The following is a 72,089-nucleotide window of genomic DNA, read 5'->3' as shown; positions in this document are numbered from 1 at the left end:
ATAGTAAGCTGATGGGTATATGCCCTCCACTCTGACCTTCAACCATTTGTAAATGACAGTAATAATAATGCCTTTATCAGAGGTTGTTAGAATTGAAGGAAATCTTATTAAGAAATTTTACTAAATGTTTGTTGTATGAGAGGCATCAGGTAATGTAAGTTCCCTTTTCATTGAACCCTTTTCCTTTTCTTCACAATCTTCCAACTAGAAAAATAAAATTTAGCATTGGATTTTGGGGCAGAAAACTTCTCACACATTACTACTGACCAGATCTGGTGGCTAAGAAAAGCCAATCACTTTTAGGTTGAGTACAAATGTAGTCAACAATTATTTACATGTTTTTGAATGTGGCATTGGTCTATGAAGCCACGGGGAATTCATAATCCTGACTATTTTAAAGGTTGATAGTGAGGATAAACATAAACTTTAATTTAAAGGTCATCAATGTTAAAAGTAAACAAGCATTTAATAGCATGCTTCTGCTCTGCAAATGATAAATTAGAAGCCAGTTCACAAGTGTAACATGAAAATACGGATGGCATCATGAACTTGGCTGGCAGAAACCTTAAATCTACTGGCATTCGCTTGCTGCTTTTATCCATTATCAGCTCAAGACACTCTCACACCAACCGCATGAAGATAAAAGGCTGAATATCTTATTACCAGTTCCCTTGAGCCCCATGGCCAAATCTTTTTGTAATTGGAGCTTCATTACCTTGAAAGAGGTGCATCAGTTTTATAAGGTTACAAATAAAAAGAAGATTTAGATCTTTCCTTGTGTGAAACTGGCCTATAGATTGAAATCTAAACAATTGTCACTGCTCCAGCTCTGTAAATGGAGTAGAATATTTCTTTAAGGGAATATACAATGCCTAGTAAGCCCGAGTCTCTGATTTGTACTGACTCATCAGAAAAAAACACAAAATAAAGCAAAACCACTTAAATTCCTTACTATAAAGAATAACTACTTACCAGGGCATGTGACAAGCTCATGTGAAGGGCTTTATAACTTCTATTAAATACAAATACTTTTTTTCTTATCGTTGTCAGCGATTTTAACAGGTAAGACCACTAATATTTAAGTTTTAGAAATAAAGTTTTAAATTTTAGACATGCCATATTTTAGCATAAACTTTGCCCACAATGCTTAAATAACTTTAGGTGCACCACATTTTCTAGAATCATGCAACTTTCCTGAGAACAAATTTAAGAGCTAGAAAACAGGTATCATCTACAGTTTAGCTGTGAGGTGTCCTGAGATCCTGTGTGTTATCCTCCTTTGGCCAAGCAATAAACTGGGCAGATTGCCTGTGTAGACCAAAGGTTCTCTTAATACTCTTTTCACCTTCACAAAAGTAATTATGGTTTTCCCTCCTTATTATAGAAGCAACCAAATAAATTGTCTGTTTATTAGTTTACATGACTATCTCTTTAAGATATTTAGCAGTTAACTGCTAAATGGAAATGATTTAGCAGAGGAAGTTGAGTTTGCAATTGGTGGTAGGAAGATAATAATATTAGTAATAATAGTAATAATGTCCACAGACTATCCAAGTTGGTTTTCATGATGTCTAAGACTTAGGACCCAGAAAACTTGATTCCGTGCTGAGTTAGCTACATAAAACAAAGACATACTTCTTTCTATAATAAGTTCTAAGTAAAATAGATCTTGGAAAATAGGTGATTGCTTAATATGATTTTCCTTTATTTCATAAACTAAGCCATGATATAAGGCTGCCAAGATGGTGATAATCTTGTAAAGAACAGATATGAAGCTTTTAATCTTTACTGAATTATTTGCTCTCAGACTGTGGTTTTTATTTTCTTTACTCTTGCAGCATTTTTTTTCCTGATAATTTTATACCTATGTGTCCATATCATAAATTTGACACTTTACTGTATATGGCCTTCCTCCGTAATATTTTATTTTATTTTCTAAAGATTTTAATTATTTATTTTTAGACAGAGGGGATGGGAGGGTGAAAGAGAAGGAGAGAAACCTGAATGTGTGGTTGCCTCTTGTGCACCCCTCACTGGGGAATCTGGCCTGCAACCCAGGCATGTGCCCTAAATGAACATCAAACCAGTGACCCTTTGGTTCACAGGCCAGTGCTCAATCCACTGAGCCACACCAGCTAGGGCTCTCTGTAATATTTTAGAAATATATAGGTGTATCTGGTACAGAAAGATGTGATCATATCACTAAGGAGGAGTAGAGATGGGCCACTGGAGGACGTTGCCGAAGGCAATGCTAGAAAAAGAGAGGCCACCTAGGAGCCAATCAATGTGCCTATTGCAAGGAAGAGGGACATTGAAGAAAGGAGGGCCTGAAGTTCAAAATGGGAAATAGATATGAAAACTCTCACCAAGAAATGATGTCCTGCTGACAACACACTCTTCCCTGATGCTAACGGGAATCAAGCACTAGATCCACCACACACAGATAAAAATAGGCCCTGCCTGAGGAAAACTCAAATCCTGCTGCTGTGGTTGATGTTGAGTGGGAAAGCTGGACCTGTGCTCCAGAAGGAGATGTGCAGTTTTTCTTCTGGAAAAGAACAGTGACCCCCAGTGCAATGTGACAATGTTCCTTATACTTTATTTGTGTGCTTGCAAACCTAGGGACTCTTAGCTGCCGGATACTGAGAGTTAGAGTATGGTCCTTCCCATTGTGAGAAAATAAACAAACAAGGGATAAAGGTGAATTATAGTTATTTCTGAATGAGTAAAGGTATGCATAAGATTTGTAGAAGTTGCAGGAGATGTGTAGAAAGTTGTAAAAGCTGTAGGAGGTTGGGAACGTTTTAAAACAGAAAGGAAACCTTAGCTCGGGTGCAGTTACACTTTGCTTACTGATCTGGTGGGGATTTGGTTTGAACTCTGTTGTTTTGTGTAAATTTGGAATTCCCTGTTTCTACTGTTTGGCTACTGAGACCTAGTAGAGGTCATCTGTGAGACCAGTTAAGGAAAGTGCCTCTGCCATTTGGGACCTAGGAAGGGTCTTTTAGTGTCACATAGAGCCTGGCTGGGGGCAAGGGAGCATGTCCCTTCCAAAAGACCAGTGGACAGACTGGTAGGTGAGAGAGTGCCTCTACCATTGGGGCTTTGGGCCATTTGGGACCTGAGAAAGGTCGTTTGGGTGACTGGTTAGTGTGAATGGTAGGTATAAAACGAGGTTCTAAAACTGATTCTAGTCCACCCCCTTCTTTTTTGGAATCCTATCTTTGCTTTGAACTTTGCTTTACTTTGGTTTCAGAAAGAAACTGAGGTTTCCAAAAGAGAGTTAGAACTTCACATTAAGTGGGAAGTAAACACTGAAAGGTGTAAGGCATGGAAATGCAATTTTGGTTGATTCTAGGAGGACAAGGGTTTTCCTTCATGCTTTGTATTTTTCTCCCTACCTGATCCCTGTATTATAGAATTTTAATGTATCCCTGTATCCCAGTAGTTTAGTTAACCAAGATTTTGACTGGAATGTCATGCCTGAAAGAGGCATGCGTGGATTCTGATTGTTACCAGAAAACCTTGAGGAACTGAGATTGATTTTCAAAGCTATTGAAAGCCCATAGAGAAGTGGCGAGGCACCTTGTTGGTCATGTGGTTCGTGGTAACATTTCCAGGGAAGTAACAAAGGTTGCTTTCCTGAAAGATGGCAAGGAGAAACCTTAAGACATGATGGAAACTTCAAAGATTTGGGGAATACGAGTACTGCAGGCAAAGCTGTATGGCAGTTGTGTGGCTTGGCTTTTGTGTCCCAAAAGTCTAAATTCAGGATAGATTCTGAAGAACTGACACATATCCTTATTCAAGCTCTTAAGCATTTTAATAGGAGAAACTTACATACATGGGCAAAAGCAGCTGCTCCTAGTGGTGGCCACCAAGTAGAATCCACAGACTTCTCAGGACAGGGACCCTTTTTATAGGGGGTTAATAATAAAACTATGTGGTGAGTAGTTAAGTGGACCACCAGAAAGAACAGTGCATTCTTAAGTTAACATATAACATCAGTTATAATACTCCATACATGCATTAACCTTCTTCCTGGGGACATGATATTTATCTTTGTGTGGCATTCTGGTTTACTGGATAGTGAGTGAAGCCTGAGGCTACAGGGAGTTAATCAGCCACAGAGAATTAAACAGAGAGCCTCACATTTCCTAGATGCCTTTTTGGCTGAAGCCGTATTGCATCTAAAGTGAATTCCCCTACATCAACTTAATGTAAGTAGTGGTAAAACAGTAAAACTCAAGTTGTCTGTAATTTAATAGTATAAACATTAAATTAGAAAAGGAGAGGTAGAATTTGAATGAAGAGTGTCCCAACAAACTCTTTCTGACTCTCTTAGCTTATCAAAGTGCTGGATCTAGAAAGTATTGAATGCCTTTTTAGGTGCTAAGGATAAAGTGATGAGTAAAACAGTCCTTTTCCCTATGGAATTAAAAAATAAAGTGGCTAAGCAAAAATGTACGTAACATAGAAATAAACTGCAATTACAATTCTTGTGAATTAAATATACAGAGAGCCATGCATGAGTATAATGGGGTGAACTAACTCAGAAAATGTCTCTCATAGTAGGTAACTTCAAAATTAAAATGTGATGTGGTAAAGAAAGTACCAGGCAGAGAGAACATGTGCTAATCTAGAAATGAGCTAGCTATGTTTATGGAATTGGGGCCTGGGGAAAGGATAGGTCAGTGGAGATACAGAACATAATTGGTCTCAGAATGACATGAAAAAATCAGCCAAGTCAAATTGTATGAGGTTTTGAGAGGTAGTAAATATTTTTTAAACTTTATCATAAATTGGGTAGCCAAGAAAAGTTGGTTTTTTTTTCCCCTGGGAAATTACCATAATCAATTTGTTGCTGAAATTTTTTAAAAGTGATTACTCCCTGTGTAAATAATGTTTAGATAAGGGCAAGGGTTAGGAACTCCAGTTAGAAAGCCATTCCAATAGCTCAATCAAGAGACAGTTTTAGCTTGAACAATTGATATTGCTAATGGAGAGAGACTGACACATTTAGACCTTTTGCCAAGAGTTAGCATTGACAGAAATTTCTGATACAGTGGTTTCCACTTATCTGTAGTTTTACTTTCCATGGTGTCGATTAGCTGTGGTCAGCTGTGGTCCAAAATATTAAATGAAAAATCTCAGAAAGAAACAAATTTTAAATTACACACTGTTTTGAGTAGCTTGATGAGCTCTCATACTGTCCTGTTTATCTCACCCAGCTGTGAATCATCCCTGGGCCCAGCATCCCCACGTGTATAGGAGGCATTGTAGTGCTGGTGTTCAAATGATCCTTACATTACTGAATAATGCCTCCATTATTCAGTACTAACTGGTACTTCATTAAAATGAAGCGTAAAAATTAAGAGTAACCTCTATCGTTAGTTAATAGAACTAACTTTTCCCTTGAATGAAATTCTCTTTATTTGCTGATTGGGAAAGACAGCTGGCATTTCAGATATGCCAATGAGAAGTCAGAAAGTACTTTCTTTAAGTGAAAAAGTGAGTAGAGTCTGTCAGCCCTTAAATAACAGTATTTCCTTCAATGTTGTCTCATAATATTGATGAAAAATTGTTTTCTGATAAGGCCACTGTCTGTGTGGAGATTGCACATTTCCTTATTTCTGGATGGATTTTTTCCAGGTACTACAGCTTCCTCCCATACTCCAGAGATGTGCAAGTTAGCCTGTCTAATTTGTCTCAGTCTGAGTGACTGTGGATGTGTGTGAGTGACTCTGTGATAGAAAGGTGTCCGGTCCAGGGTGGACCCTGTCTTGTGTTCTCAACCATTGGGTAAGGCTCTGACCACCTGAGAACTGAAATTACTGAATCCAAATCTTCTCCTCACTTCATTTTAAATTCAGAGATAGTAAAAACATGCTTAAAACAACCTCAGATATATTTGGGAAACAAGAACAGAAGAAAAGCTCACCATTCTTTTTTGACCAGAACCTGGAGAGAGACTTAGCAAACAGACTTGAGTAAATATCAACCCATAATAACTAGGCCCTGCCAGGTGAAGCCCTTCTCACCGGATGTCATCAAAGGCTGTTTCTGTAGCAGACACATACTATCTATCAATTCCTGGAGCATGTATAAAAGCCCTTTTATAAGTTGCATCTAGATCCAATATGTATACTAGAGTTAAACATGGTAGAAATAAATTAACCAAATTTTAATTAGTTTGGCCAAGTTCTGCTACACATTAGAACTTTATTATATATCCGCATTCATTGTAAGTGTTGATTTTAGGTAATATTTACATTTAGCCTTTCTCTGCTCTTTTTTTAACCACAAAATCTATCCAAATTGATAACTTAATGACCATCTATAACATCTGTGAAAGAAACAGCAAGAGAGTTTGATGAATAAACTGTCCTTTAGATCCCCTTTAAGGCCATATCCCATCAGGCAATAAAATCTTCCAGTTCAATTTCCTTTAATAGAACTAACTTTTCCCTTGAATGAAATTCTTTTTATTTGCTGATGGGGGAAGACCGGTAATTTAAATAGCGATTGTTCCTCTATGATTAGCCTACGTTTGCAGATTACTTAGGAAATATGAATTTCAGGAGGAAGAAAGTCATTAGCAATAGAGGTATATAGAAGAAGTAAAAGGATGAAATGTCCATTTAGCACAAAGCAGCAATCTCTCTACTCATAGCTCCGGGGTTCTCAGGATGCATTAACAGCTCTTACTAGGTAAATGTTTCCAAACAAAATAAGCTAAGTGAATAAAAAGGTAAATATGGTTCATTTCAAAAACACTTATTTTGTGTGGCTTGAAATTTGAAGGGGAAAAAAATGGCCCCATTCCTTTCCAACTATAGTAACCCCCCCAATCTGTCCACTGTATCAAATCAGTATGTCTTCTAATGTACTTTGAGTTTTATAATATTAAAGTCAAACATTGTTTTTAAAACCCTGCACAGTCAGCCATCAAGGAGCATGTATGAAGGACACATGGACGAAGCCAAAGGGGGCGGGTTTGAGGGTGGGAGGTGGGCATGGGGTGGGGGCGAGAGGGTGTAGTAGGGTGAAAATAGAGACAGATATACTTGAACAACAATAACCCCCTGCAGAGTAACAATTGTCACATTTCTATTATTTTATTTCTACCTACTTATGGGACAGAGAAGTGTCTTGTAAATTTTTATTTCGGTGTAGTCCAAAAGTCACCCTTTTAACTTGAAGAGATGAGCTGTTTCCCCATACAATGAGCAGAGATTTGATGATAAATTATTTAGGGATGAGTCAGGATTAATTTTTCTTATTTCCAAAGAGTACATAATACACATTTACTTTTTCACCTCTCAGAACCAAGCAAGGGTTTTTGAATGACTCAAACCCTTCCTATAAAATGCTCCTCGTCTAGTGCAGAGACGTCCAGTGCAACAGCCAGTCCCCTGCTGTCGATTTAGAAAATAAACAAAATAGAGAAAGTAAACATATCCAATTATCTTCTAGCACAGATATAATTGTTGTTATTACATGTGTATATGTTACCATAATTTTTCCATGCAATTATGCAGATATGTTTCCCCAAGTGTGAAAATACTGTCTAAATTTTTTACTGATTGCTTTTTAACCTACTCTTCATCGATTACAGTGTGCCTCCATGTCACGTGTTTTAATAGTATTCACATATATGGGTCTATTAAATTTACTTAACTGTCCTTGAAGTGTTGGACTTTTTCATACTACCAAAGTTTTGCTAGTATAAAAGAAAATAATACCTGAACATTACTAAAGATGTACTTTTGCATATTTAATCATTTCCTCAGGATAAGTACCATGAGAGAGAATTTCTGGGGCAAATGTTAGGCACAGGTTTAGGGCCTAAGAAACATACAAGAAAGTTTCTCTTTTCTATTGGTTTTTAATTGATGTGAAAACAAGTTGTGTTGTTTTCCTTTTTCTTTATTTTTGTTATTGAGTCCCATAATGTTATTCTTGTTTTATATATTTTTTTAAGTTTCTAATTTGTAAATGTTTTTTCATTGGGTATTTTTTGTTTATTATGTTAGAATTATTTATATTAAAAATACCCCCGCCTTTATCCTTTCTTTTAATTGGTAGTAAAAAGAGCCACATACAAGGACCAGAGAGATGTCTAGAATAGAAGACCATCCCCTAGTCAACATCCAACAAGGAATGGAGGCCTCAGTCCTCCAACCTCAAGGAACAGAATGTAACCAGTAATCTGAGTGCTTAGGAGCTGATCCTTCTCTAGAGCCTCCAGATAAGAATCCAGTCATACTGACACCTGAATTTTAGCCTTGCTGGAAACTGATAAGAGGAATTATCCAAGCCTACCCAGACTTCTGATTTATATAGGAACTTATAAAGGGTCATTGCTTTTACACCACCATATTCATGGTAATTTGTTACTCAACATCAGAAAATTAATATCACCCTGTAATGACAACAATGGTAGTTGACTCTGAATTTTCTCTTTTCACTTTTGGCTCCTATAAAATACTATGCTTAATCTTGATTTTGGTTGTCATTTAGAACTAGATAAACTTATCATATTTAGGAAGTGTCCATTATTCATAGTTTAACCAGGGCTTTTAATAATTAAAATCTTACACGTTATCAAATGCTTTCTCAGCATCTTTTATAAAGTTTATATCTTTTATTCTGCATTGAAATGTTTATGTGATGAATTATATCAAATATTTCCCAATATAGCATTCATGAAATAAACCCTCTTGAGCCCATATATTAATTCTTTATTTCAGTTGTGGGCCATGATTTTAATCAAGATTTTTATATTGTCATACAGAGAGTATGGACATGCAATGTTTTGTTTCTTTCATTTTCTGCTATTATTTTTCTTATTTAAGTTTCAGGATTATGCCAGGCTCATAACATGTATTGGAAAACTTCCCATCATTTTTACTTGTCATGTGAATGACTTGTTTCTAAATATTTGGAAAAAAAAAAACCTTAGCTATAAAATCATTTTGGACTAAAAACACTTAAGCAATAATTATTTTAAAATGGGTTCATTTGCCAGAGTAATGGCTCTATTTTCAGTGCATCTTCAGGACTTAGGCGAGTACAGAGGCATATAAATCAGTCCTGGGTGGGAAGTAAGAGGATAGCATTGGCTTGGATGAGGAGATAATGCTGAAGTTTAGAAGATAAGGAAGACCTAACCAGGCAAACAGGGTAAGAGAAGGAAGTTCAGGAAGAACAGCATTTATAAAACCACAGGAATATGAGAAAGCACACTGTTTGCCTATTAGATGCTTGTTTCATATTCACTATGTGCTTTGTTCTAAATATATTAGATAAATTTTTTATTGCCCCACACATTGTACATGAAAAATGAAGCTCATGAAGGTTAATCCATTTTGTATCCAAGTAACTTTTGTATAAAGTTACTTGTAAGTGAAACAATAAAATCCAAACCCAGCTTATACCAAAATATATAATTTTTCTTCTTCCACATATTGACAGTGGAAATAAAATGAAATTCCCCAAATCTGAAGATAGCCAAGAGGGTTAAAAATATGGAAAAACAGAACTGATTTTGTTACATCTCATTCTACTGGTATAATACAATCATTTTCATTGTTATAGGATATTAACTTTATTAGATTTATTCTGACATTTCTATTTGTTAAGAAGTTTTGCGATATTTTTAATTTAATTCTCCTGACAAATAGGTGATACCTCCTGTATACAAATCCAGGAAAGCCTTTCTCAAGGACCTGGTGAACGTTCCTTTGAAATGTAAACATCAGTAAAGATAGATACCTTGGCTTCTAGTCTCTGTGAGAGGGCAGGGATGTAACTTTGATAAGGGACAATGTGGCAAATTCAGATAGCATAATCACATTAACAAAGGTTCTCCCCTAAAGTTCTTCAGTACTTTTCTTTAACTTACTCGAGAATTTAAAGCTCTTTCAGCCTTTTTCTTGCATTTCTGCTGAGTTCAACCTCTCTCTTCTATTGCAATGTCTTGACCTCTTCTACAAGTCTTGAATAAAGTCTTCTAATTTTTAATGTGTTCATTACAATTCTTCTTTTACAATAGATATTAGAATTATATCTTGCTTATATAGCATTAAATAGCTCAGCTGAGATTCTAGCTTTTCCACTACATCAAAATTGTTTGGAATGCCTATGTATATGCATATGAATGAATTAAGCTTTTTCAGTACAAAATATACTATTGTTCAATAAACACTGACAGTTTGAAATGACTTCTGTAGCTGATCTTCAGCTCTGGTTTGAAATGTTACTTACACAGTATGGGTGGTATTGATGACAAGTGGTCTGAACCTTAATATTATTATCATTCAAAGCTTTTATAATTGTCAATGCAGTTATTTCAATTACCCTAGCTTATTAGCATGTATATAGATAAGCACAAGTGCTCCTTTATTTTCCATGCTTAAAGAATATTGTTGTGGACACTCAACTTGGAAATATAGACCCACATAGTCATCTCTGGATAGCTTTGCATCCTTGGACAAGCCCATTCTCCCTCTGGTAGAAATCACAAGAATAGTATATACTTCCTATCTTTCTGATGAATTTCAGAAAGATATTCATATTTATATTTTAAATCACTTTGAAACAGACATTTCTATATAAAATAAAATGACAATAGTTACTTGGTCAATGGAAATCCAACTCCATGAGATTTAAAAATTGCTCCCATAGTGGTTTAGGTAAAATTTGAAGTCAGAATTATGAAAAAAAATCAGTGTCAGTACTTTGCCAAAAATAATATATTTACTTTTAAAAATCAAAACATCCTATTTCCTCACAAATCCACTTAATACATAGCCAACAAATAAAATATTCTAAGTTTGATTTATTTTTTTGTCTCATATTTTCCGTAATATTATTGGTATTAGGTTTTCTCGTGTGACTAATATTTAAGAGATGGAACAAATAAAACACTTGAGCAGCTATATTCTACCACAGGCTTAGGGAAGTCAATAGAGCTCTTATAAACAAAGATTGTTGAACATGCAGTCTCTATAAATTTATAATAGCTTTGGAATATATACTTAATAATGTATTAGGCATCGTTCTGAGTCAGGTGACTGAAACTAGTTCCATTAGCTACAAGTGAAAAGGGTGCGTGCCACAAACTTCAAAAGGAGATGGGCTGCAAGTTGTTGGAATTCAAGCCTCAATGCAGAAGCACCAAAGTCATCAGACCTCTTGGCTTTGCGTTGGGTCGAGCTTATTCTATTGTTTTCTTTCTTTGTCTTTTTCTTCACTCCTCTCTGTTTTGACTTCATTCTCTTAGATCTTTCTGTGCTGTTTCTGGTTTTTATACAGTATAGCCTTATTAACAAAAAGAGAACACTTTTCTTTGCCAGTTTGCTCTGATCGTTGTAGATTGAGCCACGTGTCTAACCCTGGAAAATGAATGAGAGGTATGGGTTATCTTGACTCTCACCTGCAATATGAAGGGAGTCAAAGAGATAGCCTTGGAAGGCTCTGCCCCAAAAGAATGGGAAGGAAGTTTTAGACAGGCAAAACTACTGCTACGCACTACAGATTTTCAATACTAATGTGTTCATTTGAAATCATCATGTATCAACAACAAAAAAAATGGCCCAGTAGATCTGGATTTTTCCATGTTTATGATAGTATTTTCAGACTAGATTTGTTTTATTTAGTCTAAAGTCTGTTTTCAGAATGATACTTCCTCTGGAAGAATAGTAATTGATTATCATGAAAATGGATTACATAAACAAAATACACATTCTGTTTTCAGATGTGCAAATGTGCTTTATATTAATACAATTCAACAGAGGAATGTGCAGCAGCAAGTGTATATGTATATGTGCTTATTTCCAGGTAGACGTGGGTAATTTTTTCTGATATAAATGAAAAAAACCTTGTGTACATGAACACAATTGAAGTAACCATTAGCGTTCATTTTCCTTCATCTACATGCTAAATTCTGTTAGTGTCATTTACTTGTTTTTTAGCAAGGTCTACCCATTAATCATGTTTGATAAGGCTTGGTATAGCACACTGCACACCTGGCTAAACCATGAAATTTTTAAAAATTAGGAACAATGTCTTATTTATCTTTGTTTTCCAATCCCTGTCTCGGTAACTTGCACACAGCAAGCTCTCTATCCATGTTTGTGGAAATGAATTAGTAGTTGGGGATTAATATATTACTGATCAATAAATAAATATACAATTTCTCAACTCAGAGAAATCACTGAGAACCTGCTGATCAGAAAATTTGTGGTCCTTCATTGTCCAAGACATGAGTGTTGAATAGCTCTATCTTGTATAGCAAAAGACATATTACTCTATACTACTTTTCCCATTTTTCTCTCATTCATGCCCTCATTTAAAAAATATTTTATTTATTGTTTTAGGGATGGGGAAGGGTGGGAGAAAGAGAGGGAGAGAAACATCATCCATCAGTTGCCCCTTACACTCACCCATACTGAGGACTCTAGGGACCAAACCCACAAACTAGGCATGTGTGCTGATTGGGAATCATATGTGTGGAGCTTCGATTTGTGGAATAATGCCCGACCAGCTGAGCCACACTGATCAGAGCATCCTTCATTTTTTGAAAACATAGTCCATGATTTTCTGTGTCTTGCCATCAGTGGCTCTTGCGGTAACATCTTCCTAATTATTTCATGAAGCCAATGTATGTGTCTCATGTCTCCTCAAGAACAAGTTTCAATAGCCACCCCCATGGTCTTCCCCCTCTAGGCCCTGTCTCCAGCTCCTCCTGTGAAAAGCACTGCTGTTACCTTGAATATGAACAGGTAAATTGCTTCTGCAGCTGAATGTTATTTGGCATGGGTGGCTCTTAGGCCTCTCTGCAGCTTTTGTTCATTATCACAGTAGCCATTTACCATGGGGCTGATCTGATCCAGAGCGGCTGCCACACAAATTCCATAGTTCTCGAGGTCCCAGAGTGGCATTGTGTCTTACAGAGTCATTTGCTGAAGCCACATGGCTTTCTAGATAGACACGAAGGACGCTCTTTTCCTTACTCTTAGCTGCATTACTCTTAACTGGCTCTAGCCCTGCTTTGTCCCTGGTTTCTTACAATAATTTTAAGAGAGCTGTTATTTCAGTTTAAGATTTAGAACTCATGTACTCCAACCTAATCTAGAGGACTCAATTTGGGCTCAGAATCTATAATCAGAATAAGTCATAGCAATAAGGACAATACAACTCTTGAGTTGTTGAGAGCTCTGGATTTCTGTGTGAGTACTTGCTTAGTTATAGGAGAAAGAATTAAAGCCATGTTATCTGGCTGTGTTACTATCTAAATCTGGATACTTTTTGCAATAATGAGTGACTTCCTTTTTACCATTGTCACTCTTGATTATCTTCCCACCCCACCCCCACCCCAACCCTTGGGTTTGAAGCCTCTTTCTCTGGCTTTTTTCTACAAGATCTCTAAACATTTGCTTACCTGACCTGAAGGCATTGATTTGGGGATATAATGGCTGAACTGTGTCTGCACCTCCTCAAATTTCTGACTCTTCTCTCGTTGATTTTTACTTTTATGTATTTTGGAGTTAGTTCAGGACAATATAGTGTTTGCTGAAGTCATGACTTTCTTGTTCTCTATTTTATTTATGTAAGCATTGTAATGGAAGCTTACATAAATGTAAGCATTTATGTAAGCATTTTATAAACATTGTTCTTTATTTGAATATTGTCTCTGTAACAGATATAAAAATACTATGCCTTTTATTTTTTTTATCATCTCCAGATAACAAATACATGTTTTATAACACCCATAATATTTACTGCTAAAAAGAAATTTTAAGAATAGCTATTATTCTGTGTTCTGATATGCTATTAATGTATACTAGAGGAAACTCAACCCCCCCAGAATTTATTTATAAGATGTTGTGCATTTAATCTTACATGTTTAAACTTTAGCCCCCTTCAAAGTACTCTGCACTCGATGCAATACACCTATTGAAACTTTTTTCCACTGCTCAAAATAGCTTTTGGATTCTCTGATTTTGATGCCTTTTAGTGCTTCTGCAATTTTTTGTTTCACCTCTTCAACATCAGGAAAAGTTTTCCCTTTGAGGACTGTTTTTTCTTTTGGAAAAACAAAAAAAATGTCATTCTCAGGTTGAGGTTGCATGAATAGAGAGGATAGGGCACAGGGGTCATGCCATTTTTGCTCAGAGACTTCTGAATACTCAGTGCAGTATGGGCAGATGCACTGGTAAATCACTCACTGTGAAATGGGCAAGTATATTGAATCTTCAATAGAAATTCACTGAAGCCGAACACAGCCTCTCACAACAACACCAGCTGGTACACTGATACAGATGGGTTCCTAGAACACTCACCTGGCAGGGAAGCCTATGTTACAAGGGACCTGCCATTAAGAAGATAATTCTTGTTTTCTTGGGGGGTCCCCATCATAATTTAATTTGTGTTTCTATTAATTAGATATACACTAAAATACAGGGTGTGGCACAAGTTATGCCCCCTTTTATTAGAATTTAAAAAAAAATTTTATTTATTTATTTTTAGATGGAAAGGGGAGGAGAGAGGAAGAGGAATATCAATGTATGTTTGCCTCTCGTGGGTCCCCTGCTGGGAACTGGCTTGCAACCTAGGCATGTTCCCTGCCTGGGAATCAAACCTTGAGCCTTTGGTTCATAGGCCCATGCTCAATCCACTGAGCTACACCAGCCAGGAAAATATTTTATTATAACATCATAAACACATAATTCTGTAACATAACAATATCACACTCAAGCACACCATATGACATTTTAGGTAAAATGTTCAGATTGAAATGTTAAGTTATTACACCCATATTATTACTCTACCAACCACACTCAAGCAGGGTACTTCTGCCAGACCCTGTATATTAGGGTTTTTTTTTTTATGTAAGTCACTGAAAGAGAAAATATTAATGTAATGTTATTAAATATTTTGAAAATCTCTTTAATATTTTAACATATAAAGAGACAAATATAACATATAAAGTATAATAAAATATTTAAATATTTTATAAACATAAAATATGAAATAAAATGATTATTAAATAAAATAAAAATATAGGCACAGTTAAATCATTGACTGTACTGTATCAGTGTCCAATAGTTTGTTCCAAGTCCTTTTGGATTGTTCAAAATATTTAATATTGTACATATGCTCTTATCTGCATTCAGAAGTTTGACTAATCTTTAAGAGAGCCCACAAATTAACAACTTGGTATATACATATTTTTTGCCAAAATAATTTGTACATAGGTTAAGTGGCTTACCCACTTGTGCCCATTTATAAACCTAAAGTTGGCATAGATAAAATTAACCTAACAGTCACCTTTAGCCTTAAGTCACATTTACATTAGATTTGAAAAGAAAGCCTGTTCAGTTTGTTTCTTTATGCAGGGCAGAGTCCTCTGCATGGGATGGGGTTACATACAGCAGACCAGAGTATTTGCATCAGTGATGTCTTCAATTAATGCACAGAAGGTCATGTCAGTGCCCAGGAGATGCCTATGGCAGATGTTTTGCCTAATCATTATTGGACCTAATCACTATTAATCATTAAAGTTTCACTGGGGTTTGCCAGTGTTGAGAGGAAACAGCAGGTTTTTCTACACGGCCTATTGAAGTCATTCTTCTTCTCCATTAACTCTTATGAGGTCACGATGCTAGTGCTGTCCCAAGAGGACCATGTACCTTCCTTTCCATGTGCTCTGTGCTTCTGGTTTGGATCGTGGGGCCTGGTTTGGATTGCAGCCTGCACTGGTTTATCACACTCTTCACTAATAGAAACATTGCCAGTTAGTATAATAGGAGATGAAGGGCAGTCCCCAGAATGGGAAAATAAGTAATGGGTTCAGCTTGATCATGACATCAAAAAGCATTATCTTTAAGAGAGCTGTGGATCTGGCCCAGGACTAAACTGCCTACTTGTCCCTTCGGTGCAACTCCTTAAAAATATTGTCTAAATGTTTAATTTGAATGGCTTAGAGATCTTCTCCCTAGCTTTTGTATAAACTTGACAGAAGAGCTCTTTGAAAACATGGAAAGAGGTTTTATAACCTTTAATACTATAAATATATTGATAAAACATACAAGAAAGTATCAATAAGCACAGATTGGAGAATTGAGGCTACTTTCTTAATTGGCCCAGATCCAGAAATTGTGCATGATCGAAGGGAAGCAATGTTTGAGTTGCAATTTGTCCTAACTGGATGTTGAAGTAGATGAGTAAAGGAATCTGAATGAAGTTTTGATGTGTGACGATGCAGGGACTCCCCTGCCACTCCTCCACACACATCACCACCAAGCAAGCATCTATTGGGCACCAGGTAGGTGTCCTACAATCCACCTCATTTCTGCACTACCTACCTGGAGAAAACATCAGATACAGTCCCACAAGACTGCCCTCTACTCCAGATGTTAATCACAAACCCAGTTATCTCCCACACTCCTGATTGATGGACTATAGATCAGATGTTCCAATGGTCCCCTTCTGAGTTTGACTAATATGTTAGAGATTGGAGCTCAGAAAAGTTGTTAGCTCACCAGATTACCATTTTATTAGACAAGACATTAAAAGATACAAACCAAAAGCCAGATGAGAAGATACCTGGGCCAAGGTCCAGAACGAAGGAATTCTATCCACCTGAAGTCTGGCCACGTGGCATATGGAAATGTTCTGATTCCCCAACCTGGATGCTCTCCAAATTCTGTCCTTCTGCGTTTTGGTGGAGGCTTCATTACATAAACATGATTGATTAATTTATTAGCCATTTGGCCATCAGTTCAATCTATAGCACCTTATAGTTCTGAAAGTTCCAACCCTCCAGTCACAGGCTTGGTTCCCCTGGCAACTAGCTCCCCCTCTTTAACTGATAGAGAAGCACTCCAAAAGTCACACCCTTAACGTAACAAAAGACCTTTATCTCTCTCATCACTTAAGAAATTCCAAGGGATTCAGAAGTGCTGGACTTTGGTATCTGCCAGGGTCCTGGGACCAATTCCCCTTGGATACTAAGGGATGACTATCTATCTATCTATCTATCTATCTATCTATCTATCTATCTATAGATATAGATATAGATATCTTCTTGTAAATCACAGTATTTTAAGGGACATCACTAAAAGATTATACAATGGCTGACTTAATTTTTCCTCTGTAAGTACAATCTAACTAAACTGAAATTCAATCAATTATTAGTTGGCTACTACCTTCCAAATCAACATTTTCACTTGTCTTTATCATTTCTACTACTGCTATGTAGGTTCATGCAATTAAGTAAATATTTCATGACCACCAATACTTTGTAAGCCCACACTGGGACTATAGGTGATGCATAAATATAGAAAAAATACAAATAGTCTTTTAGAATATTAAAAAATAGTATATATAAAGCCTGAACAGTACCACATATAGGCCAAATGTGGTATATATTGTAAGGTGAGTTATAGGCAAAGTAGTATTTGGGTGTGGCAGAGTTCCATGTTTACTCCAGAATGGGATCTAAATGTCTCTGAAGGCCATTTAAAGCCATTCTAGTGTGCTCCTCGGTACAATTTGTTTTGCCTAGGCTTTATCTTTTGGTGGGTTTACACCAGTTCCAGTTTACCAGATTACATACTGTTCCCACGTCAAATCTCCATCTTTTTTTCCATTAAAAAAATTTGTTTCCACTTGGACAGCCTTTGCCTTTAACATTAGTAGTCATGAATGCAGTTTTGAAGGTCAGTAAGAATGACAAAGCAATGATGAAATTTTAAGAGAGGAAGATCAAAGATGACTTTAAAGGAATTATTAAGCAAAATTAAAAAAATAAGATTAAAATAAGAAGGAGGGGGAGATATTAGCTCAAAAGTTTGGGGAAAAGTAACATACTCATTATTTGATGTGATGATGTTGAGGTATCATCCTGTCATACATGTGGAAATATTCAAATGTACACTGAAAATGTGTATCTGGAGCTCTGGGGGAAGTACTGGGCCTCAGGAATTATAAATAGTAAGCATTGACTTAGACATTGACTTTGAAACAAAAGAGAGAATCAAAGGGGGCTTAGAAGGAGAAGCACAGGAAGGTAGGACTTAGAGCTGGGACTTCCTACAATTAATGGAAATTTGAGGAATACAATGCTGTAAAGAACACTTAGGTGGGAACTTAGAGAAAGAAAGAGCTGTAAAGGAAAGTTTAAAGAAGCAAGGGCTTTTTACTGGTGTCAATTACTGGAAAGTCAAAGATCAAGCATTGAGAAAAGTGTCTTTGTTTTTTTTTTTTCTGCTTGCTTATTTGTTTTGTTGTTTAGCTTCCTGTTAAAGGTGAAATCATATGGTATTTTTCTTTCAGCACCTGGCCTATTTCACTCAGGGGGATAGTGACCAGAGGGGAGAAGGAAGGGAAGTTAAGGGGAAAAAGGGGGAGGGATTTGGAGGAACAAATAGGAAGGACACAGGGACGAGAACTAAGGGGGATGGAAATGGGAGGGAGGTGGGGAGCAAGAGGCGGGGGAGGCTGGGATGGGAAAAATAGACAAAAAACTGTACTTGAAAAATAACTAAATAAAATTAATTATTAAAAAAAAAAGCATTGAGAAAAGGACTTTGGCATAGAATTGAAATCATTCAGTGCCCCTTCCTTCCTTCCTTCCTTCCTTCCTTCCTTCCTTCCTTCCTTCCTTCCTTCCTTCCCTCCTTCCTTCCTTCCCTCCTTCCCTCCCTCCCTCCCTCCCTCCCTCCCTCCCTCCCTCTCTCTCTCTCTTTCTTTCTTACTTTCTCTCTTTCTTTCTTTCTTTTTTTTCTTTCTTTCTCCTTTTTTTATTCTTCAGTAAAAAGTAGCCACGATAATTTCTGAGACATTGGTATTAACTAATTTGGTAAAATAAGGCAGAATTTACTTTTAAGAGATTCCATATAAAAGTTGAAGAAATTATTCAATAACAAGTCATCTACCATAATTTTTATCTGTAAACTGAGATTATTGTAACCTGTATTAATAAATTGTAAGGATGAGAGATAATCTAGTATAATACTAAGAACACAAGCACTTGCTAATTACTCCCCTATTAGGATTTTATCTACAGGCATGCCTCATTTTATTGCATTCCAAAGATGGTACATGTTTTAAAATTGAAGGTCAGATCCTCTACCAGTGAAAAGATTATATGTCACTTTACGGTAGTAGTCTGGAACCAAACCTACCATATCCTGGAGGTATGCCTTTATTATAGAACTCTTTCTTTCCTTTTCTTTTTCTTCCTCTTCTTCTTTTCTTCTTTTTTTTTTTTTTTTGGCCACCAACCCTTTCTTTCTACTTCTCTTTCTCAGCCTCATTTCTAGGTTAAGTGCTGCTTTAGCTAGTTTCTGCTTTGTTTGCTTGGGCTTGGTGCCTCAGTTGACCTCCTCAGCATTGCTACCGAATACTGTGTTTGAGTCTCTGGATTCCCAGAGAGAGATACTGAAAAGACTGGTGGAAAAATCCACATCTTTCAAAAAATTAATATTATTTTATTTTTATATTTTTACTTTTTAATTCAATTAATTGGGGTGACATTGGTTAATAAGACTATACAGGTTTCAAGCATACAATTCTAAAATTCATTTCATTTGAATACTTTCTGCCACATTGTTGGGCCTGTCATCGACATGAGTCCTTTAAATGTCAAAGCTAAGCCATGGCTATGGTGAGGTTGCAGAAAGAAGGCACCTTTGCATTTTCATGGACCACTTTGTTAGAGTGAAATGAATGCAGAATAACCTTGAAGACTAAAGTTTAAACCCACAGATTTTTTTTTTTTTGCCAGTTCAGGATTCTCTGTGAAGTTATCTAGTGACCACTGTGAGTGATACCCTACTGTGCTCAGAATCACATACCCTCTTTTTAGTGAAAATGAATAGGTTGGTTATCTCCATTTTACTTAGTTCTTTTTCTGGGGTTTTGTTCTGTTCTTTATTTGTCCCAGATTTCTTTGTCTCCTCAATTTGGCAACCCTCCTGCATTTGTTTGTATATATTAGGTAGAGCAGCTTTGACTCTCTGTTTCACTAGCATGGCCTAATATAGAAAAAGCACCTGTAAATTGTGTGAGGCAGAGCTTTAGGTAATCGCCAGGGTGGAGCAACCTACTTTAATGCTTTGTGACTTTATGTGGGAGGAGGGCTCAGAGAGAAGACAGTGCTGCCGCCTGGCTTCTGGAGGCTTGCCCAGCACTTGCCCTGTTTCCGGTCACTTCACTTACTCCCTGTATGAAATAGGTGCCCTTATAGCTAGTTCCCTGTTTCTGAATCCCAGAGGGGATGGGTCTATGTACATTCTAAATCTGTGTGGGTCCCTTAAGTGGAGTCTCCTGAAAATATGGCAGTTTCTCCTGCTACCCCAACCCAACCTGGTTTCTACAGCCAGAAGTTATGGGGATCTCTCTTCCCAGTGCTAGAACTCTGGGCTGTATGGTCTATCCTAGGACTGGGATCATTTGGTCCCAAGGTATTCCTTCTGATTTTTATCCACCACACATGAATGTGGGACCACCCATTCAGTTGCTGCAGTCTCTCTGCACCACGAGGAGTCTCCACCCCTCCTACCCGTCTGGATGCATGTGTCTTCTTTAAATCCTTGGTTGTTGACCTTCCATGTAGCTCAATTTTCTGATGGTTCTGGGTGTTATTTGTTTTGAGGTCTAGCTGAAATTCTTTCTGTAGTTGTGCAAGTAGGTGAAGCATGTTTATCTATTTTTACTGTAAACCCTCGAATCTATTATCTTTTAACATTTAATATTTTTGAAATTAGACAAATGTCCACAGTTTTCCAATAGCTTAAGTATCTAAAACTTGAACATTACTTGCTAGTCTCTAAGTTACCCCCACTGAGAGGCCTGGAATCTAATGCAGCAGATAGCTCTTCAGAATATAATCTTATCCATTTCTATGAAGATGATGCATTATCATTGCAAGTGAAATCACTATCACAAATATAGAAAGTGACTTAAGCATATAATTCATTTTATATCTCTTCTGAATATCAATTATAACCCATCTTCACTTATCATGTAAAATATACTTTTATTGCTTTTTCAGTCTTCAGTGAGAATTGTTAGCAGGATGGTGGTGTGACATCCTTAGATGATCCATTTCCATTCTAGTCACCATATGGGGTTTGTCATCCAAGTGTGGGTTGAATAGGACAGGGATAGAAAAATAAGTTACTCTTTTTATCTAACATACAAAGAACTTGATAAAATATTTCTTCCCTTTACCACTTTAATCTCCCTTGTATATCTCTGGTATATAATGATTTGGATAATACTTGAATTTGTGGCAATGTTATGGAGATTCAGGAAAAATGAGATTACCTCCTACTTCAGTTGCCACTGTAGTTGCCAGGGCCAGAGATTTATTATAAACAAGGTGTAGAGACAAAATAGTTCAGTGAGCTGAACCGAAGCAAGTTCCTCAAGTTACTCTAATTTTTTCCACATGATGAAAATTTACATTTCAAACATGTGATGAAACATTTTTGTCTTCTACCAACCAGTTTCAAAAATTAAAGAAAAAACCTTTACATGCATTTTAATTTGCATTATATATTTTTAAAAATATGTTAGTGTTGCTGGTATCCATTTCATTACTCACAAATTGGAGAAAATTAGAGTCAGAATCAGAAGTGCTTGGAAAATTATTTAATAAAATTATCATTTTACTGCATCATCTTCATTTAGTACAAGGTTTCTGAAGCTTAGTACTATTGACATTTGGACCAGATTAAATTTTGTGTGTGCATGTGTGTGTGTGTGGGGGGGGCAGAGGTGGAAGAAGAGGGCTGTCAGGTTCCTTGTAGGATGTTTAGTAGCAGCATCCTTATCCACTACCCACCAGATGTCAGCAGCAACCTCCTCCATCAGTTGTAACCATCAAAAACTTATCCAGCTATTACAAAATGGGCTCAGAAGGATAAATCACCTAAAGTTGTAAACTACTGGTTTAGAGATTGACAGTTTTTTAAAGTAATTCACTATATACTTCATCTTATTCTAACATCATATGAACCATAGAAATAAGTGATATATTTTAGATATGAGGAAAATGAATCATAGGGAATTTAAGTAAATTACTCAATGGTACAACTATGATTGAGATCCATCTTTATCTTCAATAGTGTTTTTTCCCCTTGGCCAGTGGTTTTCAAAATTTGATGTGTATCAGAACTAACCAGAGAGCTGTCTATAACAAAAAATCTTGGGTCCCATCCCAGACTATCTGGTTCACAAGGTCTAGATTAGTACTCAATAGTTTACATTCCTCACTAACTCTTGGATTATCATCCAAGAGGCTGCTGTCTCAGGGACCACACTTGGAAACTTCCTAGATTAGACAACTAAAATATAGCTTGCTTAAGAATTTAATGTGTCCTGTATACCTTCCAAAAGTGTAACCATTACTCTGACCATAGGTAATTTGCAGAATTTGAATCTTCTATATTTGTGTTGAGGATTGTGACAAGAGGTAATGATGAATTTGTGACAATGGATGACAAGGGTGACTCTAAAAGTTATTACTTGGAGGTCCAGAAGTCAATTTCATGTTCCATTAAAATGCTTGTCTTGTGATCTTTTCCCACAAAAATGAAAGGTTGAATTGGATCATTACCAATTTTGTAAACAAGTCAAGGTAAAACTTTGAGAAACTTACTTCAGCAATCCCTTGCATTTTAATTGCCTCACCTAAGACATGAAGTTTTTTTTAACACAGATGATTAATTTGACAGTTTATGTTCCATTATTACTATTACATTTGTAATGCATTTACATTAAGGTGAAAAGATCAATAACTTTTCTTTACAAATACCTGGATAGCCAAGTTTTGACATTCTGGCAGTCAATTTCAAGTACTGAAAGTAGAATCTCAAGATCTTTTGATTTTTCTTGCTATCCAGCTGAGAAATTTAATTTTTCATTTCTGTATATGAGTCTCATCTGCCTCATATTGTTAATTCCCTACTCTTTCTTTCAGCATTACATGTCTTCAAATTCTGTTCTCAAGTTCTTACTACATTTTTAGAATTTATCCTACTATTCATATTAATGTGTCAATCAGAACAGAGTCTAAAACTTAATTACATAAAATTGATAAAGATCAAGAGATTTTTTTCATTCTCTTTGCAGTTGACAAAAATGAATGTGTAGTTTAGCTGAAGAAAATAGCTTCATCCTTTGGCAACATAAAAACATTATTTGATCAATTCAGCTGGAGAACATTTTTGTCACCTGTGTATAACATCAGAAATAATTATATTGGTTATGTAAATCCTCATCAGCTTTTGTGAGTTATTTAGCTATAGCAAAAAAGATCAAATTGTTTAGATGAGAAATGAAGTAATGGCAAAAAAGTTTGAGATTTCTGTTTGCTTTCTGTTTGCTTTTACTGTGACTCACAGTCTGTTATTTCTTTTCTCTAACAAAGGCTGTATCTGAGCAAGGGGTCTCTGAGCAATGAGGTGATAGAAACTGCATGAAAATCATTGCTATAATTTCCTGAAGATAAATGCAAATTGTTAGCTACTTATCTAAATCATCCTTTATCTCTCTCATACAGACTGCTATGGTTAGCCACAATGCCTCTCAATTTCAGAAAAGCATTGCCTAGGAAAATGGCAGATTGTACAAGTGAGAAATAGAAAATAATAATAAAATTCTCCATTGTCTTCTTTATAGTTATTGGAACTGCATTCAGGCAAAAGCTTCCCATATCAACATTGAGATAAACATGATGTAAGTGCATTGGGGAACACTGAAGATGTAGCACAAGGCAACCAACCACTCTGGATTATTAGAGCCTTTATAGGTCATGGTCTGCAACAAGTTATTTCACTTGTGAGTCTTATATCATAATTTTATCATCTATAAAATGTGGACAACAATAGCACCTATATTATACCTATTGTGTTAGATGTCAGGAAGCTTTATAGTACCTTATATTACACAATATATTGTCAACAATTAAGCAGTATTATTGTTCAGTAAGCAAGTATGTTCTTATATATAAACAAATATATATTTTTATTTCTCAGGCAGCAATTTTTATCACTTTTTATCCTGTTTCCTCATTGCATAGGGTTCATAATTTATCAATAATAAAATAAGTTAATTTGAATTTAGAGATATATCATTCTTTTATATACATTTTTTATACTAGGATTTAATTTATTTCAACAAGTCTTTCTCAATTGCATACTTTATGCCTACCGTAAAACTATAAGTATTCAAACAAATAAAGAAAGCTTGAGACCACAATGAAAAATTGTTAAATGTGTTTGTTTAAAGAAATATTCTTATCCATAAAATGGTAGTCATAAAGCTTGATTTATGTATCTTGCAGTTATATTGTGGACAGTAATATAAGGTTATTGCTCTATTAACTCATTCAAGATCAAATTTCCAGTGTCAAAGTAATGGGCACTGATGCACATAATCATAATTTAAAGCATACCACCAAAGACTTATTAAATGTAAAAGAATGGAACTGAGAATGTGTAGAAATCATCTCAGAAAACTCACTAGAAAGATAAATTTTTTAACTATATGACAGATAATATTTGGATATTACTTCAAGCTTAGCCAAAGATGAACATCACCTTTAGATAAGGTGGCCTCAGTAGACTAGCAACTCTCACAATAGATGCCCTGCAGCATTTTGATGGCAGGCACTATGGATAACTAACAAGGGGTATTAGAAAAGAAGAATTGGATCCGTAGGTCTGCATTATCATTCTGAAACATGGGTCCTGGTTTTAGTCACCAATACCAATTTTCTATCTAGTGTTAACCACAGTGCTTTCATTGGTCACTGTTGTAGAGTCAAGAGATGAAATGGAAAAGCTATATACAAATAGAATTGAGAAAGAAATAAATTTCTCCTCTAGAAGTATTTAAAGTTAAATTATTCAATACCATGTGGGCAAAATAAAATGTCTTCAATGGTCAGATTCTGGACACTAGAAGACTGTGGAGTAGGATGCACCAGGAGTCTGTCTTCTCACCTAGATAACCACTGCCTTGGAAGAATCTTCCTGATACAACTACTTTGGAACTCTGCAGTCTATTAAAGGCTTGGATTGTCAAATGTGGTTAATTTTGGTCAATGTCAGCTTTTCGCATGGTAGCAGCTACCAATCCCCCATCCTTAGCCAGTTGGCAGGTGGCTGGGCTTTGTTCCTGGAGCAGTCTACACACAGATTTCAGGAGCCAGACCACACAAAAAGAATCTGTGCTCTGATTAGTGATGGCTGCTTTCGACTTCTGAAGTGTAATGAAGCAAATGACCATGATTTTTATACATTTCCACTTTAGGATTAGCCCCTTCTGCCCTGACTGAAGAGACTTAAAGGGCAAGCACCCTTCACCCATTTCCATTTTTATCATCTTTCCCTTTTTGAGAATCATATATTAAATACTAAGACATTCAAAAGCAAATTTATATATGAGGAAAATTAAAAAGTGACCACATGCCCTGGCCAGCTGGTCTCAGTTGGTTGGAGCATTGTCCTGTACACGGAAAGGCTGCGGGTTTGATTCAGTTGAGGCATACACGGGAGGCAACAAAGCAATGTCTCTCACATTGATGTCTTTCTCTCTCTATATTTTCCTTCTTCTCTCTCTAAAATCAATAAACAATCTTTACTATAGGTTCCTGCTTTTTATGACTTCCAATATTTCTTGCTAATCCCTTCTAGCCTGCAAAGTTTCTTTTGAGGAATCATCTGACAGTCTTATGGAAACTCAGCTGTGGGAAACTAATTGCTTTTCTCTTGCTGCTTTTAAGATTCTCTCTTTATCTCTAACCTTTAGCATTTTAATTATGATGTGTCTCGGAGTGGGCCTTTTTGCTTCCATCTTGCTTGGGACTCTGTGATTCCTGGACTTGCATGTCTATTTTCTTCAAAATTAGGGAAGTTTTCTTATATTATTTTTTCAAGTAGATTTTCACTTTCTTGCTCTTCCTCCTCTCCATCGGACATCCTTATGAAGCAAATGTTCAAATACTTGAAGTTGTCCCAGAAAATGAAGCAAATGTTCAAATACTTGAAGTTGTCCCAAATCAAAAGTTTGATCTCCAAAATATATAAAGAACTCACATGACTCCACTCCAAGAAGACAAAAAACCCAATTAAAAAATGGGCAATGGACTTGAACAGATAATTCTCCAAGAAGGGCATACAGAGGACCCGGAGGTATAAGAAAAGATGCTCAGCATCACTAGTGACCAGAGAGATGCAAATTAAAACCACAATGAGATACCACTTTGCACTGTTGAGAATGGCCATCATAAACAAATCAACAAACAAGTGCTGACTGAGGCCATGGAGAAAAGGGAACTCTAGTGCACTGTTGGTAGGAATGCAACTTGTGCAGCCACTGTGGGAAACAGTATGGAATTTCCTCAGAAACTTAAAAATGTAACTGCCTTTTAACCCAGCAGCTTCACTGCTGGGATTATATCCTAAGAACCCTGAAACACCAATCCAAAATAACCTATGCACCCCAATGTTCATAGCAGCACAATTTACAATAGCCAAGTTCTGGAAGCAGACTAAGTGCCCATCAGTAAATGAATGGATAAAAAAACTGGTACATTTACACAATGGGATTCTATGCAGCAGGGAGAAAGAAGGGGCTCCTACCCTTTGCAACAGTAGGGATGGATCTAGAGGGCATTATGCTAAGTGAAATAAGCCAGACAGTGAGGGACAAATACCATATAATCTCACCTTTAACTGGAACATAATAAACAAAATAAAAAAGCAAGCAAAATATAACCAGAGACACTGAAAGTAAGAACAATCTGACACTAATCAGAGGGAAGGGGGAAGGGAAGGGTGGGGGGAAGGTTTTTCAGGAACTACTATAAAGGACACATGGCCAAAACCAAGGGGAAAGGTGGAAGCAAAAGAGGAAGGGGTGTTTGACTGGGGCGTGGGGATGCATTGGGGGGGTGGAATGCAGACAACTGTAATTGAACAACAATAAAATAATTTAAAAAGGAAAAAGATACAAATGGATATTATTCCTTTTTTCTTCAACAGATTGATTCACATTCCTCTTTTCTTCTTTAAGAGATTTGATTGTTCATCTTTAAAAGCAACCTCAAAATTACCTTACTGTAAAAAAATATTTTCTTCAGTTTCTCCTAAATCACTTTTAGCTTCAGACTAGATTGTAATCTAAGGCCTTCCTCTAAATTCATTTTGGGCACATTGTTCAAGGTCATTATTTAAAAGTATTTCAACTTCTTATCTTTTAAAAGGGTAAATTGCAGAAAAGAAAGAGACCCACTGATGATATTTTCCTAAAATCATACGTCTGTGCCAGTAAAAGAACATCTACTGTTGCTGTGATTGGGAGTGAGGCTGAGAGTCTGGGTGTGGGGAGTCCAGCTGCCCCTGTTAGCAGTTGGCTCTGGTCGCTCCGTGCTGCTGCCTTACTCTAACGTAATTTGTTCTCTATCATGTATTGGTTTATTCCCAACAATGCTTTTAGGTACAAATTTCTCTAAATTGCCAGTGCAACTAAGCCAACATTTTGAAGTGTTTTTGTTTCCTGAGGGTCAGTGACCTTGTCTGCTTCATTTTTATGTTGACTTCCTTTCAGCAACATCATCCAAGACTAGTAAATTTCACAAGAAAGACATTTGTAAAGTATCTAGAGGAGAGAATGCAGAAATGAAATGCATAACGAAAGGACCAAACAAAATCAGATTTGTTTGTGATTAAAACTAAGATTGTAATTAATTTGCTTGTATGTGGTGTGTGCATGTGAACGAAGCCTAGCTCTCCTACCTTTCTTGTCTACAAATACACACGCTCACACTATATATAGAAAAAATGAGGAGTGGGTCCATCTTTTGTACCACGCTGGTTTCTGCACCTGAGAATACAGTGGGTTCTCAATATTTATATTTTAAATAAATGAACAAATTTGTACTAAATTCAATTTCTGTATTATACCATAAGCAACATTGGGAAGGACTATATCTATAGTAAAACAAGTTTTGTCTAACTTCACTGTGTTGTTCCCTGCCTTGTAGTTATTTGTCTGTAAATTAGTTACTATTGGTAGAGAATTTCTATACATACAGGGATGGGCAAAATTAGGTTAAATTACCAGTCAATCTTACTTAAAAGATGAGTCATAAGTAAGGATACAAAATAATAATAATACTATATTAACAAGAAGAAAACAAATAATATAAATATATAATACATTAATTAATAATATAGTACAAGAATAAACTCTGTGTTTTATGTACTCACAACTGTCAACCTACTTTTGCCCCACCCTGTATTTTATGACTTAGGAAGCAGGCAATCTAGTGTGGGGGTAGAGAAGGGTACTTATAATTTAGAACTCATAAAGAAATGTATTTATGAAGACAATAATACCTTGGATGAGTTGCATACAGATTTACTTCAATCTCCTCATGGGAGTTTAAAGTAAGAGTTATAAGAGATGCCCTCATATAGGACCATCACTTGTTTGAGAAAAGTGATTTTGAATGGGCAAAATGGTCAATGATTTACTTTATGCCTGTAGTGGCTTAACCACAACTCAATAATTTTTGAGCACAAAGATATTTATGAAAAGGCATTAGTATCTCAGCACATACCTTTATGAAAGTGCATGGATGCCTGGGATATATTTTCAAGCTATTTTTATTTGAAAGTAACACAATTTTCAGAAAACATTTGGAGCCAAATGTACCTAATGTTGAAATAAAAATGAATTTCAGACCATAGTACTGATTTTAATTGATTGAGGAAACAATACATTTTAAATGCCTGTTAATTGATAGTGAATGAATTCACACATTATTTAACCCTAAAAATAAAGGAAAATCATTACTCTCTGAGATGATTAAGTTTAATTTTTTACAATAATTTGAAATTCAACCATTATAATACTTAGGGGCTATGAGTATCTATACTCAAATTAACTGAGTCAATTTCTCAGGCAATTTAAGTTTAAAAACATTCAATTTTGAAGGTTCTACCCATAAATAAGATGATTTTGTGATGATTACTTTTTAAGATATATAAATGTGAAATCTAACCTGAAACTAATATAATATGGTATGTCCACTGTACTTTAACTGATTGTATTTAATTATTTTATTGTTGTTCAGTACAGTTGTCTGAATTTACCCTTCCCACTCCCCCTGCCCAGCCATCCCCACCTCTCTCCTCTGATTCTACCCTGCTTTGGCTTTGCCCATGTGTCTTTTATAGATGTTACTGAAAACTCTTCCCTCTTTTCCCCCATTATCCCCTCCCACCTCCCTCTGGTTACTGTCATATTATTCTGAATTTCAATGTCTCTAGTTATATTTTGCCTGCTTGTTTGTTTTGTTGATTAGGTTCCACTTAAAGGTGAGATCATATGGTCAACTGTACATTAACTTAATAAACTGATGCATTCCAGGATAAAAATTGGACATAAAAAATAAATAAAAACATTCAATTTTATAAAATGCTTCTTTATATAGTGTCTTGCATAGAGACATGACATGATGAATGATTAATGCATACCGGTTATTTTTTTCTGTCTGTCACTAAACAACTGATTATCAGTTTCTTTTTTTCAAATATTTTTAACATAATTTTAGAACTAAACCTAATAGCACAGGGAAACCATGGTTTATATCATGTGATCTAATGTGATATATAATGTCATATATATACATTTTTTGTAGTGAAATAAATGTCCATAATACTATGTTGCAGAAATATCTCATTTTTGGAAAGCAGCTAGATTAGGAGAAACTGATCTAACTTTATTTTCTTTCTTAAGCTCTCATGTCTGATGTCCACTCAAAACCAAAAGACGATGAAAAGAGTGTTGTACTGTGTAAAATTTCTAGCATACATTATGATTATACTATTGAACATTATATAAACTTAAGTGACTCCACTTAACAGCAGGGTGACTGGAAATAGAAAATCACATGCCGTCATTGAATAGTGAAAGGATATAACTATTTCTTTGTCTTTGATTTCTTCATCTCTTTATTTTCCGTATTCTATAAGGTATACACACGCACACACACACACACAAACCCTTTAGAGCTGAATTACTTATTAGTACTATTCTACATACTAATTATTCTATAAAAATAGAAGAGTTAATACCAACAGTAGTTAACATGTTTATGACATGTGCCAACATATAGGAATGTTTTTCTTTCATATTGTATTTGGTGAAAATTTTATTTAACTACCATCAGAAGAATTACCTTCCTGCCATGGTTTTATGAGTCTGTTAACACAGTTCTCAATTAAAAGATAATAAATAGAGATAAAGTATAGTTTATATTTTTTCAAAGATTATGCAAATTATAAATATATAGCATGAATTTCAGTTTCCCGACACCCTCTGATGCCTGTTATTCTAAACTATGGTTGACAAAGTGATATAGCAATGTCTCCTACATAGAAACACATGCATTTCTAATATTTTCAGGTAGTATAAAATTATGCTACTACCATGTTGGCTGGTAGGAGTCTAAAGCAATTTAGACACCACTCTGGAATCCATCACAAATTCAAAACATGTGAAACCAGTCATCAGAATAATGCTGTAATATCATATTGAGCTACATTATTATTACTGTTGAATTATGTCTCCTTCACAATCTAAGCTGCATGAAGGTAGGGACTTTGTCTTATTTACTCACAATTGCATCCTAAACAGTTTACTAGGATAAGTACATAGTAGATGCTTAGTAATAAATCATTGGCCAAATGAATTAATAAAAGAATTGTAAGAGAGAATACATTCAGAATTTCATTAAACAAATATGTCCTAAAAGTTAAGAAAAAATCAAAGAAAAAAAATGACAGTCCTCAAATGTTTCCAAATTCACTTTTTCTTCAGCATTATTAAAATATAATCGATGAATGCAAATTGTATATACTTAAGCCATACAACACAATCATACATATATCACCACAATCATCCTAACTGGATATTTATCACCTCACAACATAATTACACCCTCTTTCTGGGTGGTGAAAACACTTGAGCTCTCTCAGCAAATGTCAAGTGTATAACACATTAATATTAACTAGAATCACCATCCTACATATTTAGTCTACAGAAGTTATTCATCTTAAAGTTGAATGTTTATACTCTTTGACAAACATATCCTCTTTTCATGCTGCCTCCAACCCATCGGTACACACTTTTTTTTACTGTGAGCTCTTTTTTTAGATTCCACATAAAGTCAGATCATGAAGTATTTGTCTTTCTTTCTATCTACAACTTAGTTCATGTAGCTTAGTGTCCTCCAAGTTTACTCATTAATGTTGCAAATGACAGGATTTCCTTTTTTTTGTTGTTAAGGCTAAATAATAATTTCATTACTTATAATACAAATATATATATAAAATACATTTTATATACAAGGAATATATAAAGAAAAAGTCATATATGGACTTAAGTTGGACACTTAGATTCTTTCTATATCTTGGCTATTGTGAATAACTGTAGTGAACATGGGGCTATAGATATGTATCTCTTTAAGATATTAATTTCATCTCTCAGAAGTGAGATTGCATTTATATGACAATTCTATTTTTAATTTTTTGAAGAACTTCCCTATTGTTTTCCATAATGAAAGTACCAATTTACATACCTACCAATAGTGTACAAGGGTTACCTTTTCTGCACATCCTCACCCACACTTATGATTTGACTTTTTGATAATGGCCATCCTAACAGGTGTGCAGTGATATCTCATTAAGGTTTTGGTTTGCATTTCTCTGATGACTAGTGATGTTGAGCATCTTTTTATAAACCTTTGGACCACTTGCATGTCTTCTTTGGAGAAATGTCTATTTAGGTCCTTAGCCTAATTTTAATCAGGTTATTATTATTATTACTTGCTATTGAAAAATAATGGGGAAAGGCTAGTTTTTTTAATAAGTGTTGTTGGGCAAGTTGGCTATCCACATGAAAAATGATAAACTTGGCATTAACCATACATTATATGCAAAAATCAACTCAAAATGGATTAAACACAAGACTCCAAACTGTACATTTCCCAGAAGAAAGCACTGGGGAAAACTACTTTATTTTTTGGACTTGATACCAAAAGTACATGCAACAGAAGCCAAAATAAATAAGTGGGACTATATCAAACAAGAAGTTTCTGCTTAGTAAAGGAAACAATCATCAAATAAAAAAGCAACCTATGGAATGGGAGAAAATATTTGCAAACCATATATTTTATAAGGGATCACTATCTAGTTTGACTACTTTAATTAACTATTTTTGTGACGTTGGCAATGTCCTAAAGACTCCAGTAAAATGAAACAACTCAGTGATCAAACCCAGTGCACAGTGGGCAAAATGAAATAGGCAAATGTATGGACAGATGCATTTTGAAATAGAACATTGTAGTAACTAAGTTGCTGTGATCATTTGAGCATTGGGTTATGAATATAGTTTTCCAAGTAATTATACTATTCTCGGTACATTTATCCTAAAGTACAAGTTATAATTTTGTCTCTGGGATTAACATCCTGCATACAGCTTGATTTACAAGATCTGTTTCCTACCTCCACTCACATAGGTGGCAACTGATAAATGTTACTCATCAACAAATGCATCCTGTTATTATATCTCATTAAATGTGTAAAATTAAAAACTGTTGGCTACTAAATTTTATGTATACATTAGCAGATAATTAGAATTTAGATGCCAAAGCTTTGGAATAGCCTTTTTGCCACTTATCAATACTGCCTTTATTTAATCTCCAAATGTTTGCATTAAAATTCAAACGTTGAAATTTACATAACTCACAGTATCAACAAACCTGGTGAAATATTTCTCCAACCTGTACTTTCTAGCCTCATCTAATATCAGGTAGACTCAAATATTTAACAACTTTATGTAATATTCTACCAAACTCTAGTTTAAACATCACCTAATAGAATTTATCTTGAATCTTTCTATATTTTAAACTAACTTAGAAATTCTAGTTTAAACATCAACTAATGGAATTTAACTTGAAACTTTCCATATTTTAAAGTAACTTAGAAATTAGTTCTAGTTGTTAAGTCTTGAAAAATATTAGTGCCATAAGGTAATATGGGAGACATTTCATCAGCGTTCCTCTGTAATACAAGTCTTACAAATTTATCTTGAAAACTGTAGTGTAGCTGAAGATATGGTTGAGGCTTAGGGGAGCTGAAGAATTTGGGTGGCCATCTAGGGAAGCTTGAGATGGGGTTCTTAAATGCTTTTTGTAAATATCTTGAGTACTCTCTTGGCTGCTTTATCAGAGAATGTACTGGAAATTTTAGACGTATTTTAATAATCAAAGAAAGTAAGTTACTAGAGCATTATTTTGAAGATAGATAAGTTAGTTTTTAAGCATTTCTCCCTACCTCTCTCCATGCGTATGTTGCATATTGTCAGCCTAATATCATTTTATTAGTTTGATAAAGCCATTTGCAAAATAAATTCAATATGTACAATGGCTCAGTCACAGCATATTCTTTGTTTCTTGTGTTATCCTAAAAATAAAAAGTCAAAATGAGAACAGTAAGCATCATTTGAGATCACAGAATAGCAATCTGGAAGCTCAGATTCAGACAAAAACAGTTAGTTCTGATTTCAGGTGAGAGCAGGGGGGCAGTTTATGAGAGAAAAGGAAGGGAAAAATTACACAAATAGAAGAAAGCAACTTCTGTTGGTGTTAACAAACTGAATTATTCTTTAGCTGATTATGGCTGGTTCCTGACTGCCCCCCCCCCAAAAGTCCACAATCATCGGTCCCTGTGGTTGGAATGTTTGTTTTCCTGTTACTTTTACAAATAATTGTTTGTAAGAAATGTTTCTTTGGCCTAAATCAAAGATTACTTTTCCCTGCTTCAAACATTTCAAAGTCAAGACAGTTTCTCTGGAATGGCTGCTCTGGCTCCATTTTAAAATGACTGCACTTACATTAACCTTTCACACTTGCTCGTGCAATGTCCAAGATTTATGCTCCTTGCAGACTAGTCTTCTTCCAGGGGTGATTCGAGAATTGCAATATCTTCCATCTTGCAGTTTTGCTTACTTGAGCTTGTAACTTCCATAGTTATTGTGCTCATTTGTCTCAAGATGGCAGAAAGGAGAGAGAGTTTGGAGGTCTGCTCCTGTAAGTTTTTTAATGGGCTAGTGATGAAAGTCGTTAATATGACTTTTCCCCATATTCTATTGGCCAGAATTTAGTCACCTGGTATTATGGGTTAAGTTGTGTTCCCACATAATTCATATGTTGAAGTCTTAAACCCAAGTGCCTTAGAATATGACCTTCATAGAGGTAATTAAGTTAAAAGTGAGGTTATTAGCATGATTTGAAATTCAGTATAACTGGTATCCTTCTGAAACAGAAGAACATGCATAAAGGGAAGAGCATATGAGGACACATAAAGGGAAGATGAACATCTACAAGTGAAAGAGAGAGGCCTGAAACTGATTCCTTCCTCACTGCCCTGGGACAGGAATGACTCTGCCAACACCTTATTTTTGGACTTCCAGCCTCCAGATCATAAAACTTACGTTATTTAGGCATCTCGTTTGTGGTACTTTGTTGCAGTACTTTCACAAACTCATATACCTGGCCACACCTAACTGCAAAGGAAAGTTTGGAAATGTGGTCCAACTATGTGTCCAAAAAGAAGAGAAAACTGATAAAAATTTAGTGGGTCTCTGCTCCACCATCCTATTTGCTAACTGTTTTAACAACGATGACAGAAACAGATCATCAGAAGGTTGAATTGTAAAATTATCAAATATTGATTTTAACAATCAGTCATTTTCTATAGAATTATAATGTCTTTTGATTCCTAATGTCAGATAAATAATTGTGCCTAGATAGTAATAAGGATATTGTACAGAAAAGTTAGTAGAACTCAATTTATACCCAGCTCTACCATTATTGGTTTTCTTAATTTTCAGACCTCAGTTTTTGTACCTATTAAAAATGTAACATAATTTCTGAGGATTCTAATTTTATTATTAAGTTAAATAATTTGACATTTCTCTTAATTATCAGCATTATTTTCAATCTTTCAAGTGAGTATAGTCTGCAGATTTGTAGCATGTATATCTAATTGTATGTCTTCTATGCAATTCATATTTCCTGGGTATTTCATACAAACTCCTCAAACTGATCCTTTCCTATTCCTCATCTTGGTTAATGTCAAGACCATTTGCCTGCCTTTCTGAAGCTAGAGACACTGGGGGCATACTGAATATTTCCTTATTCTTTATCACTGGCTTCTAATTTCTTACTAAATTTTATCCTTTTTCTGTTTTAATTATCACTGAAATCCATCCATCTCCCTATTTCTACTTCCTTATGTATGTGTTTAATATCTCTTTGAAGGATTGCTGCAATGCTCTTAATCACTTTTCCTTCCTGTTTCATTCATCTCTAGCCCATCCTCCATGTCTTGTAGCAGATAAAATGCTGTGTGTTCTTCCACTATTTTCTCTTTCTGGGCACACAGATAGGTAGACTGGGGACAAAACCATCAGTTCTGGCCAATGGAATGTGGCCAGAGTGGTGTTAGGCTTAATCCTTAAAACACTTTCTGCCTTATTGCATAGTCTTCTCTTCTTTTATACAGTAATTTTGGAAGCTATATGATGGGCAAGGCACAGAGATAGCATAGCCAAAGCTCTAGTGCTCAATGCATTTTCTATAATATAACTTTGTTCATGGAGTTCTAATTCTGAGGTTTTTTTATTATCAGTAGTATAAGAAATGCATTTCTTAATGTAAAATATAAGTGTCTTTAAAATTCTGGCCCCCAATTATTTTTTCAGTCTCTTGTTTCCTACTTTGAATCTTGTAACTCATGAATCCCAAACCTTTTTTCCAGACACACCGCCCTTTGCCTTTTTGTGTGTTGTTTATTGTTTCTAAGATTTCTTCTTCTCTTCTGTCCTATTCATCACTCAAGGCTTAACTCAAATGCAAGTAGATATTCTGGGCAAAGTCATAAAGATTTTTCTTCGGATTCACACATTTGCCTTTTATTACCTTTGTCCGTCACTGGACATATATCTTGGTATTATCAGCTAACATGTGTCTTTCCCCATTAGACTATTAGTTGTCTAAGGCCAGGAACTTGATGCACTGTTCTGATTTTCCCAATGCCTACACTGACCCATGTAGGTGGAATTTAATAAATATTTGTTGAATGACCGTTACATGAGTAACAGATTATGTCAGCATGGAAAAATGTGGAGAGACTGTAAATTGACTGCTGATAAACCTCAGATTTTTTTTCTAGATTACTTAAAGTTCCTCATTTCTTGTCACAGTAGCTGGACAGATTGTGTATTTTAATTAACTGCTAGTTCTTGTGCGATACTCAGAAGTGAGCAGATACTTTGGTAAATACCATCAATACGGAGCATCTTGTTCTCTAAGGTTCAAGTTCCATGTTCAAGTCCTGTGTAATTGTTCAATCTAGTCAGACCTTATCCCTTGTCAATGGTGGGAGAAGTTAGCTCTCCAGATTGTCCCTGGCTACTTGGCATTCTCGAGCTTCCCCAGACAATGGGCTTTCATTATCCATTTAAGAACACCCTCAAAATCAACTGTGCAGTCAGAGACTGCTCATCACCTGTTTCCTTGGCTGTCCCATTAGCCTACTTGAGTGTCTGCAGAGAGTTGAGGCTGTTTATCAGAAAGGGAGCGGGAGTTTGAAGACTCCTGAGTCATTCAGTATTTACTATCCCAGAAAATCCCAGAAGTCATCAAAGGTTAGGTCCAAAGCTGAGAGTGATAAAAAAAAATTATCCTGCTTGGAGAAGTAAAGGCACCAAGGTCATAAAGAAAATGATTGGTGGAAATATTTTTACCTGAGATAAAATAATAGAGCACCAATATGGTGGAAAGAAAGGAAGGGCTTCTATTTACTATTCTTTTTCAAGACTGGAGCAGGGTTGTAGGAGATATTAATATCCCTCAGCTATACCCGATTCTTAAGTAGCTCTGGGAATTGGAAAGTGTGCAATTTATAACCTCTCTCCTCTGTTCTTATAAGCAATTTAACCAAGCTTCTGTTAGCAAACCTCTGAAGCAACAAAAATCCTAGGTGAGATTTTAAAGCCCATAGTAAAGATAATACAATTCTCCTGCATAAAAACAAAACATTATTAATGCTGTACTGCTGCTGAAGTCTCCTTTCAAGCCTACGTGACTTTCTGTATTAAAAGAGCTCACGAGTGCTGGAATGAGCCAAGCTAGGATGTCATTTATCACCAGCCATTTGGGGTGCACCCACCATAGAGCCAGCCCTCCGCATGACCCTTACTGTAGTTCACCCTCTGTGTGTGCAGGGATTTTTATCTGGAGGCATGCTGATTTGGGGGGATTTAAATGTATTTTCCTGACACAATTCATGGCTCCTGTCCCCTGGTGCTTGTCCTTTGTGAAGTGAGAGCCTGATTCTGCAATGCACCTCAGGGCAGATCACACCCCCGCAGCCGTTGGTAGCCCTAGTCCCTCTTCCACTCTCAATGCTTCCTGTACGACCCATTTACTTGGATCATTCATAATCAGTTGAGTCACTAATTTTGCCTTTTGCAAAAAGATGAATTTAGATCATTACCTCATCCTGTTGACAAAAGTGAACACAAAATTGATTAAATATGTAAATGTAAGGATTAATACTATAAGCCTTGTAGAAGAAAATACAAGAGGAAATCTATATGAACTTGTGTTAGGCAGAGTTCTTATAATACCCAAGACACTATCTATACAATCTTATCATATGAATAATTATATTTCATTACCATTAAAAACTTCAGTGCTTCAGCCCTGGCTGGCACAGCTTCGTGAATTAAGTGCTGGCTTGCGAACCAAAGGGCCACTGGTTCGATTCCCAATCAGGGCATATGCCTGGGTTACAGGCCAGGTCCCCAGTAGGGGGTGTGTGAGAGGCAACCACATGATGTTTCTCTTCCTCTCTTTTTCCTTCCCCTCCCCTCATTCTAAACATAAATAAATAAAATCTTTAAGATAAAATTTCAATGCTTCAGAAGTCATCATTAAGAAAATTTAAAAAGATAAGCCAGTGTGGGAAAAAGAATTCAGATATTCACATATCATATATCTGATAAATGATGTATATCCTGAATATGTGAAAAGGTTTTACACTCAGTAATGGAAAAATAACCCAGTTTTTTAAAAAATGAGCAAAGAAAGATATAAATGGCAAATATGCCCATGAAAGAATGTGCAACATCATTAATCATTAAGAAATACAAATTAAAATCAGAATGAAATAACATTACACACTCACTAGAGTGATGATAATTAAAAAAATAGATGTTCACAATATGTTAATGTGGATGTAGAAAATCTGAAACCATTATACATGAAGAGTAGGAATGTAAAATGTATAGCCATTTTGGAAAAGAGTTTGGCAATTTCTAAAAATGTTAATAATGTATATACTCGATGGCCACTAATTTCAGTCTTAGGAATCTACACCAGAGAAATTAGTTCACACAAATTTCCATATGTAAATGCACATAGAAATGTTATTCATATTAGCCATGAAGGAATTTTTAAAAGGTCCATTAACTGATGAATGGAAAAACAAAATATGGTGTATTCAAGCAATTAAATTCTGTTCAGCAATAAAAGGAGGTAACACATGCTGTAGACTGGATGAACCTTAAAAACATTGTGTTAAATGAAAGAAGCCAGATAACAAAGGCTGCATTATCTATAATTCCATATATATGAACTGCTCAGGAAACAAAAACATATAAAGACAGAAGAAGATCAGTGGTTGCTTGGGGCTTATTCAGGAACAGAGATTGCCAGTGGACATCAGGGATGATTCTAGAATGCCCGAGGGTTTCTAAATATGGATTGTGGGGATGGTAGCATAGCTCTATGTATTTAAATAAACATTTAAAAGAGAAACCCAATATTAACATTAGAGACAAACTTGAAGCTATGTTAAACAAACTCTTACTTCCAAATCATATTGCAGATTGGTATAAAATAATACTTTTATGCAAGCCTTCTATAAGATGGTGCATTATGAACTGTTACTGAATTCTCAAATTGCATATCCCACTTTATTAGATTATGAATTACTCCTGAGGTGTTAAATATCATGGCCAATATAATACAGTAATGGCAAAGATAGTATGATAGGAGGATCCAAGAAAACCCAGAATTTATTTATGCAAAAAATGTGTATTTATTCTTACATGTTTAAACTGTAGTCGCCTTCAAAGTACTGCCCATTTGATGGATACATCTGTTGAGACATTTTTTTCCACTGCTCACAACCCTTTTGCAGTCATTGATTTTGATGCCTTTTAATGCTTCTGCCATTTTTTGTCTCACATCTTCCACATCTGGCAAAACGTTTCCCTCTGAAGACTTTTTTTCTTCTTGGAAAACAAAGAAACAAGTTAGGTTGAGACAAGATTGGGTGAACAAGGAAGCCGGGGCATGGGGTCGTGCTATTTTTGGTCGAAAACTGCTAAACTCTCAGATCAGCATGGTCAGGTGGTCTTGTAAACCACCCATCATGAAATGGGCAAACACGTTGAAAGAGTCTTCAAAAAATATTCACTGAAGCTGAACACAGCCTCTCACAACGATGCCAGTTGGTACACTGATGCGAACAAATTCTAGAACACTCACTTAGTGGAGGAAGCCTGTACAAAAGGTGGCCCACCATCCAGAAGATGATTCCATTTTTTGGAGTCTCCCCTCGTATGAACCGGGACATCTGTTGCTCCCATGTCTGTGTGCACAGGAGTGTGCGTTTTACTGCTGTCTTTCTATATAATATGTGTGCCTCAGCAACACTGCCGTACATCTGAAATGCTACTCAGCTTTAATATTGCAGTTTATCTTTCTTTTGACCTATTTGTATTTTCTAAGACATTTGGCCAGTTAACCTTTCAAAGGGCAATTTTTTCCCCCTTAAATCAAACTATATATTTGGTACTTGTTAAAACTCAGTTTGCGGGGCCTGATGGACAGAGGCTAGAAGAGTGACGTGGAATAATGGACTGCAGATTTAGACTTGAAATCAGATATATAATTATAATTTCAGATTTCCTATTTTTCAGCACTGTGGATTTAGAAGTTTATTAATTGAGTTCTCTGAATTTCAGTTTCTCCTTGGTAAAAAAAAAGGGGGGAAATAATTCATCTCACTCTGGAGTTTGTACAAATTAGAGCGGCATGTGAAGATGATAAACACAGTGCCTATAAGCACACATTGATATTGAGTGTATTTTGTTCCTTTTTTACTGATTTACAAGGAGCTTATGCAAAATGATAGTCCTCAAATAACTTCAGATAAGAAATTGCTTTAATTGTGAACTTTGTCTTTTTTTCCTTTAAATATAAGCATATTTCTTGTTTGCATCTGTTCTGATACTTTAAATTTTAATTATTGTCATGGATTCAGTCAATCTCCTCTCTTGAACACTCTCTTGCATTTCCAGATGGCTCTCTCCCAACGGTAAAACAGGGATCTCTAGCAGGCTGATCCATTGCCACCTCAGAAGAACACATTAATTGTTCTTATCTCTCCCTTGACAATTCAAGAATTGGATACATTTTCAAGGGACTGTCAGGAGAAAATCAACTCACATGAAATCTCACATTTTAACTAATAGTTATCATCTCTACTCACCCATGCATACAATATATCCTCATAAATTTTAATGCATAGTTACTAAGGGTAGTAAAACTTACCAGATTATTTAAAACACACCATGTTAGCTCCGTCTGCAGAGTAGTCTCCTTTGGTAAGTCAGTTTTCTTACACTTACTACCACTTTCTCCTCCTTTTCTAGCACTGAAGTCATGCATTGCTAATAACTTGCATCCTCTGTTACAGAGCATGGCCAAATCTTTCCAAAGAACCTGTTCATTTTCTCTCCACCGTGTTTCAGATCAGTTTGTTCTTTGTGCCTGTAGCTCTATATTCCAAAATTTATTTCTCTAATAAATAATTGGCTATTCTGCTTCCAAGACCTCTCGGAGTGTCTGTTTCAATATCTGGTCACTTCTCACTCACCTTCTCTCCTCTGCTTCTCCTTTTTCTTGCTTGCTTCCTCACCTGCACTCTCTTGTACCCTCCAACCATACTTCCCTTGGTATAAAATAGATCATTTTCACCTGGAGACCGCCATGCTATATTGATTCTCCAACAGATGGAGTCCAAAGTTTAGTTCGACATTATTCAGGTAGCTTTCCTCTCCTCTCCACCACTGTTCTTTCTCCACACCAGGCCAACTGGTGTTTACTCTAGACTACTCTTATCTCCACGCTGTTCCCACATACCCTTCTTGTATTAGCTGTGTATTGGTATAGTAGCAAATTACTGGGAACTCAGCAACATAACACAAAAAGACATTTATTATCCTATGGGTGATGTGGGTCAGCAGTCTGGGCACAGTTAGCTGATCCTCTCCTTGGATCTCACATGCTGCTCTCTGATGTTAGCAGGGCCGCAATCCTTATCTGAGAGTCTGCATCCTTTTCTAACCTTGTGGTTACTGGAAGGTTGAATTTCCTTGCAGCTGTATGACACTTTTCGTTCTAGCTGTTGATAGGGGACTGCTCTGAGCTTCTAGGAGATGCTCCTCAGAAATTTACAAGACAGCTATTTGCTTTCTTCCTCAGAGCCAGTGGGAGTAGATCTCTCTCTGACTTCTGCCCTAAGCAAAAGAAAAAATATATTTGTAAAAGTGTCACTGAATTGGGTCAGGCCACTTCTGATCATTTTCAGTAGTCAAAGGTCATTTGAAGGATTTCAATTAGATCTGCAAAATCCCTTCATAGAGCTGCCTTGATTAGTATCAGACTGGTCAAACAGGAAGGGAATCTGCAAGGACATCTTTAGAATTCTGCCTGCCACACTCCCCACCACCCATCCAGCTTCTGCACGACCCTCAGGGTCCTCTCCAACCCCATCAACCCCTTGTTGCTTTCTCTAAATTCTCTATTTCCATGATAAACTTCTAGGCTGTATATAGTTTTACTGTTGTTTTTTAAAATATTTATCAGTATCCATAAATGTGCTTTTATTTGTTTGTGAGTGTGTGACTCATCCAACTACCAGTCCATGAATGCAAACACATATACATATTTATTCTCCCAATTTTGATTTTAATATGCTTGAAGGTACATCACATTAAAAAATTATCTTTGGCATAAACAAATCTCTTGACTATTTTACACCACACAGCCAGGCAAGAAGAACTCATCGTGTTTAGAATGGTGCTGTTTACAGGGTTCTCAGCTGACTTTTTCTTGGGTTGACAGAGCAACTGTGAGGCAGCACTACTTAGGCAGAAAGCTCATGGTAATTTTCCCTCACTTACAAACAGCAAGTCTTCGAGCCACGGTTGCAGGATGCACACAAAGTTAGACTGAATAAACTGGGTTGGAGACAATTAGGCAGCACTTCCTAATGGCTTTTCTCCAAATATTGCTGTAAGATTTTAGTCCAAATTATGAAGTTTGTACTTGGTAAGTACATACTCAGAAGAGGTCCACTTAAGAAATGATCTTCTGAAGAGGTTGAGAGAGCCTATGCTCATTTTCACTTGTTCTTGAACTAAGACTGGAGGGCTAAGGCGCTTAAAAATTATTTCCTCACTTTGGAAGGGAGAGGGAAGGTTAAAATGAGTAATCCTTATTAATAGAATTTTTTCTCTATTTTAAATGGTCAGAATCTATATGATCTATATTATGCTCATACTGATGGAATATTGAAACGCAAATTTCAGAGTAAAGGCAAACATTTTCTACCACTCATCAGGTTGCATGATAGCAAAAACTAAGCTTTAATGTTAGATGGGGAATAAGTGTTTTAAACATGTGTATTGTTAAACATACACACAGGTCAGGCTCCCCTGAATTTTAAACTTTCAGATTTCTCTTTTTGGGGAAGATTCAGCTTTGGTAATGCAGCTCTGGTAACAATGGAATAATTCCTGGCATTGCTGTGATTAAGCCGGGTATGTTAATGTGAGTGGTGATGAATTAGATGCACAGCAGACTTCTCGATGGGTGTGAACTAATGAGTCATCTTAATTAGAGGTAAAATCTGCCCATTATTTTTGTGATATAAATAAACTTTCATATTATGAATTACCAGGAAAAAGACAATGTGTGGCGCAGTGACACATTAGTCAAAGACTCAGCATTAGTGCACTAAGTGTAGTTATTCTGAAAAAGAAGAAAAAGAAAAAAAGACCAACCTGTCAGCAACGGATTACCTCAATTTACCTAAATATGAATGTTTCATACATGTATTAGTTGATGATGTCTTATTATAGAGTTAATGGCCTCGGTTTATATTACAGTTTTGCTATAGCTATAATTCTTTTATAAATTAATATTTAGTTTAGGCTATACTATTAGATAACTGCCCATTCTAACCCAGTCACACAATAAAAGTAAATCTGAAAAACATACATTGAATACCTCCTCTTCCTCCTCCTATGGTGAATGTTGCATAATAGCCAAATATTGGGAAATTAATTCATCATTTCTTGGGGTGAAGCACCTATCTGTTCAAGTAGGTAAAGGTACAAAGTAGGCAGATCTGTAGTAATAATCTGTGATACAGGAAATGATAACTTCATTGTTTATCTGTGTTTTGTTTTACTTGAATCATTTGGCATTAAATATCAGCCCTGCAACTGACTCAGTAGGGCATCTTGAGGACATTAATAAGAGAATGGCGACATGGCGCAGTGTCCTGTCCTTTGGACTGAGCATGCATGGCAAGAGGGCACTCACTAGATCTTAATATTTACACACGTTGGTGACATATTGCATGGAATGATTAAAAATCTAAAAAGTTTTTCCCTAAAATAATTACCTGTATTAGTTCATGTAATATTTCCAACAGCTGCAACAAAGTTTAACCAAGAGGAAACTAAAGCTCAGTTGAGGACCTAAATCTTCAAATATTAAATATTATGTAGGTTGTAAAAGACACTTTGATTCTAAAGAATCCATGCTTCTCAGCACATCACAAAAGCATCTTCATAAATAACCCAATGATAAACCGAGAAATGCTCTGTTTCCCCTTTGATGTTCTTGGTAAACCAAAATAGAAAAGAGAATAATAGATTTTAATCCAAGGACTATCTTTATTTGATGCCTGAATGAATTTTAGGACTCTGAAACACTCTTTGAGGTCACCCTCAAAGGCATTTATAATCATGTTCATTGGGGGAAACAATTCTTGTCAAGAATTCACAGTGTATACACTTCAACTTAACTTTACATACCGCGGAAGGTCAAACTTATTACTATTAAAGTAATAATTAACTTTAATTGGCCTTCCTACTAATAAAAATAGTCTGTTCTTATCCTGTGAAAGTATTCTGAAAAAGAAATCAAATGCACTTGAGAGAAACCAAAGAAAGTCTGGCTGTGCAATTATGAAAGAAAATTAGAGAAACCATTTCTAGTGTGAGCTTTACTGTTGATGGTGCCCCTGAGATAGTGGGGGTCTGTTATGCTCTCTTGGACCCATGGTGGTAGCTTTCGGTCATTAGTATGTGCTTAAAATTTGTCTAGAGTGAGAGATTTTGCATAATATATAATAAGCCTCAGTTCTGAACAAGGGCACAGTCAGATTGATACTCCAGAGATGAAAATTTTAGTTATAATCAGATGTTAAATTATTTTTGTGTGGATTGCCTTATTATTTTGAGAATTTTTCTTAATATATTCTGGAAGAATGATCCTCAGAAAGTAAATATTTCTAATTTCCACTCAGTTTAGCATCCAAAAAATGTTCTTTATTTTTATTAGTTTTGTTTAAAAAGAGACATAAGTGAATACATATATGGAATCATTTGTAGATTAAAAACTTTATTCATATAATAACTTTCCCTAGTTAATTTTTACAACTCAGGTTAACCACTCTAACAGAATAAAAAGACACATATAAATAGAATACAAATGATAATCATCATAATAAATTTAAGACAGTAAAATAGAATAGAACATGTGTTTGAAGTTAGACAAAAGTGTTTAAATTTACTGTGTAAATCTGTAAAAATGGATTAATTTCTCTCTTTTTCAATATTTTATTTATTCTTAGAGAGAAGGAGAGGGAGGGAGAAAAATGTAAATGTAGAAATACCAACTGGTTTCTTCTTGTATGTACTCTGACTGGGGACCAAAGCCACAACCCAGGCATGTACCTCGACCAGGAAGTGAACAAGTGACCTTTTATCTTGTGGAATGGCTCCCAACCAACTGAGCAACACTGGTCAAAGCTTCATTTTTCTTGATCTCAATTTCTTTGTTGATAAAAATAGAATTCATATCTATGTCACTTTGTTGTATTAGAGAATAAAAAAGAAAACAAATCTATGTATTTTATATTTATTTAATACAGTAGATATAATTCTTATTGGGTACTTAAGAAATGGTAACCTATGTTTGGTGTATATTTAGTAGCTAAGAGATTAGATGACTTTAAGTTTTTGCATGCAACAACTTTCTAAGTGATAGATTCATATATTTATTCCAAAAATACTCTATATATTTCATATCTTATATACTTCAATCTTCATAATCACTATAGTAATGAAAGCACAGAGAGATTATGTCATTTTCCTAGGATCACCCAGCTAAAGTATAATGTGAGAGGATTGCTTTATCTCATGCTGGATCTTGGTCTCTGAAGGACAACTTGCTATATTTCCAATCTAATCTCCGTTCCCTCTTTCACTGGATTTTTTAATCCTCAAACTAAACAGCAAACCATTTACTGTTTCTCAAACATACCATGTAATCTTCATCACTTTTTACTCACATTCTGAAATGTTCTCTCCACTTTTGTTTGCTAATTACATTCCCCCATTTTCTCTCAATCTTGTGTATGTTCACCTCTCCTTTGAATTCTTTCGGTAAACTCCCAGGCAAAATTGATGACCTCTTTTGTGTTTCCAGGCCCCCTCGTATGTGTTTCTTGAAATGTTAGCCAATAATAAATACATCCAACCACTTTTTTAGAACTATGTGTCTGATCTAAACATTTACATACTTACTCAGTAAAGGCTCACACAATTCTTATGAGTTAGGTACTGTTATTATCTCATTTTTGCAAACATTCAGTGAGGTAAACTTGTCTAAGTGCACTCACCTCAACCTTCTTATATTTTATTCTCATGTTATATCTTTTTTCACCCATTTACTTTCACTCACTGCATGTCTAATATTTAAAGTTTGTCACTTGTAGACAGCAGATAGTAGAGTTTCACTTAACGATCCATTCTGGACAGTTCTGCTTTTTAATTGGAATTGTCATGAAAAAAAAAAAACAGATGTTATTGCTGTGATGGTTGTTTATGGAACAAACTGCCACATGAACACGGAAACTAGAAAGGCAGGGAAGGTGCCACGTGGGAGAAGATACTGACTTCACTCTTGAAGAGCCAATGAAGAAGTTTGTGTGTGAAAAATGGAAGTAGCATCAGTGACAAGGGAAATATCATGCACAAAGAGAGAAAATCGAAGCAGTCATGAAGGCATAGAGCAAGAGAGATATTTTGCTGAACTAGCTTTTTAATTCATTTTTCTACAGGAGTACTTTACTCCTGCTACTAAGAGGCTGAGAGAAGTTGTCATAGTTATGCCAGATTAACCCCAGGTATAATGATGATAGATGATAGATGGATAGACAGATAGATAGATGGATAGATAGATAGATAGATAGATAGATAGATAGATAGATAGATAGATAATGGGTAGACAGATAGATGATAGATATCCTGGCAGAGCCATCATTAAAGGGGTCAGCTTTGAGCATATCCATTCAGTTAGATTCACTAAATCTCTCTTGTGAGGATTAGAACTAGGAAAAATGGACATTAGTATTGGAAAATTGTGACAAAACAAAAAAAGTATTTGATGATAAAAAAAGGAAAAACTACAAGCATATGTAGTTGCTTTATTTATAGAGAACAATGTATTCCTTTCAAAATCATTTCCATTTAGTACCATGGCACTATTTACTCCAGCCATGCAGATCTACTAGGTTAACTGCAGAGATGTTTTGAAGATTCTTATGGTACATTTTTGGCTCCCCTAGGAGGATAACAAAAATTATAGTTTATAGAATCATGGCAAAGATAGTGTGAGTGAATAAAAAAATCAATCAGTCAACTCAGTTCTTCCCATTTTCTCTGCACTATCATGGGCTTATATGATGAATGCAGAGGTAGACAAATGTAGGTTTACAGCTATAATACAGGTAAGTAATACAAAACTTAATAAATAATAATAAATGAAGTCTGTGTTTTACAAACTGTAAACCTATGTTTGTCCACCCTTGTATTCAATCCTACCTCCTCAATGTGGGGAAATAGCAGGTTGATATGAACTGAGAGGAAAATGGATACTAATGTATTGAATGCAGTGTTCTAGAAAGTCTCATGTACAGTTATGAAATTCAATAAATAATGTCAACATAAGCTTAAAATATTCAGTAACCATTGTTCCATTTAAAGTTGGGATTGCCTGTGTTTCCATGTTAGAAAGAAATAATATGAATCCAAAACAGCTTAACAGGAATGGGAAACATTGCAAGTCAAAGTTGTGAAAAAAGGGCATTTTCCTTATATTACATAAATAGGTTAAAAATGTTGAATTATGGCAAAGACTTGAATGCATCACAACATATCTCAGTGGCTGAAAGCTGATTCAAAATAAATGGAGATAATTAACAGATTGGAGATCTGCATGCAACAGGTAATTGGATTATCAATGCATAATTAGTTTCCACGGACCTTTTTACTATCTGCACATCTGCAATATTTCTTTCTTGTCATTTTGTTCTCTGAAAGAATGTCCTCAAAACTCAGTTAATTCCCCATATGATCTTGTAATTAAGTTACTTTGAAAAGATGGGTATTGCATTTTTATCCTTAAACAACATCCAAAGCCCTCATTTTAATTACAAATGACACTTTATTTCCGCTGCTTCTGCACTGGTCCTATGAGAAAAATAAGTTTTTTTTTAAATTCTCCAAGGAGCATAAGACTAAGTTTAATAACTTTGCTCTTTTAAAATATTGACAATATGTGTTTCTTTGTTGGTCATGGCAGTTCTACATTTAAAATTGCAAATATCTTTTCATCAGATTTCTAACTGAGAGTCAAGTTGCTCCCTTTCTAACGAGTATGAAGACTACTTCCCTGTGTTGTTGGGGAGATGCTGGTGACTTTCAAGACTGCTGTAAAGGTCTTGAATTGTTTTTGTACAATTCATCTAAAGCATATAGCAAAGTGGCCAATACAGGAAAAGGACTCAATGAAACCAAGGCGACTAATCTCTCAGGCCCAAAGTCACAGAAATGGAAAACAAAAACCTGTGTGGCCCTTTGTGAGAGGGCCAATGTGTATGAGGGAGAGAAGCGCCATTTACAATTCTAAGCCTTAGTTTCCATACTTGAGTATTCTGTGAAGAGCATGCACTTGATCTCCTATTCTGTTCCACCTCTTATTAGCTGTATAGTATTACATAAATTACTAAACACCTTGACTCAGTGACTTCACCTGTAAGTGGGGGATCATATTAATCCCAGTAGAACTAGATTTGCTGAAATAATGAAAGGAGTGATAAGGCTTTAGTGTCTTCTGGCACATGGCAATCACTGTATTCCTATGTATTCTCTCAGTCAACAGTGAGGATGCAGTGTGTGAACTCACAGTCAGATGAAGTCGTGAGAGACATTCAGCCAGATGTTACTGAGATATTTGGAGTTGTGTCCCTACAAGATTGCTAAAATATAAAAGAAATGGAAACTTCTATCAAGTTCTGTGGTCTCAGGAATTAGATCTAAGGCATTTAAATATAAGAACAAAGGTAAAAATTTGATGCATGAAATAGAAGTCTGGATAGGGGTTGCTGATATCAGTGAGGAAAATAATTAATTTGATGCTTTTTAACTTGAAACTAGATATAAATGATATTGTATCCCAACAATAGAGCTAAAATGCATCGCGACAAAGATGGCTGATCATTATATAACCTCATCTCGCAAGAATGATTTCCAAACATCTTTGAGATGCCTTTTTTTTCCCTAAGTGGCTGTGCATCTTTTAAATACAAGGAAATGCACAAAAAATAGACATCTCAATAGACTTAAAACCATAATGTTTCTTTTAAGAAATTTTCACATTTTACATATTTGTATTATTTGAGAGAATTTAGTCTTTTGGTATAAAATAAGCCTCAGTTTCAATTTAAAGTATGTAATAAATTAATTGATTCAGAAATTTTATTTTTAAAATAAATATTATACAAAGTTTTAAAATAAGATACTGGAACATTTTAAGATAATGACATCATATTTATTAATATACTTTTTGATTCATGAAAATTGCTTTTAACTACATTTTTAGAATGTGTGATAGCTAAAAAAATTGAAATATTAAATAAGAAATTGAACATGTTAAATTTATAAAAATGACGTGTTATTTGAAATACAGGGTCTGGCACAGATAATCCCCCCTTTCCTATTTCAAAGTCTTTTATTACAAGATTATAAGCATGCAATTCTGTAATATAACAATATCACACTATGTTCACACAATATGATATGACTAATGTCGTATCACCATATGACATTTTAGGTGAAATGTTCAAATTGAAACTGTAAATTATTACACCCATATTATTACCCTACAAAACATATTCAAGCAGGCATTACTTCCACCAGACTGTGTATTTAAGGGTCTTTAATTAATTAACCAATAAAAGTAATCTCAAAAATAACTGTCAACATTTTATTTTTTAGTAAAACATAGTTTAATAACCACACTAAGTACCATAATTTCAAATTTGTATAAAATGAACTTTAATATGTAAGACTAAAGAATCTTTTAGATGATCTCTTCTTAGGGAAGAAATCTTCAAGAAAATGTGTGTGTATCATATTTAACAATCACAATATTCAAACTACTTGGGTAATTTATTATCATCAACATCCTTCTATTTTTTTCTTTTATATTGTAATTTTTTTCAAATTCAAACCACATTTGAAGATTCACTAGGGCCCAGGGAATTATGAATTGAATAATTAAAAAGGCTTAGTTGTCATTTTTTGAGAAGGGATAATATCCATTTGGAGTACCTTCTAGAGTCTAAGAAGACAAGTATTAATTCCAGTTGGAGGTCGAGTACCCTTGGTGACGAGCCTTCTTGCTTGGGAAGGATCCCATGAGTGAAGGAGATGATTAAGGGTAAAGCTATATGGCACTTTGGGGAAAAGACAGTTGTTATTCAAGAATGAGAAAATTTCGACTAAACTTTGTACAATTTTTCTCAATGTTTTTCAAGACAAAGCCATGCCTTTAAAAATCTTCTCCAGATTTAAATGAAACGTCTTTGCATCTGGGATTTTAACAGTTTCTGGCCTTACTGATTGCCTTAGTGGAACCAAACATGGGATTTCTGAACACATGAGGAGAGGTGCTTCTGAGGGTTCAGTGATCCCAAGGGGAGCAGGATAAGAAGAATGGAAAAAGGCAGGAAAAAACATGTACTGAAGGTGTAGCAGGTGTTTTAATTTCATCATTGTGTGAGCCCCCAGTAACTTAGTTACCCAGATGGAATTATCTCTGTTTTAACAATTAAAAATAAAACAACCCCCAAAACTGAGATTTTGACTAAGGTCACTCAGTAATTGGTAAGCTGCCTGTCAAACCCAGGTCTGATGACCAAATCTTCATTCTTTCTAAAAACATCCGAGAGAAATGAAATCTAGTGATAAAGTCAGAATGATTTCCCACCAAATGACTTTTATTTCAGATTTCTCTGATGCTCTTTTTTTAATTTTATAAGAAAATATCTTTATTTGACCTTTATAAGTGAATTTATCATAAGAAATCTATTTGTTTATTCCTGAAAGATATATTATATTCTCTGTATATTAGGTTTAACATAATATTCATTTACATAAATTGTGTTTTATTTTTAATTTATTTTTTGTATATACTATTCTCCATTTCCTTTTTTGCCATGTGATATTAAATAGTACAAAAACTTTTCTTAATGATTTTAGAAAATATATGGAACCAATGCTCTTGGTCGAGGAGTAATGTTAATGTCAATGTATATGTTTTTCCCCTTAGGATCTGTTTTAATAACCCTGTATTTAAGTAATCCATGACTTTGAACCAAACTAAAGTGGATTGCTTTGCCTCACACCACTGTAACAATCCATTCATCCAGGCCAGTAGGAGAATCCAATTAATGATGTTTGCATTGATTGGGTGTGGATCTAAATTACTGTAATGGAAAGGTCCCTGTAGTTTCAAATATTTTTTTCTACTGGCATTTAAAAAGTAGCATAACTGTTTTCTTAATGTATTACTAACTGGTTTTGGGAGGAGAGGCAATTATAACTACTTGTTCCATTTCTCACTTGGTAGCACATATTTGGCTAAATATATTATAAGCATTTTCTTGGTAGGATCTGGGGGTATTCATTTTTATTAGTTTCAAGCTATTTTTTTCTTCCAAGCAAAAGTTTTATCCTATGTTTAATCCTAATGCTAGTACCAGAATGTAAAGCAGAGTTTATTTATGATGATTTTCTTAAAATCGCTATTTTATTCCTACCTTTACTTCTGTAGGGTTCCTGGTAATAAGAGGAGATTAAGTTATAAGAGGAGAAGTGGGGGTTTCACTGACAGAAAGAGCCTTGGGTAGCACTTGAGCCTCCGAGGTAGTTTTGGGATTAGAAAATTGTCAATCGATTTGCCACTCTGTTGAGGTAACTTTCTGGAAGCACTTTAGCTCATGTGGGTGCAGTAAGAGTTCTGAGGGTGTGTTCTTGCCCTACTTCTAGGCACAACTGTTAAAAATCTTGATAGGAGATGAGTGTTGATTTATCACAAAGTTGATTGAGGACCTCTTTATGACAACCTGACAAGTTCTACCAGCTTTTCTTCCCCCTTTAGCCCCAGCTTTGGATATGATGAGGGCACACACTGCCATGTGAATGGTAGATTCACCACTTTTTGCAAAGAGACACTCTGTCCAATATTTCTCAGTCTTCCAACATTTATTCTTTCACTGAACAATTCCTTTCATGACTATTCTGTGTCACGCATATTGACATGATGAGAAAGTTCACATCTTAAGACAAATTATTTTTCCATGTGTTCCATTAGACCAGAAGTTAACTTTCAAACATTTTTACTTCTAAGGCTGTGCCATAGAGACAATGTTTTGTTGGTGCAATTTCTAGAATCAGTTTCTGTTTTGAAAAATGCAAATTAGAAAAAGCTTAACAAGTGACCCCAAATTTTTGGTTGAGTAGAAGCTTTAGGGAATATAAAACAGTCCAGCAGCTCTCAGTGTCAGTGGATTGCATCAGTGTCAGTTTCCTGGTGGTGATGCTGTCCCATAGTTTTGAAGATGCTTCTGTTAGGGAAACTGCATGAACAATGCACAAGAATTCTGTATTATTTCTGATGGCTGCATGTGAATCCACATTATCTCAAAATAAAAAGTTACTTAAAAAAGAAAAAAACAGTACTATAAAGTTTATGTATGTGTAAGAAGTACAAAAAGAATCAAAAGTTCAATTCATAATGTGTTTGAACGAATGTTTACCTCTAGAGAAAGAGGATGATGGGGCAGGGATTTTAGACATATCTATAAAGTTTTATTTATTTAAAAGAAAAAGATATGAGATAAATGTATAAAATATCAACACATTAAATATGGCTAGTATATTAAAAAAAAAGAAAGGTAATGATACTATCCTTCTTGCACAGAAGTTGTCTTGGTGATTTAATTGTTCTTCCTCTGGCTGATATGGGTACTAAGTGATGGAGATGAAAATAGACGTCGATTCTAGCAAATTACTGAATTTTAATGAATCACAATATTTAATAAATAATTTAAATAAATGCCAATATTTAATCTTTCAGTGAGAAAAAATGATGCAAATTATGTTGTTTCAAAAATATTAGTTTCTCTGCTTTTTAAATATTACAAAGGCTGATAGGTTAAGGCTTTAAAAATGTCTTCAGTTGCAAAAGTCTTAAACACGGTTTCTAATTAGGAATGTTAGGCCAGTTCAAATTGAGTGTTCTTATAAAATTAAAAGATGGAATTTCCCCCCCCAGGGACACATAATTTGTGATATCCAAGTGACTAACTCTGAGTCAACTTGTCTTTCCTTTCACAAGGGTACTATTTATCTCTTAGTAAATGTTTAGCAAAGCAAGTGAGTAGTTATCTAACCTATTTTTTGGTGGATCTTCATGTTTGGTACCTTGTACCCAGCTATAGTTTGTAAACTTGTAGAAGTGAAGTTAAAAGTCTGCCACGATTGTATTTATATCCACCTTTATATATCTAGTATATCAATGTGTTAGAAAATGAGTCATTTCAATTTATAAGCTGGCTGATTGATCCAATAAAAGAAATATTTATACAGTAAGAACTGGTTGAACTACTTGTTCACATAGAAAAAGGTAGGAAATGTATAATCCTGGTCTTGATGTGTTAAAGTAATACAGACATGATGATTCTGTCAGGACCCAGGGCAGGCTGCCCCAAAATGTCTCACATATTGATTACTTTGAATTAAAGTTACTTGACAAGCCACCTATGCCAGAAGGGCACCTTGACCCTCCCATGTCTTCCTGAATGCAAGAAATAAATCTCTGTTTGGAAGGTGCCCTTTCTCTTCAAGGGGCATTAAAAGAAACAACCTTATCCCTAGAGCTAAAAGATTCAGGGTTGAGGGTCCTGTGTAAACAAAATGTGTTGCTTCTGTATTCATTTATTGCCCAAGCCCAAACTTTGTTGAGATTCTTCATTAATGAACACCCAAGCCTTTCTTAGTCCTTTCTAAGGAACACTAACTTGTTTCCTTGTTCTGTCAACTCTTCACAAATGTGTTGTTTATCTAAACACTATAAAACCTGCACTGATTCATCATTCCTCTGAGCATCATGTATGATTCTCTCATGTGCATGTATTAAGTTGATTTTCTCTCCTGTTAATCAGGTTTTGCGTCAGTTTTTTATTAGTTTGGTCATAAGAGTTTAAGAAGGAGATTGATTTAGGAAAAAGAAAACAACTCATAGAAACAGAGGAAGTATCACCAGAAGGAAAGAGGTGTATGGGGGAGGTGGGAGAGAGTATGAGGCAGGGGGAAGTGGTGATGGAAGGAAGGAGAATTGACTTGGGGTGAACACATGATATGATATACAGATGATGTATTATAGAATGCATACCTGAAGCCTATAGAATTTTATTATGAAATATCACCCCAATAAATTTAATAAAATGAAAAGGGAAGGTTCTCCTGCTCCCCAACAATAAAAATTGGGACCATCACTATTCTCTTTTTCATGGTAACACTCATTTTCTACAAAACTGCAGGAGACCCTATTCAAAAATACTGCATTTATTTTTCTTTCCTCCCCTTTACCCATGTGTTGATTTTTCTGCTCTGGTGCCTCGAGTTAGGCCTTGCACAAGTATCTGTCAAAATATTTAATAATTTTTGAGGACACCAATGGCTTTCTTAATTTTCTGCACAGGGATAAGACCTGAGCTTTAAGTTTGAAGAATGCCTTTGAACTCTTAAGTAATAATTCAGGATTTGATAGATACACAGGTACTGTAAGAGAAATATAAACCAATCTGTTATAATATTTTTACTACCAAAATATATTTTTTGTGCAGGAAGAAAAGAGTAGAAACACTGCTATAAATATTGGAAGCATTTATTTGTTTATTTTTTATTTTTATTTTTTTAAAGATTTTATTTATTTATCTTTAGAGGGGAAGGGAAGGAGAGAGGGAGAGAAACATCAATGTATGGTTGCTTCTAGTGCTTCCCCTGCTGGGAACTGGCCTGCAGGGAACCGGCCTGCAACCCAGGCATATGCCCTGACTGGGAATTGAACCGCGATTGTCTGGTTCACAGGCCCGTGCTCAATCCACTGAGCTACACCAGCCAGGGCTGGAAGCATTTATTTTTTTTAAAAGTACTAAGAAGAAAATTTTCTTTTGCTTTTTGCTAGAGAGAAAACATTTCCTTTTTACCTTTCTAGATTCTAACTGGTCTGATAATCGAATAAACATTAGATAGATTAAAAGGAGAAAAAAAACAAAGTTAATTATGTATGTACAGGGGTCCCATAAGCAAAAGATATTCATAGACATTCAGGTAACTTTGGCTTTTACGTCATCTTGAACTAAGTAAGGAGAAGAGTGTAAGAGTCTGGGACTTCAAAGGAGAGGACACATTTTCAGGAAGATGGGAAGAGCAAATGTTTAGCAAACACATGTTCCCTCTGCTGTGCAGAAACAATGGGCTGTAGAGAGGAGTTTCAGCTCCAGGCTCTGCTGAGCTCTTCCCATGCTTACCACACCTGGCCCATAATCTTTGTAGTCATCCCTGGTGATGGTTCTCTTCCTAGACAGGGCCCGTGAAAGTCTTTCAGGCAGTGAATGGGGAGGTTAAAAAAAGTTCTTCCTGAATCTTTATGGTCTTGATTGTCTTCAGCTCAATATAGTACACATGCTAAAGGGGCACATTCTGGGAAGACTTGGTTTGATTTAACCCCTTCACTGGCAAAGCACTCAAAGAGAGGACCACTTTCTTTGGAAGTTCCCGAGGAAAGAATAAGCAATGCAACATATAACAAAGAGAGGAAGAAAGTGATGGTAAGAAAAAAATGTGTGTTATTATTCAATTCAAAGAGAAATTTGAAAGCATTAATAAGAAAGTTTTTCTGGAAGCTAAACCTTATTAATAATAACAGGTTGACAGAATGATTAAGTGTTTGTATTCAATTTCATTTTAAAATATCAAAAGAATAATATCTTATCCTAGTTTATGTTTTTATAATCCTTTTGTGTTTCTGTGTTTCCTTTCACTTCTCTTTGATATACAAGAACAGAGATTATTAGAATATGTGAACTCTCACTGAGTCATACGGGTAGATTCCGTAATCTATCCGTATGACACATTTGAGTGACTTTCATCACAAAGAAACATATCTTTTAGATATTCAGCCTATAGGAGGATATGTCTTGTTACTCGTCTTCCATGCAATTGGACAAATAATTTGTTCCTGTGCATCCTCTTGATAGAAACCAAGAATGTTTATATCACATTTGTTAAATAATAATTGTCAGAAAAAAGGTAAAATCATGAATCTCATACAGAGATCAAACAAATGTGATAAAGATTGAACTTACATCCTTATTAGAGGGAACTGATAAGATAAAAAAAAGAATGTCAAGAACAGACACATTTAAAAACCAGGCGCAAATCAGGGGAAGGGTTGTCAAGGAACATGGGTAAAGAACCCACTGACAGAGAAAACAGACTGGGGAGGATTGAATGTAGGAGGTGGGGGGTAGGTAGGGTGGGGGAGAGTAATGGGGAAAATGAAGACAGCTGTAATTAAAAAATAATAAAAAAAGAATTTTTAAATGAATGTGCAAATGAGGGCAAACTGGCTTTTAACACAGTGTAAGAGAGAAGTCAATTTAAAATTTACCAGACAAAATTTATTCTCATGGCTTGAAACAAGAATTATTATGTATTGCCATGAATTTTTTATAACTTGAATAGTTATCTATAACTTATAAATAGCTCAGAAGCAATGAAAGACTAGAATTAGATAACAAGGAAATGTAGGTATGTGGTTAAAATACATAGTTTTTACTGGAGGTATCCAGTAATTTTTATACTTATTTCAAATTGTTTTACATACTATAAAGTTCTGCTTGCTAGGCTACCCCTCTGATGATTTTTCTGCATATTTGTACGTTTTTCTTCTAGCCAGGCATTGAGCTTCTCTGGGACAAAAACTGCACTTAGAATTATTTTTGTCTCTTTGTCATTCAAAATATAAAAATAAATACAAAACAGTTCTTGAATAGCTAGTGGAATGAAATGATAACACAGGGTATTATTGGTAAACCACAATGAACATTTAACATTCCTGGTGTGTTGTTCAATAACACACACATACACACACGCACACAAATGTTCTTGTAAGCCTACGGAAGAATAATGTTTATATTATTGGGTGTAACTGTTTGATTAGCAACACTCTCAGCATTGCTTCAGGTCCTTAATTTATGGTGTTACTAATTTTTATTAGTGACAGTTCTTTTAACCTCATTTTAGCCTAAGCGTTAAAACTAACAAATGAATATATTAAAACCAACAACAGCAAACACATGCATAGGACTTTAAGCCAGATAACTCTATATTCAAATCAAATTCTATTATTTTACTCTTTTGGGACTGTGTGACCAATAGAGAGAGATAATTAACTTTTCTGAGACTTAGTTTCCTCATTATTTAAATTGAGATAATCATACCGTAACCCAGGATTATTATGAAGATTAACAACCAATAAAAAATTTAGCCTAGTGAGAAATGCATAAATATTATTTTCCTTTTCTTCTTTTTGTATTTTAATTTAAAGCAAATAAAAATAAATCAAAATGAAGTCTTAAACTCTGCTGGACAAAATCTGAGATTAGAAATTAATCTAAATGCTTATAAAATGGACTTAAAAAAATGCTTGAATCATTTTTGTTTATTAGATTATTTTGGCTTATGAGGATACTAACTTGAAGACTAAAAATATATTTTAGAGTTAGGACAACTTTTAAAAATCATTATCTTGTTCCCTAATAGTTAGAAAAAACCTGATATAATAAAGAGTTTTATTTCTTTTCACCTGTTAGAAGAAAACCCATCAGAATACATGTGGAATGCAAATGTTTAGTTTTCTAACATATTCTGTATATGTGTCCATCTGTCTGTCTGTCTTTCATTTTAATAAAGGGAATTTTAGTCATCCAATTTAGAAAACACATTAGCTATTGTATTGTTATTCTAGAACAGAAATTTTTCTTCAAAAAGACCTTCAGAAGTTCAACTTCAGAAGTATTAGAGTTGGTCTACTACTCTCACATTCATTTTATATATGAAAATAAATAAAAGAAAGCCAAGGTCTGGAAAGGCCTAACTATGTGCAGGAGCAGCATATGACCTTTTCTCTGCCACACATGTGTGTGCTACCTCTTGATTTTTATATGTTGTATCTTCATTTACAGTTCAGAGTGGGCCTTTTACCTACCATAACAAAAAGATAGCATGGGCTGTGGCTGGTTTAGCTCAGTGGATTGAGCAGGGGCCTGTGAACCAAAGAATCACAGTTTGATTCCCAGTCAGGGCACATGCCTGGGTTGCAGGCCAGTTCCCAGCAGGGGAAGCATGAGAGGCAACCATACACTGACATTTCTCTCCCTCTCTCCTTCCCTTCCCCTCTGAAGATAAATAAATAAAATCTTTAAAAAGCGAACAAACAAATAAACAAAAAGAACAAAAAACCACAAAAAGATAGCATGGGAGCTACATATTTTAATATAATTTAAACTATACTATTCTCTCAGAACCATACAGAGAAAGAAACAAATTTTGCCCTCTTTGTTTGCTGGTAGTGTTATGGCAACTACACAATTACTTTTTCTTTTCTTGAAACAAAATAAAGCATTTAGAGCAACTTGAATTAATGCACCATTTATTTGTCATTACTTGTCAGAAGTTTAGTCACCTTATTGTCTCCTCAACATTGCCTACTATTTAAACAAATGGACCAAAAAATATTTAAAAAAACCAAACACATAACATGTTCTCTGAAAAGTGTCTCAATAATGAGAAATTAAATGCTAAAATCTCAACCGACATATTTAGAAATTCCTGGGCTTCTGTGAATATTTTAAGTCACATGTGGGACACATGATTCTTCAGTAGAGGGTTTTTCAGAGACTTAAATATCCCCTGTAAGATCCAACACAGGAAAAATATCTTTCCATTTTACTGCAGCCAATTCTAATCCTTCAGGGTTCAGAGCCCAGAATTCGGCGAACTGTATCATGAGTAATCCAACATTTAGGAACCTCTCTTTTGGAAGCTGAAGTTACAAGGTGGAGGCCACATAATGGAGACAGCTGATGATGTTCACACGACCAGCCTTCTACATGATTTTGATTTATGGGCTGCTCAGATATAAACCAAATTCTACTTCCTATTCATTAGTGATAATTAACAGTTAATGGAACAGGAGAGAAGTCAATCTTAGATTTCTTTCTTTTCTTTTTCTCATTTCATAAAATAAAGATATTTTATTTTATTATTTTTTATGGTTGTTCAAGTACAATTGTCTCCATTTTCCTGCCACCACTTTACCGTGCCCCCTCCAACCTTCCACCCTCAATCCTTCCCCACTGTGGCTTTGTCCATGGGTCGTTTATACATATTCTTGACAATACTTCCCTTTTTTCCCCAATTATCTCCCTCCTCCCTCCCTCTGTTTACTGTCAGTTTATTCTTTATTTCAGTATCTATGGTTATATTTTGCTCACTTGTATGTTTTGCTAATTAGGTTCTGCTTATAGGTGAGATCATATGGTATTTGTCTTTCACCACCTGGCTTATTTCACTTAGCATAATGCTCTCCAGTTCCATCCATGCTGTCACAAAGGGAAGGAGTTCCTTCTTTATTTCTGCTGGGTAGTATTCCATCATGTAAATGTACCATACTTTTTGATCCACTCATTTACTAGTGGGCATCTAGGTTGCTTCCAACACTTGGCTATTATAAATTTTGCTGCTATTAACATTGGGATACATAGGTTCTTTCGAATTGGTGTTTCCGGATTCTTGGGGTATAATCACGGCAGTAGAATTGCCAGATCAAAAAGTATTTTTATGTTTAGCTTTCTGAAGAAATTTCATACTGTTGTCCACATAGATTGTACCAGTCTGCATTCCCACCAACAATGTAGTAGTAGTAGGGTTCCCTTTTCTCCACACCCCTGCCAGCACTTGTTGTTTGTTGATTTGGTTATGATAGCCATTCTTACCTATGTGAAGTGATATCTCATAATGGTTTTAATTTACATCAGTCTGATGGCAGGTGATGATAAGCATCCTTTTTATATATCTCTGGGCCCTTTGTATGTCCTCCTTGGAGAAGTGTCTGTTAAGGTCCTTTGCCCATTTTTTAATTGGATTGTTTGTCTTCCTGAGTGGAGTTGTGTGAGTTCTTTATATATTTTGGAGATCAAACCCTTGTCCAAGGTATCATTGGCAAATATATTTTCCCATTCAGTTGGTTCCCTTTTCATTGTATTGCTATTTTCTCTAGCTATGCAGAAGCTTTTGATTTTGATGAAGTCCCATTTGTTTATTCTTTCCTTTATGTCCCTTTCTCTGGTGGACCTGCTCAGTGAAATATCTGCTATTTTCCTGCCTATATTCTCCTCTTTCTTTTCTAAAATATCTGATTATAGTTCATGTTTTCCCTTTAGAAAATTTACCCAACACTAAAATTATGTACAGAATTTGATTCTGTACAGAATTATGTACAGAATTAATACAGAAGTTGAAAAGAGTCTAAATTTCTGAATTAGTTATATTTCATAGCAATAAAACTTCAAAATATGAAACTAATGCCATGGAAAGTGTAATTTGGAATGCAGAAAGCTTTGCATTATCCTCCTTTTTAAAGGGTGAAATGCAATCTGGATGTATGGTGATTAAGAACAAAAAGTCATGGTGAAAGATGAACATAGATTTGAACTGTGAGTGTAGCTATGGAATTCAGTTTGTCCAAAATGGAATTCTTCATCCTGCCCCTACTTTGCTGCTTCTCCAATATTTTTTAAGCTAAGGAAAGATTATTGACCCCAGTTCTTCAGACCATATATTTTGAAGCTTTTCTTTCTTTTATTAAAACAGTATCTTTTTTTATTTTTTAAGATTTTATTTATTTATTTTTAGAGGAGAAGGGAAGGAGAGAGGGAGAGAAATATCAATGTATGGTTGCCTCTTGTGTGTCTCCTGCTTGGAACTGGCCTGCAATCCAGGCATGTGCCCTGACTGGGAATCGAACCACTATTCTTTGGTTTGCAGGCCTGCACTCAATCCACTGAGCTACACCAGCCAGGGCTGAAGCTTTTCTTAATATTTTCCTCACTATTTATTGCCTAACAACTACTTTAGCTATGGATTCTACCATCTAAATATTGTTATAAACTGCTCACTTTCCTTTTTCCTCTAGTCATCGTTCTGTTCTAAACTATAAGCATCACATGTGTGTCTTGCAGACAAATTGTGACTGACCTCTCTGCCTTAAGACTTTGTTGTTGTTTTTTAAAAAATAATTCTCAATCACATAGCCAACTTGGTCTTCAAAGTCTGATTATGTCAATCCAACTCACTCTACCTCCATTCATAACAAAACAAAACAAAACGAAACAAAAATCACATTACTCTCACACACAAAAAACTTCTTAGAACATATTCTTCCGAAAGAGAAACTCTCGACTATGTAGTGTGGATTACTGTTCTTTAGATAACCTGGCTTTTGTCTCTCCAGCCTCTGTAATCACTACATCGAAGCTTATATATCTACTCTTTAACAAACTGGTTTCAAAAGAATAGAGTTTTTGTGCCAACATTCCCATCAAAAGTCCAGAGACTCGTTCTGATGGGATGTACTAGTTTAGTTTAGTGTGGTTTGTGTAGTTAAGTATGTAGTTCCCTTTCTGGAATTATGTGTTTTTTAAAACCAAAATTATGAACATTCTGAGGATGGGTGGCTTAGATGGTAAAAGACAACCCACAAGTGTCCATTAGAATAGTGTTTTTAGAATTTTAAGATGCATAAGGATCATCAAGGTGTTGTTAAAATCAGAATCTGCCTGATTATCTGCATTTCTAACAAGTTCCCCAGTGATGTGGTGCTATGGGACCACAGATCTCCAAATAGTAAGACATAAGAGTATTTTACTTTCATGTGTATCAGATAAAGTGAGTTATGAGAACCTTTGTTCTTAGGTCAGAGAAGCTAGGATTCCAATCCTGAGTCAAATTTTTACTTTTCATCTCATTTTGGCTGAAGTTATTTAAAATTTTGAAGTCTAAGTCCTCACATCTCTTAAACAATAGTACCTACCTGAAAAGGATGCTCTGAATACTAAATGTAATGATATATTCTCATTGCTTCATATCAATTTGGAAGCCATTAATAAATGTAACCCCACATGGGTTCAAAATTGTTACATGACTATTGATTACTATTGGAGTACCATGCAGCAGTAAAAAAAAAGGAAATACTGCTTTTTGCAATAACATAGATGGACCTGGAGAATATTATGCTAAGTGAAATAAACCAATCAATTAAATAGATACCACATGATATCCCTTATATGTGGAATCTAATCAACAAACTAAACTGATGAACAACATAGAAACAGAAGAATAGATACATGGGAACAGATAGCTGTAGAGGGAAAACAGGGAGACCAGATGACAGATGGTTATAGGATTAGCCAAAGAACATTTATGCATAGCCCATGGGCATGGACAACAATATGGGGACTGACTGAGGAGGGGAGTGGGTGAGGTTGGGTAGAGGTGGGCAAAGGGAGAAAAAGCAGGGATAATTGTAATAACAATTGTAACAATAAAATAAAAGAAAATAAATACATCTTAACCTCAAAAAATTAGTGTATTTTAAAAAAGATAAAGAATATTTTAGATACTGGCCAGCTGAAAAAATATATTCATTCATTTTTGTCATAAAGGCTTAGTATTCACTGAAAGAAGGTACATGTACATAAATCTAAATTGCCCCTAGACACCAAGCTTTAACTTGCTTTTGGGAAATTCTTACTTGAACTTTGTGAGAAAAGAAGGCTGTGTTAGTTTTGCCTAGTTTGTCGAGTTGGCATAGAGGACTGACAAAGTGAATGGGCAGTGTTCCATTTTTTCTGAGACTACTATTTCTGGTTGAAAGAAAAGAACTTGAGGCTTTACCAGATGAACTCATTTGCAGGTGGCTACGTGTACAGAAAAAAACCATGGGCAGGGAATGGGTGAAGTATGCTTTTAGTCAAATTCGAGGGGACTTGGAGAAAAAGAGTGACTTCAACCTTATAGTGAAGGTGCCAAGGAGCCTAACTGTCCTCTTTGTGTTAAATTAGGAGACAATATGTTTCAATATTATGGCCCTTGAGAATTATAATATTTTTCATTCAAATGACTGTGCAAGAACCAATAAAATTCCATTTTATATTACAACACAATGCTAAATTTATAAAATATACAAACTAAATTATAAATATAGGTATATTATAAATTGGATGAATATTTAAAATATATCTGAAATAATATTTCTTAATTTTTCATGATCAGAGTTAACGTTTTATGAAAAGTGAATGTAATAGATCTGATATAAAATTCAACACGAACTTAATTAAAAAGAAGAAAGAAGGAAGGAGAAGAAGAAGAAGAGGAGGAAGAAGGATGAGGAGGGGAAGAGAAGGAGGAAGAAGAAGAAGGAGTGAAGAAGAAAATAAGGAGGAAGAGGAGGAGGGAGGAAAAGAGGAGGAAGAGGAGGAGAGGGAGAGGAAAGGGGAGAAGGAGAGGAAGGAAGAGGAGTTGAGGGATAAGAAAGAAGAAGAAGAAGGAGAAGAAGAAGAGGAAGAAGAAGAAGGAGAAGAAGAAGAAGAAGAAGAAGAAGAAGAAGAAGAAGAAGAAGAAGAAGAAGATCTAATGAGAATCTGATAGTACTTGCCTATTAAACTTCAATTAAGATTGATGTTCATGCAAATGAGTTTAGGGAGAGTATAGTAGAGAGTTGGAAGACAGTGAGCAGTGAGATGTTCTGGATTAATTCTGTCTCTTTCAGTTAAACTATAGAAACAAACTGAGAAACAAAAATAGAAGTTTTATGCAGGAATTGTAGGATGGGGGGTTAAAATGAGAGTAGTGTGTGTTTAATGGGGATTACAGTGTGAGAACCCCAAATCACTTTGTGTCATAGGGGAAAGAAAATTAGATCTATTAATTTATCTACAAGAAGCACCCATTTATAATCAAATTTTCTCCCATTTCAAAGGTTGTCTTTTTATTATGTTGTTTATCTGTACAGCATATGAGAAATATTTTTACAAAGAAAATATGATAAAGATAAGGTAGAACTTTTAGGTCACAGCATCTTTCTTTACTTTGAGACAGCGATTTTGTCACCAGGGGACACTTGGCATTTTTGGTTGTCACATGGGGAGGTACTATTGACATGTAGTGGATAGAGGACAGACATGCTGTTAAATATCTGACAATGCACAGGACAATTCCCCCCATAAAAACAAATTATCCCACTTAGAATGTTAATGGTGCTGAGGTTCAGAATTTCTACTTTAAGATTAGAAAGCTCTCACTGCTTGTTTTGTTTATTTAACAGGAATAAAATGGGACTTCACCTCCTGTTGGTATACCATTCATATCTTGTCTTTTTGATTACCTGCCAAATCAGGACAGACAAGTTACTTTTTTTCTTTCTATATCTACTTATCTTTAAAACATTCAACTTGCTTATTATAAATTACCCAAATTGAGATTAAAGGTTGAATTTTTCCAGAAGCTATTTGAGGTAGGCCTTTGGATTTAACATATTGTAGGAAAGATGGATATATCATTAATTCTATAATCAAAATGACTGAGTGTTAGTCCCACTGTTAAATTTCTTATCTGTGAAACCCACCTACTTGGAACTACTATATAGGGTTACTATATGGATTACTTGAAATAATTCATATAAAGTACTTAGAATATAGTACCTAGCATAAGGTAAGTACTAAATTACTACCCATAATAGCCTTGATCATAGGCTCTATTTATCCTCAAGCTCCTAAACATCTGTGCCATTATATGGATTTGGGCTGACAAATTGAAAGAACTCAAGGGGGGAGCATTATACCTCTCATGGGGGAGATTAGCTGGGGGTCATATAGTAATAGTGGATTTTATAAGTATAAATGCAACCAATAGATTTTCTAGATTACCTGAAATTTTATGTAGCTAAGGATTGTTGAAAATTATTTGCCAAGTTATAATAATAAAATCAGAATATATTCCACGTAATTTTCCTTATCAGAATAGTTTTTGACTCTGTCGTAGAATATATTTTATCCTCCTTACACTGGCTGCCTTCTTAGATTTCTGAGTGCAATTATGCTTTTCATATCTATATCTGATATCACATTGATACATTGATATAAAAACCAATGCTGTTTGTGCAAAAAAATCACCATTTATTCAACAAATGTCATTGATCTTGGTGTTGTGAATGCACAGCCCAGTAAGGCACACTCTAACCTTGAAGGATGCATGGGTTTGAGAGACATATACAGAAAACTTGCAGTAAAATGTGGACAATCGCATACTAGACACATGAAATAAGTACTGCTGTTCAAATGAACCATTTTTGAGCTCCATTTAAGTAAATAAATAAAATAGGTAATGATTTTAGGCATTCAAAAATTATAGAAGTAAGATAAACTCCTGCTTCACTTTAAGAAAAAAAATGTTTGTCCTCACCCAACGACATTTTTTTCATTGCTTCTAGAAAGAAGGGAAGGGAATGAGGATGGGAGAGAAACATTGATGTGAAAGAAACATCAATTGGTTGCCTCCTGTAGGCACCCAGACAAGGGATGTTATGTACCCAACTTGGGTATCACACCCACAACCGGAGTATGTGCCCTGACCAAGAATGGACACCACAGCCTTTAGGTTATAGGATCATGCTCCATCCAACTGAGCTACATGCAACTGAGGAACAGCCAGGGCCTGTTCCACTTTTGTTCATTTTTTCCCCTAAATTCAGGCAGTGGTGGTCAGGCTAATAGGACTAGAATTGATTTATTTAAATGTATCCATTTGTCATTTTACTCTCCATATTGTAAGTATCAAAGATAAAAGTGGCATATTAATTACAGAAATTTGTTGTAACATCATCTACAACCAGACCAAAAAAAAAAAAGAAGCCATTTAGTTTGAATACAAGAAATGATAAATATCTAAGATGGAAGAGTGGAGCTCTAGTTTTCCTTTGTTACATAAATACAACCTTGAAGGTAGTAGATTCAGTTCTGGGTGAATCATCTTAAGGGTTATAAACACATTGAGGGGAGAGAAAATGGCCAAGAGAATATAATGAACACTGATAATATAATATGTAAATAGTTTAGAAAACTGAGCCTAAATAGCCCAGCTATAACAGTAGTAAGTCCTGTGAGGCAAGTCAATAATTGTTTTCCAATATTATAAGAGAGATTAGACCATGAAATATGTTGTATGATACAAGCAAAAATGTTAGAATTGTTGGGTAAAGTATTATTTCATCCTTTATAGGAATGTATCTTCATCAACTGAAATAAAGTTTTTTTTTTAACTAATTAAAAAATATGGAATGAGTTATCTTAGGATACAGAGAATCTTCATTCAGGGTGTTTGTCCACAGGACTGCTGTGAAGGTATTCAAACATCATCTGGGTAGTAATGAATTACTTGTATTTCCAACACTAAGAAATTATGATTTTAAAATGGGAAACTAGATTAATTTTTCCTTGACTAACAATATTACTAGTGAAAGTTAGGAAGGCATTAAATGTTGTATACTATTATGGACAGCACTGAAGTAGAGAGAAATAAAATTACACACCACTTGTGACCCTTAGGTCTGTCAGAGAAATGAGATGTCTATCTCATGAGGCTATTATAGTCAGCAAAAAATGTAAATAATGATAATTAAAGGGTGTCTGGCTTCCCTAACTAATGAAAGTTCAATATCTTCTAATTATTTTGGTGGCACAGTACAGTTGCAAAATGTAACTTCATAGTTCCAATACAGTAGTGTAATGAGTCTTCATTTTAGCTGTAAGCTGTACGCCTTTAAACCTCTTGGACATACAAATTATGCCATTGCCGAAGGACAAAAAACTCAATGGTTTTGACATGGTAGAGGAAAGTCACTGCTTAGGGAACAAAATATTTTAAAATTCTATTTATTTCATTATTACTGTTTGCTCTCTACCACTATGCTAAATGAGAGAAGTCAAAGATCAATAAGGCATGAAACTTGCCCTCAAGGTGCTCACTGTCTAGTGAGAGAGGAAGATGTGTTAAAATATCTGCTACAGAATGGTAAAGTGTGTTAATGAAGCTATGCACAAAAAGCCATGGATGCATGCAGATGAGATCTGCCAGATCTGATGGTGTGTGGTGATGACAGTGGTGAAGGAGGTCAGGAAGCTAAGCAGACTAAGTCACGTTTGAGCTATGTTCTAAAATAATATATAATCAGATTGAGCGTTGTAGACCCTAGAGAGCTAGTGCTGTAAGCACAATGAACCATAAGAATTAAGGCATGTGAGACCGTGCCTCAGCTGATGTGATTAGGCATTCAATGTCTACATTAGCAAAGACCTGAAAGTGAAGCTGAAAAATGTAATGGGATTGTGAGCAATTGAGATTAGATCCATTAAAGATCTTATACTTATCTTCCTTAATCACTTTTCTCCAGAGCTCACCTACTTCCCAGTAAATTAAAATCATTCTTCATTACTCTTTCTGGGCTATTAATCCTTTATCCTGATATATTGAAAACAAATCAAACAAGTCTGCTCCTTTGAGATGTATGCCATTCTGCAACATTAAATTTTCCACCTACCCACCTAACTATGCTCACCTTCTGTTTTCTAGATTTCATTCTCCACAATTTATCAAAGACCTCAGCACCTGCTCATGCTATTTGACTAAAGCGCATGTAATTTTGATTAATTTCAAGTCTGCTTGGATGATAATCCTCCCAAGGGTTTGGCTTCTCATTTTTCTTGATGTCTCAACTCTTAAAGACTTTTTCTCTTTTTTCACTTCAGCCAGACACCTTCAGATCCCTATGTTCTAAGGAATTAAAGATCTTATTTATTGTAATTTTTATACGTGCAGACATTACTTTAAGCATTCTAAACTCGGACCACAAGCTTCTCTTTTTCCATGTGGCAAGTTTTATTATTTTCAACACAACTCTTTATCTTCATTTCTGACTTTATGCTCTTTTTTCTTATTTTTAATCCATCATCTCTAAATTTCTTTGTTTTCCAATCCATTCAGTACACTTTGGTCCATAATTTTAAATACACATCTGCTCATTCTCTAAATATTTTAGGTTATTGTTTCTACAGAGGCATAGACAGAGTAATTGAATTAATCAAGTCAACAGAATATTCGAATTATCCAGTCTTTTCTCACTGTCAGAGAGTTTGGCTCAGTGTGATATCTACCACTACTTTGATGAGAAAGAGAGAGAGAGAGGGAGAGTGGTGGTGGGGAATTTATCAAACTTCCTATGGAGAAAGAGTATTCCACTTTGCAGTTGCTACTGCAGGTTGGGACAATTAGATTTTAATACAACTGGAAGAATAAAAGTGAACTGAAACTTGTGAGTCTCACATTGGGACATAGAAAATGCAGGCATAGCTTCATTTTTTTATACACAGATGGACCTTTGTGAACAGTACATACCATAGAACTGAAGGTGTACTTTGTTTCTGGCCATGTCTTATTAAACTTCTAGCTATTATTTTCCCTACAAAAACCTGCATAGCACAGACTTTACCTTCTAACTGTGTTTCAAATCCATACATTTCTTACTACCTCCACTGCAGTGATCCTAGACCAAACTGTAAACATGATGAGACTCTAATAGTCTCCCTGCTTCTACCTTTCTCTTCTTCCCTCTTCCTAATTGATGCAGACACTGTAACTGAAGTGATATTTTTCCAAATGTACATCTTTTCCTTTTACTCTTTAGACATTTTAGTTTCCACCTGTTGATCTTTGGGTAAAGGTCTGAATCCCTCAAATAGGCTAATGGCTCATGGTCTGGTCCCTAACTTGTTTTTTTATTCTCAATTCCCAGGCACCCTTTCTTTCTCTTGTGTCTACCTCTAGCTTCTTTCCCAGACTTTGGATGCCCCATTTCCACTCCTATTACCTTCATGTACTCTGTTTTGCTCCAGGGGACTTAGAAAATATCAACTTTGCTCTTGATTACGTCCTCTTTGCTTATTATAGTTCTCGGCACATAGAAGATCAGATGTCTCTTCATATACTGAAAGAAGACCAAAAGAACTATGTCAGCATATATAATTAACATTTATTGTTGAATAATATATTTTGTTGTTCTTAAGTAAACCTCTCCCACACACATTTTTGCTACTTATAAAAAAATTGGGATGTATCTTACCATTTAAGTTACTTTCTGCAAGGTAGTTTTTCACAGTACAGTTGTCCAAGCACTGTGTGAGTGCTTTTGCAGATGGCACGTGTGTGTGACTATAACTTCTAGAGTTTTTAGTCAGCAAACCACCCGTAGACCATTCAAAGACAATATGAATCCTGATTATTGTCTCCAGACTTCCTGTTAAAGTGCTTGTAGCAAAAGTTACAGAATGGGTTTCAGTGGCTTGAGAGATAATTTTAGAGATAATACTGGAACACTCTTTTAAGAAAAGGTTTATGTGGCAACTTTATCCATTTCGTAGGTTTGTGTTTTTTTTGTGTGTGGGGGGGAATCATTAAATCTATATAGTTACATAGAACATTAGAGATTATTTAGTCCAGTTGTGTTATATTGAGGATAAATTTTAAATGATCATTAAATAGGGTTACCTCACTATCTTCAAGAAGCTGGTTACAGATCTGAGAGATTGTTTTGTCTTCTCTGTGGAATCCATGTTGAGTTTTGTCTCTCTTGATATTATGTGCAAGAACTCTATCTCAGCAATCTGCTTTTGTACTAGAAAGATCTGGCTTCTTAAACAGAAGGTTCTAAAAGTATACCAAGATGGTAAGAAATTCCTGAAGCCTATTTTTTCCTCTCTGTTCCTGATACTTGACGAACTGCCATGTGCTATGGAGCTTATGATGCAAATGAGTTCTCTACAAAATACGGATACTAAAAATATGGCTTTTTTTGAAAACCTTCTCATTCACCTTCACCACTAAAAAAAGGGAAAAAATGCCACAATTAGCAGCTCTCCCACAAGGAATTTTTTATACTTCATATTAATTCAGTCTGAGCTCCTCATAAATAATAGAAAGCATGAATGCACTAAGAAGTTTTTTGATTTTTTTTCTTATAAGTTAAGGGTCAACTTAATTTCTTAGCCTCATTATAGTCATTTAACAGGAATTTAGATTAGGTTGGCAAGCTGAGAAGTACTTAAGGAATTTTTTTTCTTTACTCCCTACTGGTTCCAATGCCAGAATGAAATGCCTGTGATACTAACAGGCCTGATGACTGGACAATTGTCGGCACTTAATAAGTATCTGCTAAAATAAAAATCAAATTTAGAAAAGGATTATCTTCCTTCAGTCAGGGATTGAAAGTCTGTTTATAGTCTATGAAGAGCCAAACATTAGCACCAAAGTGAGACCGTCAAAAGGTTTTTGCTGGGGACTTTATTTCTGGTGCCGGTTTTCTTTAATATCACTTCTGTCTTTTCTATCACTGATTCAGTGCGTTGACCAGGAGGAGAGACCCACGGTGTCAGGAAGCTGAGAGAGTCTGACTCCACAGCAATTCCAAACAAGCAAAACATGGGCAGTAGTAACACAGCCCCATTTCTCCTTTTTCTACTCATTTTTTGCCCCTTGCTCTGTATTTTTTATTTCTTCAGATTAAACATAACTCAAAAATTTATCAGTGTGCATTGTATTTCTCTTCCAAATGGCCCTAGCCTTCCTGCTGGAAGTTTCCAAATAAAAATTAAATCGAATTCTTTATTATTGTGATTATGTACAGTGAGCCTAGTGGAGTTCATTACTGTAGGAAAGAGGTAGATTCTTGGAACCTATTAAAGTATCTAAAGAGAAAGCAATAAAGACCTGTGGTGTGAAAGGATTCAATGAATCCCAGTCCACCAAGTTAAGCAGATGAATTCATATTTAGGTTTGTGCTCAGTGGAATTATTCAAGACCAATCTACTACTTTATCTTAAAGTAGAGAAACTCCTAATCCTGAATTTGAATGGACTAGCACAAACCGAGGAAGAAGAGAGTCATCGAATTTTATTTTTAATCTTTCAGGCCATAATGCAATGGCATCTAGAAAGTCGAGTGCTGAATACATATATCATTCTTGGAAAAGCTGGCTAGTCTAGGGGGGTTTTATTAGAATGTGGAGACATTTAGGTGATTTGTTATGAAAATCATGTGAATTGTCTTATAGAAGTATAACAAGTGCAATCAGTGTCTCCCATGAAAACAATGTAATACATAACAGTTGATATTTTACTGCTGTGTGCCCTACTTGGTTGTTAAGTAGGCAGTATGTTTTCCTTCCCAGTGTCAATTTCTTCTGTTCTTGGTATTTCTCTGCTGTTCTTCACATGTCCATATATACCCTGAACATCCTCATGTTTTGAAAAAAGTGACTTCAACATTGGTACTCTGGAGCACATGGCTGAGACCTAAGCTATCAGTGAAGTATCAACTTTTTGATTTTCAATTGAATTTATTAGGGTAACACTGGCTAAAAAAGCATATGGGCTCAGATGTACAATTCTATAACAATCATTTGTATATTATATTGTCTGTTCACCACCCACATTAAGTCTCTTTCCATCACCATTTATCTTCCCTTTATCCTCTTCTACCCCTCGACCCATACTGTTGTTTGTGTCTGAGTTTTTTGTTAATTTATGTTGTTTAATCCCTTCACCATTTTTATTGATACAAAAATAGATAGGTAGCTCAGTGAGGGCAAGGAGATGGCCCAATATAGGCTAATGAGATACAAGTCATTTATAGTGAATTTCTTAGAAGGACTCTTCTTCACTCTTCAAACTCTTCTTTCTATGAACTTAGAGGAGGGACAGATAGCCAGGAATTTCTCAACAGTCTTCTTGTGACCTAAGGGAATGCTTTTCTTAGGCTGGTGCTGGTACCTGACATAGATGGCAGAGCACTAGGGCTAAAAATTAAGAAATTGAATATTGACTAAATGGATCAAATTATGACACATGACCCGCTTCTGGCATCTACAATTGTAAGACATTAAATCCTTTTTAAAAGTTATTTTTTAACTTTAATTT

This window comes from Artibeus jamaicensis, unplaced genomic scaffold (genome assembly GCF_021234435.1).
Source record: "Artibeus jamaicensis isolate MK-2021 breed Jamaican fruit bat unplaced genomic scaffold, CSHL_Jam_final contig_797, whole genome shotgun sequence".
In the NCBI taxonomy this organism is placed as follows: domain Eukaryota; kingdom Metazoa; phylum Chordata; class Mammalia; order Chiroptera; family Phyllostomidae; genus Artibeus; species Artibeus jamaicensis.
This window is presented reverse-complemented; position numbering follows the sequence as displayed.